Source organism: Gallinula chloropus, assembly GCF_964237585.1.
Source record: "Gallinula chloropus genome assembly, chromosome: 8".
NCBI classification, from domain to species: domain Eukaryota; kingdom Metazoa; phylum Chordata; class Aves; order Gruiformes; family Rallidae; genus Gallinula; species Gallinula chloropus.
In genome coordinates, this window is record NC_140093.1 from 19544216 (window position 1) to 19616304 (window position 72089).

Consider the following 72089-nt stretch of genomic DNA (forward strand, 5'->3'; position numbering starts at 1 on the left):
TTTTTGATCCTTTTGATTGAGTTTTAGGTGAAGCAGGGCCAATAAAGGTACTGGTGTTCACAAGTTAATTACCTAGTCTTTGCACCACTCCTCAAGGTGAAAAATACCTCTTTTTGTCAGGTGAACTCAGACCCTTTGATGCTCATGCCTCTGTGCAGTTTTGAGTTCATTTTTGCGTCTGCTTAGCTGAGCCCAAGGTTGAGCTCAAGGTTCATAACCAAACAAGAAGCTCTGTCTGAGCAAGGAAATCCTTTTTTGATGAAGAACGCTAAAAAATTATTGAACATGACCACATAGCCCTGGAGTTCTGGGAAGTGTGAAGGACAGCTTTGACAGTAAACCAAGATGTCATAGAGACTTTGATCTCAGGGTTTTTACTAAATGACAGGCTGAAAAGCTGAAGTATTTTATGGCACAGAGCATGAGCTTCAGCTCATTGACCACAAAGGTCAGGTAAGCTCCTCAGATATCTGGCATGCTTCCACCAACATCCTCTATGACCCTGCACTCTTCTTGGGTTTGTCTTCCTAGCAGAGTTAACTCGCCTATCATGCAAAGGGGATTATGCTGTTCAGGGGTTGGCTGGCATTTAAATAGCTTTAATACTCCAGACTGTCTTCAATGGGATCTGATGTGACTAAAAGTATAACATTTCACAGCCAACTGACCGGTAGCTTCCCTTCCATGTATGCATCTGCAGCCAAAAATGGTGGAGGGGTTGGGGAAAAAAGATTCTTGCTGTATGACAAAGTGGAGTACATAATTCACATCAGCAGCTAACACTGACTCCTCTTGAAGAACAAAAATGCACCAATAATAGTGCATAGTCAGGTAAGTAAAATGATGGTATCTCCATTTCTTGCCTGGTCATAAGAACAAGCTGTTCCACAGCAAACTCAAAGGCCATTTCATGCAAATATTGGTTTATGAGATTTAAAACCAGGCTTATGGTAAATGTTTGTGAAAGTGGAAGCTGAACAGCATGAATGTGAACAAAGGGAGCTTGAGAAAAACCAAAGTGATATGTTCTGTTCTATGTGCATTTTCAGTTCTAACCTAATTGAAAGCTTGAAATTTTGGGTCTGGGGCCTCACCTTCCCAGGAGGCCGTGTCTCCCTGTCAGTTTGTCTGGCTTTGATGTGGGCACACTGGTACAGATGCAGGAAGGATGGGGAGAGCGACTTTCCTCTCCTCCTCTGGCAGCCTTCCCATACAGCCAACCTCTCTGTACTACTGGCATGCAGCTGCACTCCACAACTCATCTCCTCTGGAATGGAAGGATGCAATTAAAATTGGCCAAATCAAGTCTGAGGGCAAAACCACTGTTAATGTTCATCTGTCTTAAGGTATGGAAATGTGGTCAGGGAATGCCAGGCAGGGAGTTGGCTAGGAAGGCCCAAATGTCTGATCTTCATCGCTCTGTAAACTGCCCAGTACTGAATTCAGAGCTGCTTCTTTTCATTCAGCTCTGCATATTGAGTCTCTGCAATGAGGGGGCTGTGTCCTATGTCCCTTACCTAAAATTAGAGGGAACCCGTTTAAAAACTGTGTAGAAAGACTTCTGCGGTCCTGATCCAGTAAAAGCTGCTTCCAGTTGTGTTCACAAAGGGAATAAACAGCCTTTTATTTTACTTGAAACTGAAGCACGAAAGAAATTTAAGGGGTTACAAATCAAAGCAGGAATGTGGGTTGGTACAGACCCCTAAAAGCCTTGGTAAGGGTCCAGCCCCTGTGCTCAGGTGTCTTTTATAACTACATCTTTAAAAATAGTGTTTCAAAACCAGCTTTAAAATATTTTAATATAGGCTGAAGAGACAAAGCCCACAAAGCTAACAAATCTGGTTTCCCTTGTTGTTGAGAACTGTGTGAGAACAAAGGTAGGTAATGGCAACAGGCACAGCCTTAAGAAACACAGAAGGTTTATAACTTATAGCACAACTCCACCAGATGGATTTTAGTTGAATTTCAGTTGCTTTTTTCCTTGTAAACTTTATATTTACTTTCAAGAAAAGTGACTCTGGGAGAAATTAGGCTTGCATTCCTTTATTTTATGTGGTCTATGTTTGCATAAGTTGATTGCAAAATACCAAGTGATGTTTGGTTATGAAAATCAGGTTTGAGTAAATGAAACATGAAATAGAACTGAACATAGGAGAGGACACATAAAATGGTTGAAACTTAAATAATCTAGTTATAAACATGGTGACGTATAAAATGCCAGCATCAAATTCTGCATTACTTCATCTCCCATGTATGTAAATCTAATAGTCCAAACCTCATACAAAACAGGCTCTTGATACCCTTCCAACTAAAGTACTTGATCCAAAGCTCACAAAGTCAGTATGAGTCATTTCAGTTTTGGAACCTGGATGCCAATTTTTCTGCAGAAAATTACCTTACATATAAACTAAAAGTAAATCCTGGAATTTTCCCTAGAAGAAACTTTGTAATTAAAAGTAGTCTTGAGTATTGTAACAATGTTTGGGACATAATTTATCTACAATAATGTATTATTTTTAAATTCTTTAAAGATATCCCATGTAAAATGCATTTCAGCCAGGCAGTATTATAGGCTATGTGACATGAAGAATTGTATTTATGTGGCTAGGAATGTGGTTTTCCTACAGAAAAGAATGTTTTTATGCTATAAAACAGTGCTCCAAGTCAGGTCCAGAATTCACATCGATAATTGCTGCTGACACAGTTACACTGTGGATGCTGCTGTCCTTGATCACAATGAAGACTGGACAGAGGGATGCAGACACGGGGGTTTAGCTTGATGAGGTCTTCTCTGTATTCAGCTACAGGTTGTTTTAAAAGGCAAGGTTTGTGTAAACATCTTCTAAAACCAATATTTGTTTCCTGATGCTGATGTCACTTTTTATTCTGCTGTGCTTCTTTGGTGCCAGGTCAGAGAGCCTGAGCTGGCTCCAGCTCACATGGGCTTTGGAATAATTTTTTTAAAACAGGTAATGATTTATTTCTGCTTTCTTGCCAAAATAATTTTGGTCAAACAGAAAAGAATTCCAAATTCCTTTCAAAGAAGAGTGTTAAGACATTTTTAGATTGATAAACATTATGCAAACTACGGTTCCTTCTCAAGATCAAAAAATCCGTATGTGTTTCTCAACACAAATTGCCTGTCAGGGCAAAACCTTGAAAACGGGACTGTAACCAGGATGATGAAGGCAAATTACTGCCAGACAAATTATATAGTCAAGAAAAACTGTGTAAGTTATTTTGTGCCTCCTAGCTTGAATACATATGGGACAAATGCAAATTTTCCAAATGAAATACAGCTTAGAGTGCATAAATTTAAAACTGATAATAGTTTGCACTTATTAAAGCTCAGCTTGGATCATAAACAGAGTGCTTTTTCCTGAAATGCCAGCTTTTCTGTAAAGACTGCTTTTTTTCTCCCCCTAAAGGAGCATCAATTATAAATAATGGTCTAGCCACTGAAATTGGAAAGGCTAGACAGACTCAAAGCAAATAAACTGAAAAAATATGATTGATTAAAAAATATGATTGATTAAAAAATTATTTTCTTGCCATGGACTCTAGGTATCTGTTGAGGGAATGGCATGGTAGTTATTGCTTATTGGCAGGTACATAAATACCTGGTCTGCAATAGCCAAGATCTACAGCTGCACATATCTACAGGGTAGGCATAGATAGAGCTTTTCTGAAAAATTAAATGTCACAGGGAAGCCCCATAGCTTTCTGCACCCTGAGCACTAACTAAAGGTTAGTGTGAGCAGTGGATAATGGGATAACTTGTTAGAAAAGCGATTTGAAGCCTCCTTGCACTAGGTTGATTTAGATTTGGCTGCTTAAAAGCATAGCACTAAATCAGTAGGAAGAGTATATTGGTTCCTCCAGAGACAAAGTTCTAAATAAATAATAAGTTACAATGAAAACACACAGGAGCCCAAATACAAAGATAAACAGAGGCATGTTTAGCAGTGGCTTGGGTGGTGGGGGAAATTTGAAATGCGATGGGAAGACTTGCAGCTGCAGCAGTGTGAGCACTAGGGAGAGGACATGGCTTCCTTCAGCAGCACTGCCATGGATCACCTGGGTTTCTCCAAGTGGTGGAACCAAGCCAGCTCTAACAGAATCACAGAACATTAGGAGTTGGAAGGGACCTTGAAAGATCATCTAGTCCAACCCCCCTGCCAGAGCAGGATCACCCAGACTAAATCACACAGCAATGCATCCAGAGGAGTTTGAATGTCTCCAGAGAAAGAGACTCCCCAACCTCTCTGGGCAGCCTGTCCCAGTGCTCTGTCACCCTCACAGTGAAAACATTCCTTCTTATATTCCCATGGAACTTCCTCTGCTCCAGCTTGCACCCACTGCCTCTTATCTTGTCACTGCCATCCCTGAGAAAAGCCTGGCTCCAGCCTCCTGGCTCTCACCCTTTACATGTTTATAAGCATTAATGAGGTCACCCCTCAGTCTCCTCCAAGCTAAGGACGCCCAGCTGCCTCAGCCTCTCCTCATAAGGAAGGTGTTCCACTCCCTTAATCATCTTGGCCCTGTGCTGGGCCCTTTCAGGGAATTCTACATCCTTCTTGAATGGAGGGACCCAGAACTGGACCCAGTATTCCAGGTGCGGTCTCACCAGGGCAGCATCCATCCTAATCCACCCCAGGATGCTCTGGGCCTTCTTAGCCGCAGCTAGGAGCTGCCAGGGGAGGGCAGTTTGCGGCAGATCCCCTGTTGCAGGGCATCCCCCGCCACTTGTGCGGGGAGGGGCGCAGGTCGCACAGGCAGCCTGGAAACGCCAGCCACCTGTTTCTCCTTTCGGCGTAGAAAAGCCTTGGCGCTTACTGCGGGGCGAAAAGCCGTGGGGAGAGTGCAACTTCTCACCCGTGGTAGAAGCGCTGCAATGGCGCTAGCGTAGCCCAGGACGTTTGGAGGGCCTCGCTTTCTGTGGGCCCGGGCGATGGCAGCGGCACTGAGCCTACGCGACGCGAAAGGACCGTGTGGGGCAGCTCTGGAGCTGCTGAGCGAGAAGCTGAGAGGCGCGACCCTGCGCCTCGCCCGGCCCCGCCGGGGCCGCGCACGGTAACGGCCGCCCGCCTCGTGGTGACGCGGCGCCGCTGCCACGGCAACGGTGCGCGGCGGGCAGCAGCGCCGAGTGGAAGCGGGGCCAGGTAGGGGCCCCGCGGGGGTGAGCCGAGAGCGAGCCCGCGGCGGCGGCCGGGGGGAAGTTGGGTCTGGCTGGAGCTGGGGCACTAAGTTTGTATTGGGGCGGGGGTGGCTCGGCCAAGGCCCGACAAGCCCTGCGGCGGTCGCACCGTGCGGGGCAGGGGGAGCGCGCTCCCTCGAGGTTTCTGCCCGAGCAGGCGCATCCCGGCCCGGGAGCTGCCGCCCGCCACGAGGCCGGTACCAAAGGGCCGGGACAACGTGCGGGGCTGGTGGGAGCGCCCCCGGACCGTGCCCGGGAATACCCTGCCCCATCTCCTCCACCTCCCTCCTCGCCCGCTCCCTTACGGCTTCCTGGCCGCAGGTTACAGTTGTAGGCAGTTCCCTTCTTCCCTCTCCCTTCCTCCCGTTCATCGGTCCCCTTGAAAAACAGAGCCGTCGGTAGCGAAACCAAAAAACCCAGCTCACTGCTTTGGCAGCAGGGGCTCGCTCACACCTTTGCTCGCCCGCCCCTGTGCCTTGTTCTCGGTTTTCCTAGAGCCGTCGTCCGGACCGCTGGACATCTCTGAGCCTTGCTTAGCAGAGACCAGAGTTTGATAGATGCGTTAAAGGCAAGTACTGGGTCTGCGCCGTTTACTCACCTCTTATCCCCACCTGTTTCTTCATCTGTTCTGTTTACTCATGGGCAATTCCTGTAGTCATGTGGGTGATAAGGCATTTTTCTCCTGAAACATACTTTGTAATGTGTGTAGGTTTTCTTTTTTTTTTTCTTCTTTTCTTTTTTTTTTCTTTTTAATTTTATTTTTTATAAAACTACATGGACAGATAGAAACCATTCTGCTGGGGTCTTTCATGTTTGAGTTAATTAAAATATAGTTGAAATCATAGTACTTGGTTAAACACTGAATGTTGGTAGAAATAGGTGTTGACTTGTCATTGAGACAATACATCTTTCCAGTGTGTGACAAAATCACAAAGTACAGGAAAGTAATTTGAGGAAAGTATCATTTAGCTGTTTAAACTGGTTTACGTGATCTTTGTGCCTGTTGTACTGCTTGAAACTGAGATGGATAGTTTGCTTAAAAATAGAAAGTGAAGTTTGAAATAGGTGATACTACATTAGCATGCTGGATTTAGACTAACTGCTAGGAACAGATTTGCAAGGCACTCAAAGTCTGTGTGATTTTGTTGTTTGGCTGTTTTTCTAAAGTAACTTCTCACCCACACCCTCCCTGAGTCCATGAAACGTTGAAGGGCATGAACGTTTAGCTTGACCAGAAGCCTTAATTGATATAATTAACAGCAAATGTGTGGAGAGCAATGCTAGACAAATTCTTACACTAAGAATCCTTCTTCAAAGGCAATAGTTTGGTTTGAATCATTGGGAAGTGGATAGGACTCTATCTAGCATGAAATCCTTGTTCATGGTTATGATAATGGGACGTGAGCTATTACATACACAGTAGTATCCCTTTGGATGTTACGGGTTTATTGATGTGAGAAAGCTGTTGGAATTTAGTCTGCTCTAGTTAAACTCTTGTAGTTTGAAGTAAACTGTGGTCATCTTCAGCTGTGCTTAAGTTTTAAAGCTATCTTTAAATAGATTAGGAAGAACTCTGAGCTGAGCTGAGCTATGTGGGATTTGTGTTCAATTACATATGCAGACTTGAAAATTTAATTGACTTAAATTTTATTTAGCAGAAACACTGGCTTTTTTGCTTTGTTCATTTGTGCTCTGTGTCCATTGACAGCACAGAACAATCTGCTAGAATGAAATGTGAGTACTAGTGTGTGCAGAAGAGCAGGCAGAAAGGATGTGGATAATTAATGCTTAATTTATTTATGTATACTGATGAGTTACTCTGCTCTTTGTCTTACTGGAAATTTGTCTTACATATTAGAAAGAGAAGAGGATTCATAGGTAAATAGTGCACAGATCAAGAGAACTCTTATCTGTATTAAAATTAAAAGTCTAATTTCAAGTACAGAGTTTGTTTCTGAGGAGTTTGGGTTTGCCACGTTAACACTTCCTTTTGGTGGACTTCCCTGGCAGTATCAAGAGCCCTTCTTATGGGTACATAAGAATATTGAGCAAGCTAAGGGTGCATATTTTCCTGATGGTGTGTGTTACAGTAACAGCTGTTCTTGTAAAAGTAAAATTATGGTCTGACAGCTATGGAATGAACTAATGTATTTTTTTTCAGAACAATTCAGGATTTTGATCACCTTCTGTCTGTATTCCCTGTTATCTATAACCTGATGCCTTATTTTCCACCCAGTATTACAGTATACCTGAAACTTTGTAAATGACTTTATTCTTGATACTATTCCAACCTTGAAGTTACATTTTTAAATTTTCTAGTGGAATATGCTAAAGTTTAGAAAAAAGAAAACCCACAACTGATATGTGTTAGCTACTCTGGAGTTTGACATGTTGGCTTCGGTCATTTACCTCTGTTTTTACTATTGGGTATTCTTTGGGCTGCATGAAAATTGGTGTGTTATCTCTGCCTGGCTAGATGTGCTAGTCCTGTGAGTGCACATTCATCAACAGAAGATCTTTCTTCTAGTCAAAGTTAATTGAATGTTATTTTATCTTAGAATGTGATTAAAAATGATTGTCTTGAGATGATAAGAAAGGGGTGCTTTTTTTTCCTGGCACAGCAAGAAACCTCTTCTGTGTGCATACCTGACATTTCTGTCCATGCTAAAATGGCATTGCTTTTAGGTTCTATGGCACTGGATATTTTAAGTGTTTTCAGTGTGCCATTGACACATTTCTCCTCATGGACAGAGCATTATTTGGACACTGTATTAATAGTTTTCAGGTTTATGTGTGAACAGGTAGCTGAGGTTTTGCTCTTGAGCTTCATTACACATTTGATATGTTTCAAGTAAGCTTTTCCACATCATTTCAGTTAGATCCTGTTTTGAGTTGGAGGATGATAGTCAACAGTTGAAAGAACGGTTTCTAAATGTCCTGTCAGCTGTATGGCTCTGGAGTATTAAGTTTTGTTCCTTTTCCATATGTATCCCAGCAGCACAAGTAAATGTCCAGCTTTGGTGCTGTGCTTGAAATTAAGCATTGACATGGATGGCTACAAAGATCATTAAGGGCCTGGAGCATCCCCCCCATGAGGAAAGGCTGAGTGAGCTGGGACTGTTCAGCCTGCAGAAAAGAAGACTAAGGGGGGACCTTATTAATGTTTAGAAATATCTGAAGTATGGGATGCAGGGGGAAATGGCCAGCCCTTTTTCAGTGGTCTGTGGAGACAGGGCAAGGGGCGATGGCTGCAAGTTGGAGCATAGGAAGTTCCGCAACAACATGCAGAAGAACTTTTACACAGTGAGGGCAACAGAGCCCTGGGACAGGCTGCCCAGGGGGTGTGGAGTCTCCATCTTTGGAGATATTCGAGACCCGTCTGGACGCCAACCTGTGCAATATGAGCTGGGGAGCTGCTTTGGCAGGGGGTTGGACCTGATGATCTCTCCAGGTCCTTTCCAAACCCTATGATTCTATGATTCTTCCATCAGCTTGCTTAGTCTGCATGAACTGTACTGCAAACATTCTATTGCGGGGAGAGTATGGCTGAGCTTCAGTTTGGACTTCATGCTGTACGACCTTGCTTGTTGGAAGAGTAGTTTACAACCTGGGGGGAAAAAAAGTCATTAAAGCACCACTATACTCAAGTTTTGAGAGTAGAGAGTAACTCTGCTCTGTGAGTTACTGTATTCTTTTGTATCAATTTGTGTATGACAGAAGACACATATCCTCTAAATCAGTTGAGGTGGTTTGACTTCATACCCATTGATACAATTTTCTCCTTCTCAGTGCTTTCTGAGGGTCTGGTTCAAGAAAGCTGTGTTTTATTTAATACTAAACTGCTTTCATTGAGCTTCAGGGAGTTACCCAAATGAAACAGACAAGTAAATCCTTTCCCTGGTATCATAAATGCAATAAAAAGTTTTTCTTTCCCTTAAATGTAATTTAGAGTTGCTCTAGGATTTTATTGGTACTTCATATAAACAAGTTCTGCGCTCCATTTCTTTCCTTCTATACACTAATATTTTTTGATTTGTAACAAGTTTTTACTGGTTTAATTTCAATCAAATTCCCATTTCAACAGGTTGCTAACTCTAGACCATTGCAATTCTATTTCCTTTTTTTTTAGAAGAGATTTTACTGGCAATCATGAATGTTAATGGCTTTGTAGTACTCCCGGGCTCAAAAACTGGAACCTCGGTGAGATTAAAAGCAAAGTAAGTGCAGTTTATCTGATTGTGATAAACATGTTTTTTCATCATTTTTAATAAGTTTTAATGCAACATTAAGTAGAAGAGCTTATTTGTGCAAGAGCAGAAATAGTCAGGATGTGTTTCTTTCCTAGTATTTTCCTTATGCTTTCATCCTTAAGCCTTTCTTTTTTTAGGCTTTAATTTATTTTCTGAGTAAGTGATCTTATATCTTAGATGTACATCATTATCTAACACGTGTATATGGGAAAAAAAAAACAATGCTAAAGGATTTGCTGGGATAGTTTAATATAATTAAGCAACAAACCTTGCCAAATACAGACACAACTGTATCAGTTTTATGTTAGCCATTCTAAAGCTTATATTGGAATCACCACATCACTGTCAGCGTATCCCTCTGTAATGAGATGTTCTTGGGTCTGGGGAGTTTGTTGCCTGCCCTGCCCTAAATTTTCCAGAGTTGTTTTCAGTCTTGCTGGGAGATAGAAGAGTGATGTGCCTTTAATGACAAAATTTTCAACTTTTATTTCTTTTCCTTGCTGCTTTACACTTCTTCAGGCACCTTGCTGGCTTTCATGTAATTCCTAATGACTGTTTTACTACTTTGGCTTCTCCAGAACTGTCAGACAATTGCAGTCAGAGAAAGTGCAGTTAGAAACAGAAAACAAAGAGATTGAGAAGATGTTACTGCAACTACAGTCAAGCATGAGAAGAGAAAAAGAAGAGAGAATGTAGGTTATATTTTTATTTAAAAAGAAGTTCCAAAGAAATTCTCCTTCTGCACCTCCCTGAGTGGGATCTCTTGTTTGGAATTTGAAATAGTGTTCAGTTTTCTCTCTGCAATCCTGGCTAGTCAACAGTTACCCTATGACTTTCTGAAACTCCTACCTGTGTGAAAATTAGGGGTGCTTCTTATTGTTGTTACTATTATTTAAGAAATGAACTTACAAATCCATCCTGGATGGGATATTCCTTCAGCAGCAGAGAAACCCTTTCCTCATTTATTTCCTCATCTCCCTTTTTTCCTTGTCAGGTTGGATTTGTCATCTTAGTTTTAAAGCAGGAGGCAGTAGTTTCTCTTCCACTATTTTGGACTTATTTCTGACGTTTCTAAAGATGCTAATATTGCTTTGATCTTGTTTTGCATGTGTCTGTGTAACTTCAGACAGACATTTTCTGTCTGATGGAAGCGTGGCTTGGAAAGTAAGCACAGTGTAATGAAGCAAGTGCTAGGGTGGGAGTTTCAATCTCAGCTCTGGTTACTGCATCACTCTGAATGGTAGCAAATCTCTGCAACATCTGCTTCTGTTGCTTTGTACTTCTGCTTGACATATTTTGTCATTGGAGATACAAGTGCTGTGGACGCTGTAGTGCCTTAGTCTTGGTAATGCAAAGGGTCTGCTCTTTGCAGCTCTGTAAGCTTGTGCTTGAGCTGTTAAGGCAATATTCTCCAGGTAGTGTGTGGCACTTTTCCCCCATAGTGTTGTTATGGTGAGTTCAGATGACAGGAACATTGTACCACTGGTGGGAAGATCATCCCCCTTCCCTCCTACAAGTTTTCTTTACCCCTGGATTTGTATGCTTTAGGTTTTTTTTTTTTGTTTGTTTGGTTTTTTTTCTGTGTTGTGTTTTCTGTGAAACAAAATAGATCAGTCATTTGGATATTTGATAAATACTATGTAATAGTGTATTATGCAGTGGGCTAAAGCTGAAAATCTCCCTTAGTCTTAAATTCTTCTCCACTGTCTGCTGTCTTTGTCATAGTAGTCAATAGCTAAACTGATATTCACTGAAATATTAATTGTAGGTATGTGTTCCTGGCTTATTAAGAGATGCTACTTTGTAGCATTGCTGGATGAATGCCCTAGAGTAAATTGGGACAGCGAATATTTTTCTCAAGTGTACTTGTGTTACATTTTTATTCTTCCCAAAACTTAGAGAACTGATTTTTCTTATGTTTAAGAAATTTTACCAGTTCGATGGTCTAAAAATAAGTGGTTATACATTGGATGTTTTCACTACTAATAAAGTAGATGTGAAGCAGGTCTCAGTGGAAGGGAGTTTGTTTTGGGGAATTATGGTCCTTTAGACAAGTATTTTATTTTTGTGATGCTCTCTTCTTATTTGAAAATCTTTATGCAGCTCTTGCTTACAGAAGACATCATTTGTAAGGTCTTTCTTGCTCTTGGTTCATAGGAAGACAAGTGGTTATCGTTGGAAGTCCGGACAGGCAGGACCAGTGACCATCCAACCCAGAGTTTTGTCACAAAGCAAAGGAAACAATAATAAGGTAGTAAACTATCAGTAGGTTTGCAGATAAAGCTATTTAAAACAAAACACCATTTAGATTATTAATGCCACAGAACATGTGAATTTTAAATACTGTAAAAGGTTAAGCACTTTCCAATTGTAATTTCTGAGTGTTTATTTTCCCATGCCAAGCTTATGTTTTGCTTTGAGCTGGAGGAACATCAAGTTCTGTTTGGTGATCTGTTGTTTTTTAAATTGCACTAGCTATAGATATCATTGCTTCCACAGATTTAATGTTGTAAGGGTCTAATTTGGTAGTGCTGGAAGTCATCAGGAGCCCGCCTTTCAAATTAATTAGGCCTTGTCTTATGTCCACTATGAAGCTGAAATACAAAGCTCCATGTGGAGCTTTGAGTACAAGTTCCCTATCTTCATAAGAAACACTATGAGAAAGGCATACCACGTTCAATATTAGTACAGGTAAAGTTTTTTCTTTAACTTGGAGTAATGTCATCTGCATTCACAGTAAAACTCCACATCCCTCTATGGTTCATTCTTTTTGTGTTTGATTTTTTTTTTCTCCACTTCTGCATGTGTTTTGAAGCTGTTTGAAGTTTGGTGCGCAGGTCTTCTCAGCCAACACACTCGATTTCAATAAAATTTCCTAGTTGCCTGTGAATAGAAGAAAGTATTGGATTGAAAAGGTTATCTTTAACCCACATGCTTCTCTTTCTCCTTCTCTGAGACAAGTAACTCAGAACTGGTACTATTTCCAAGACTTCAGATTTCAGCGGTGATGGTTAAGCAAAAGATGCATGGGGCAGAACTTTGAAAAGGGCAAAATCAATGTATCTGCAGATGCATAAGAGTGGAGGAAAAGTGAGGGTGCAACGTGGACTCTTATTTTCAGGGAAAAACTCAGGAATAAAAGCATAGAAAATGAGTAGTTGAATGGGGTGATAGATCATGAAAGGGTAATGAGAAGGAAAATTAACACTCCCACCCAACAAACTATAGGTAGGTATGTGTGCAGTAGGCTTCCTGGTTGATGTTTGAGGTTACATCATTATAGTTATGAAAGTCCTGCAGGTTTATGCTTGTGGAAAACACTTGCTACATACCTGGCTGGGCAAACAATCATAATGTGATGTCATGAATGGGAAGAGAAATTGTACACAGGCTTAACAGCAGTCATAAGCAATACTTTTTTCTCTTTAAATACATGCTTAGTTACTTTCTAGAAGCAGTAATGTTTTAGTTCTATAAAAGTTACACTTTTACTTCCTTTTGTTAGCACTATAAAAAAAAAAGTAAATATTTTTCCTTATAGGTTTCTTCAGGAAAGGTGAAGCTGCAAATACTCAAAGAACGGATTCAAGGTAAAGACAACTTTGTTAACTAAAAAAACCCCTTCTGCTAGAGCATCTGTTTCTTGAGGTTGCTGCAGTTAAGCAATAAAGAAATCTGAGGCTGTAGTACTGTGCTTGGATTTTGGTTCGTGGTTGGCTGTTTGTTTGGGGTTTTTTGTCTTTTTTTTCCCCAGAACCAGTGAAAGAACCATTTAAGCCTGAAATGGCGAATGCTGTAGCTCATGGAAAATCCAAAGTGAAGGGGATAGCACGTGAACTATGTGAAACTAAGAATGCATGGCTTGTAAGTAAATGGTTTAAAGATTACTCTGTAGTGACAGAATGTGTATATATAATAGCTTTGTAGCAGTATCTAGACATACATGCATAATATGTTGTAAAATTTTTTTACCTTGGATTTGTCCAGGCTGTAAGCAGTGTGTGGTCTGCCTGGATAAGCAGTCTGATCTCGAATTCACTTCCAGGTTCTTTCATGAAGAGACTTATATATGGAAATACATACTTGCATGCCCAAAATGCAGACGTGGGTCTAAATACTACGATGGCTTTCTGCATATTAGCTTTTCCATACAACAGAGATACGTTATGGTAGTCTGTGGACATCCTTGCACCTGCTGCCTCTGCATCTCCTCTAAGAAGGATTCCTTTTGACATCGTTATTGCTTATTTGAAATTACGAAGTCAGGGAGTTTGTTTGAACTTTTAGCCTTAGCTTTTCTGCTGAATTTAAGATTTTTTTTCAGTACCTTAATTTTGCTGATTTTTCTGCTGGGAAAAATCAGACTTCTCAAAGATGGTCAGATTGATGTGCCATAGTGTCTATTAGATGTGCAGCAACTTAGTTACGTATATATGGGAAATTAATGAGTTCCTACATTATTTAAATATCTTCCCTAGCTGGAATTGAAATTACAGTAACAGGGTGGGGTTTTTGCCTTTCACAAAATGTGTTGATGGTTAAGTCTTGGATTTCTCTCTGTGATAACTGCTTAGTGTGTATCTGGTAAAGGGAGGATTTATGCACTGATCCCCTTGAATGTCAGGGAAAAATCTAAATGTTTATCTTAATCAGAACCATAATCAATTCTTTTAACGGGAGTTTCTTTAAGCTGTTTTTTTTTTAATTTACCCAGCATTTGAATGTGTCTGAAGAAGACGAATCTCTTGCTTAACTGAAGAACACTAGAATATGATTAAAATAAGATGCATGGATGCAGGCAAATATGGCAAAATAGAGTGGTCCACGAATATTTTGTAATTTTGATAAGCACCAGGGCACAGTCTTAATTCTGACTGCTCTCTGAGCTGTCACTTGCTGCTATCTTAGAGTGGAAATTAGTTTTATCAAGTATGAGGCGATTTTTATATTTAATAGAGAGATTTTTGCCTTTCAGCAAGTGTAAATAGGAAACCTACCCTCCAAAAAACGACACAGCCCCATGCTACTGGATTTTTGAAGTAACTTGTGCAAGTAGAGCAGAATTTTAGTCGTGTGTCTCTCTTCAATGGGTCTCCTGAGGGGAAAAAAATCCCCATGGTATTTATCTCCTGGAGAGAGTCCAGAGAAGGGCTACAAAGATGATTAAGGGTCTGGAGCATCTCCCCCATGAGGAAAGGCTGAGTGAGCTGGGACTGTTCAGCCTGGAGAAAAGAAGACTAAGGGAGGACCTTATTAATGTTTATAGATATCTTAAGTATGGGATGCAGGGGGAAATGGCCAGCCCCTTTTCAGTGGTCTGTGGAGACAGGACAAGGGGCGATGGCTGCAAATTGGAGCACAGGAAGTTCCACACCAACATGTGGAAGAACTTTTACACAGTGAGGGTGACAGAGCCCTGGGACAGGCTGCCCAGGGGGTGGTGGAGTCTCCATCTTTGGAGATATTCAAGACCCGTCTGGATGCCGCCCTGTGCAATATGAGCTGGGGAGCTGCTTTGGCAGGGGGTTGGACCCGATGATCTCTCAAGGTCCCTTCCAACCTCTATGATTCTATGATTTACGTTTCTGTTAGGATTGCCTCGCATCAAAGTCGCCGGGATTCTGCTTCTGTTGAGGCTTTGTTACTTATTTTTCCCCTGGTGCCCCGTGAGAGAGGCCGGGCGGCCTTTCCACACAGCGGGAGCCCCGAGGGACAGGCCGTTCCCGCCTGTGCGGGGGCTGCCTGGCCGTGTCATGCCGCCAGGCGGCGCTGTGCCCCCGCGGGACGCCGCCGGCCCCTCCCGCCCTCCGACCGTTTGCTCTCACATCTCCTCGAAGTAACTGGGGGGGTGCTGGGTGTGTGGGGGGGTGGGTTGTACGGTAGAAATCGTCACCGATGAGAAATTGACCCACAATTTACCCGTTTTTCGGTTAAACAAATAGCAGGGCTGTTTTATTGCAATAGTTAAAAGCACAAAATCACGCTGTCTCTTCTGGCGCCTCGCTGGGTTTTATGGTCAGGCACATCTCACAGAACCCAGCCGAACTGAACCACCAGTAGTGTTATGAGGACAGAAATACGTAACAAATCCCCAGGTCAGGGGATTCTCACACAGACTCTCTATATTTGAGAGTTCCCCAAGTAGGCAATTTGAATATATAGTTATAAGGAGGCTTGAAACTCTGAATTCCTGCTTATAATTATGTCTGTTCTGTCAGATGCCACTCTCGGCCTTCCTGACTCTTTCACGCCTGGATTCCCCTCACAAGGGAATAAAGTGTGATGGAAGCAAAATCTTACACGGTGCAGTGGAAACCAAAGTTGTGTGTAATTTAGTTATTCAGCACAGTAATATTTGGCTTCTAACATGCAACTTTATTGCATATCTGTTATGGAACAATAAAAATTTTATAATTTTATAATTAGGGCAGTAAAGTTTCCTCCTAGAATTACTGTCTAAGTCTTAATTGTAAGAAACTTACATTTCTTGTGCCTAATATTTGATTGCATTTCATAAATGGTTGTAACAACGCTATTTTTGGACCAAATTGTACATGAATTTTGCATTTTATCTTTTGGACAAAACTGCTAGTTTTGTTCTCATGAGGTTATTCCAAATTTGATTTTGATAGGAGTTCCTATTTTTTTTTTAAATGCCTTTTCATATACAAATTATTACGCTTGTTTTCATTTTCTTTCATTCCTTAATTTTTTTTATAGCTAGACTTAATGAATCAAAGAGAAGCCATGTCAGGAACTTTTAATGAGAAAATATTTGCATTCATATTTCATTGTTACGATTACAAAGAATCAAAGTAACTTTATCCAGAGAATGTAAGACATGAACATAGAAAATGTAGCTGGGGTCTTGTCTAAGTAGACTTAACTACTTCAGTTCTACCCTAAAAGATATTCATGAAGGCAAGTTCTACTTTTCAATGATGACACTGGATATGTCATTCTGTTATGCTGCTAAAATTTATTTGATGATATCATTCTTTCTTCCCAGAAATATAATCCTTTTAAGTAATGCAATAAATTGTTCAAGTTACTGGTCTGATAAATACACCCTTGTTGAAATGATCCTTGCTTATAGTATGTTTGTAGAAAGATTACATCATTTGATGAAAAAACTTCAGGTGAAAATTTAAGGCAGTTTCAGTAGGATACACCATCCTATGAGTAACAAGAAGCCAGCAATAAATAATCTTTTGTGGATGATGGCCTATCCTGGGTTATGCAGTAGATAATTTTTTTTTTTATGAGGTATTTTGCATGGGTATAAAAATCTTTTAGCAAACATGTCTAAATGCAGACTGCTCTAGAGTTTTTTGTTTTTAATAGATTGTAGGAGATGTTTTAAACTTAGAATTGAGAACTGGGTGGTAGCAGTAGTAAGATAACAACGATAAATCTTGACATTTGTAATATGTCCTCTTGTAGACTTTTTTTTTTAAGGGATAAGCCACTTATCTCGTTTTTGGTTGTAAACAAACTGTGTTGAGATGTTGGGAGTTTATTTGTGAGGATTAAAGGTCACAGCAGTTCAGTGGAAGAATACAAAGGGTTTCAAGAGAGAATCGTGGAGTTCTGTGATCACTCAATTTGTGCCAGGAGAATTCCCACTGTAGTTGTTACTCTCTCCACCCGCCCGCTTTGTCATCTTCCCTCTTTTCTACTGTCCTGCTCTGCAACTAATTAGGAACTGCCATTATTAACAAAGGGAGCTAACAAAAGGGGCACGAGGTTGAATAGAAAATAGTAGCTATAATTCCATTTATTCAAAGGGGAAAATGGTATTACAGTCCAAGTGAGGCTATGTAATTTTTGATCTAGGATTTTAGCTGCCTGAGTCAGGCGGAAAGGCTGGTTTTAGAGAAATTATGGAATAGAAAATTTCAAGGCAATCACTGTAGTTGTGAGAATCCAGAGAACTGCTTTCCAGCTTTCTTGATGGGTCATGTTGCTTCTGCCTTGGACTCTTGAAGGAAATTAGTGTATGAGTTCCATTGCTGGGAATTTTAACATGAGTCTAGAATAAATGAGCTTTGCAAGTATTCTCTAAAATCAGTTTTGCAATTCTTGCTTAAGTATTTTGAAGCGATTGAGCAGAATCTCAATGAAGATCTTCGTGGTGTTTATACAAATAACACAGCAGGCTGAGTCTTTCAGATATTGATCTGCTGTTTTACCATGTGCCAGAGCACCGAAAAGACACATGCATAACGCAACTATGCTTGCTGGAAGAGACCAGATGTAGCTACATCAATAAAATTGTCTCCTTCAGAGGAACGTGACTTCTACTGTAATGTTAAGATTATTTTCTTCATGTGGTTGAAAAGAAATCAACACAACCTTTAGCTATGGCCTTTTGAATGCACGCGCCATAGAAAACAGAATGAGCCATGGAGAAGGGCAATCACAGAGAGAAATTCCCCTCTTTAGGTATATGCTTCTGTGATCTCCATGTGTGTGATCTCCACATTGGTGATGTTGAGAGCAATTCTTTCTCCCCCCCCCCCCCCCCCCCCCCCGCCCCCCTCCCAGTTATGGATGATTATGGGTTATTAGGATCGAAGAAGACAACAGAACAGGTGTGTTCACAAAGCCTGAATCTTTTGCATCCTGCGCTGAGCTGGAGGACGAGGCTGCAAAAGGGAAAAAGTAACTGCAGTTCCAAGCAGTTAGTAGTCTCCCTGCGTACTCACTGGCACATCGCAAGTATCTTTTAATGTGCAACCAGCAACTGCCAAGTCTCTGAGTCAGTTGTAGTGTGGAGTAGGTGGAAAGAAGGAGACATGAGTACTTTCTAGTTTTGCAGTGGCTGTTTGGCCTCTTTGATCCTTTCTGATGGCACGTTTCACCTGTACCATCACTGCTCTTTACTGATAAGAACATCTGCCTTCCTGGAAGATTTTATAGACACAGGATCTTCTGGCCTTTCTATGCGTGTAGGGAAAGTATGAACATAAAATATTTTTTTTTTCTTGATAACCATTTAAGAGTTGGCAATCAAACCCTTCATATTACATTACTGCAGTTATTTTCTTTGTTCTAATGAAGGTTGCAAGTCAAGTGTGAGGAAATTCTGTTATTCTCCTGTAGCTATTTTCAATCAAACTCATCTAGTTTTTTATGGTTTGAACTTCCCTGGGCTATTTTTATGTATGAAAAGGTATTCCAGTTAGTCCCTTAAGTGAACTTGACCTTTACAGACACTCTTCTGTCTATTGAAAAGCTTCAGTAAGCACAACTTCATTAATAAAGTCCATAGCTCATAAATATGTTTAAATGATATGTATGGCATAAAATGCCTCAGTCTATCCTGTACAGTACCTAGTGGAATATTCAGGTTATTGAATTTGTTTTCACACATTTGCACACTATTGATCATTGACATTATTATGTGCTTATGTTGCCATCCCTCTTCAAAATGTGGTTGCCTACCTGCTTTTAATATGCTCTTTGGTGGAATGTTTGAGTGTGTTGATAATAAATGAATGGTTTAATAAGGTTTTGTTAACAGGCAGAAGCCAATATGGATGTTGGCAAACAGAAAGTCAGTGATAGCTTCATCAAGGAAGTGAATTTGAATGAATTGAAAATTAATCATGAGCAGAAGAGAGTAAACAGCAAGCATTGGGTCACATCAGACAAATTTTTATCTCTTCCAGAGTCAGTACACAGTGCAGAGGTAATATGTGGTTTTTGTTTCTGACACGTGTGCCAAGTGAGGGATCAGGCTATCAGATTTGCACAGCCCACTGACCCTTGTTTATGTCTGTTTGCATAAAAGCTATCCCAAACATGGGATGTGGACTATTCACAGCTACTGCTTTCTGCTTAAAGAAGCATTTAAGTAAAATTGGTCTTTTTCTGTGCTTATGCAAACTTTTTTTCTTTTCTTGCTTTGCTCTTGATAGAACACTGCAATTTAGTTGAAAGTAAGACCACGTAAAAATGGGGTGATCTTGATTACCAGTGAGGCTAGACTAAGCCTAGGAAACAGGGTGCTGCATTTCCATAGCTGATACTAAAAATGTTGTTGGTGCTGTATATAACTAGGAAGAGGATTACCACCATAAGTGCTGCATTAATTGTGTTTTGGAACTGATTTAGGAACTGTCTTCAGAATCAACCTGTACAGGCCTTGAAAACCAGCACAAAGGATTGTTATTAAATGGTGTATTTAATGAGGAGGAATCTGCGAAGTCTTTTCAGGAAGCTTTGATTCAATGGAGAAAAGGTAATTGTTATTGCAAAGACCAACTGTGTGCCAGTGATGTCCCATCAGGTATGGTTTTTTCTGTTGTAATTACTGTTCAAAAACACTGAGTCATTTTGGTGAGTTAGTAGTTTTTGATTAGTGAAGGTAGATGTTCTATTGGAATAGTAAATGTCTCTTCTTAAGTTTCCTCTCTGTGTTCCTTTAAGTTAACAACCACCTCTGAAGCTTTTGTTTTTTATTACTCTGGTAACTAACTGTGCTCTTGGGCAGATTGTTTAGGTTGTGTCCCTGTACTATTCTATGGCATAACTTCTCACAAAACTTTAGCATGAATAGGAATGCCAAGGCATAAAGTCACAGCTTTTAATTGAGTCAAGGCATGTGCATCATTGAGGACTTCATGTGTTGTATCAGAGGACATTTTCTGCTTTCTTTCCACAGACTGTTAATGTTTCTTTGTCTCGGTAAAAAGATGCAATCAGTTCAAGTATGCATAGAAAATCATGAAAAAACTCTTGTTTGATTTGGTTTGTGGAAACCAGTCTCTTCCCTCTAGTCTGTGGATGGAGTTCATCCTTTGTGTAATTTGTACAAAAATTATTATACAGATCTCTTTGTTTTCCTTCTTTCTTGTAAAATGGTGAGATTTATATCTGGAGTCATGGATTACCCCCTGATTCTCCCCCAGCATTGTTGTAGTCTTGCTTTATGTGAGAAGTTGTAATAAATGGGATTTTGCTGGCTACCCCTGTGGCTGACTGTTTTATGGAAATATAATACTGCTGGCCATTTAAATTTTGAAATTATGCAGAGACTTAGCTAGGCATAGACTACTAATGTGACATTCATTCAAAACTAACATAGTTAAATAGCAAGATTATAACTCTGAATAGCTTTTTTTAAAAATAATTGTAGGAGAATCTGTGGGAATTTGTGAGGTACAGACTGATCATACTGCTACAAAGGAACCTATCCAGATTCAGTTCAAGAAGGATGGCCTGAGCTACATGGAGAAACTCTTCCTTAAGAAATTCAGAAGGTATTGTTGAAGTAGCTGGTACAAATCAAAGTCAGAAATACTTAATAACATTAACAAAAAATGCCATTAAAAATTTTAAAATATTAGATATATTATCCTGAGTTAAGGTGACAGCATACAAGGTGCTTTATTTCAATAAAATAACCATTGCATCCAGATTTGATTAATTAGTATTTCAGAATTACTGCAGAAGTATTATTTGGAGGGATTCTCTTAGCTATCAGTTTATTATAGAATTTGAAGGCTGGTAACGATCATAGAATCATCAACCAAATGGTACTTGATGGCTTGATTTTTGGGGAGTTTGCTGGAGGAATTTTATAAGCATTGCATGCTGTATCCTGAGAATCATACTTAGTCTTCTCTATAGAAGTTAGTCCTTGAGGTGCAAAGTCACCTCAATGAAATTAGGGAGAGTTGCTGCTTTTCAGCAGCGGCTAATTCTACTGCAGTAAATTGTGGTGTGGTTTTTGTTTGGTTGTTGTTTTAATGTCTATTAGCTTTGGGGATTTCAAAACAATTTTTATAAGTCAAAAATATGACTTGTTAAAATTGATTTCTTTTCCTTTTTTAGAACTCCTTTTGATCAAATTTCTGGTAGTTGCATTAAAGATTTAAGGCCTGTGCAACCAGTGAGTGTACATCAAGCTGTGACTGAAGGAAGAGGAGAAGGAGATGATGATGATGATTTAACAGGTATAATAAACTTCTGTTTATTGAATCTAGCTACTTAATACTTAGGATTTTTTTTTTTTTGCTATGATTGCTGAACAGTTACTTAAACAGTTTCTGCATCAAGAAAGTAGCAATAATAAAAGGATAAAGTTATACTTCACAATAAATAAGTTTGCATTTTTGTAAGTGTATCTTGAACAGGAGAAAAAATGAAATGCACTGATTTAATTCTATTTCGTAGTTGAAGAGGTGAAAAGATATTGGGCATCGGTTTTTAGAGAGCAAGTGTGCAACACCAGTTCTGAAAGTGCAGAGTCCTCTTTGAAAATTGAGTTCTTGGATGATGTAAGTATGCAATAAAGGATTTAATGAATCTTCATTTATTTAAATGGTGACCTGTTAAATATTTAAAGTAGCAACAGTTAAATAATTTCTATTAAGAAAAAAAAAATTGGCACATAGTTTGTTTTTTCCATACAAATGAGGAAAGAATCTTTCCAAAGATTCCCTCTAATTTTTTTCCTGTTGTCTGCACAGATCCTTAATATACAGAAATTACAAAAAAATTACATCTGCAGGCTTTTAATTACTTGAGTTATTGTTGGTCTTGAATTTTAATCTATTTCTGAATATAGTTTTAAGTTTGGTTTTGTTTTTTAATTAGTTTTGTGACAAGGACTCAGAAGAATCATCTAACTTTTTGGTGATGGAAGCTGAGGCTATGGAAATGAATAAGGAAGGAAAAGCTGAAGCATTCCAGCAGTGTGGAAGGTATTAGAAATGCAGAGATTATGTGGAAAAGGGAATAATCCTATTTTCTGAGTTACACTCCTAAGAAACAGGTGCATACTTCATATCAAAGGGGAGAATCCTTTACTTGTTTTAAGGCACAGTTAAGATACACATCATCTAATCACTGGCACAAGACGTGTGTGTCAGTGGCATGACACTGTTTTCCCTCCTTTTCCCCTTCTTCTATGATCCTGTCTGTGATTGCTGGTTTTTGTCCTTGAAATTTTTTTATTTGATGACTGGTTTATAAGGCAGTTTGGTAGTTAGCAGGCATGCAACATGTTTACCACTAAAGTTAGCGAACAGTAAGCTTGTGACTTTGCCCTAAGCACCAAGGTATATGAATTGCCTGTACCTAGAGAGACATCACTTCAAAATTTATTTTGTTTAAATAAACAAAAATGTCCAATGTTAAACCATGTAAGATAGATTTCTTTATATCTGTGTCCTGAATTACAGGTAGGATTTCTCTTCTCTGTGGTTTTAGCAGGAACAGGGTTGACGTACAGACAAATCAGTAATTGGTCAGTGTTTTATACTTCTAAAATACTCTTACTTGAGTAATTGTGTAATTCCAGGCAAAACTAAGAGTTCTAATAATTAATGTTACATGTGCAATTCTTCTGATCTCCCAAAATTTGTTTGTCATTAGATGTGATCTATTTTGTTATATTTTATTCTTCTGGTCTTTCTGCTTTCCTCTGTTTCAAAGTCGTTCAGTAGTTGCAGATCAGAATCGACATAGTGCAAAACCTTTTCCAAAGAGAAACTGTAGGCAGAATGAGAAAGTCATCTTGTCATTTAACATCCACAGCTGACACTTAATATTTTTTACCTCTTCCTCTTGACAGAAATCCTGTTTCTCCTAAAGAAGTTTCTCAAGGTAAATTTTGAAAGTTATTTGTTCAGTATACATAAGCATATACAGTTTTTATCGTTCTCATAGAGGATGTGGTAGTGAATTATGATGGTTGTCCAAGAAAAATAATTGAGGATTGTTAAATTATGTACCATTCCCTGAGCTACACAGGTCCCTTGGTCACAATTTGATGTGCTGTGCAAGTATTTTGAATTGATAGGCATCTGCTGTGACAGTAACCTCACAGCTCCGAGCCCATATTTGAGGGAAAAACTGCCCCAATATGAGTTGTATACTGAAAATAAACTCATCATAAAGCAGAACTTACAAATGTCTTGGTTTATCTGTACTGTATTATATTTAATATATGGCATGTTCTTTTTATGTAGAAAAATGCTTTTATATAAATAAGTCAAAAAGCTATATATATCATTACCTGCTCTGCCTGAAAAGCCATCCTTTGTGTGTAAGAATTCTGGTGCCTCTTGCACATCTGTGAAATCACTATGAAAGTTTGGGAGCTTTGTAAAGTGTCACTCTTAAGGGGTCCAAAAGGTCTTACTCTGTGTCCGAAAACTATGTAAAAAATATATTCACTTTTTAAGTATTAAGAAATAAGTTCGAATGCAAGGATAACTAATTTTTTTTTTCAAGTACCAAACAATAGCCCCAGCATTTCAGGACCTAGCACTCCTCCTTTGTTCTTAGTTGAAGAAACCTCTTATTTCAGTCTTCATGTGAAAAAGCAACCAAGAGCTGACTAATGAGATGTGATTTACGTGCTTCTCTGGGCACAGGCTAGAAAAGAAAATGGCTGTGTCTTGTGTAAGTAAAGAAAAACAGCTTGCAGGATCATTCACAGCCTGATAGTTTGTATTTCAAACCGTTTGCTACTTTTAAACAAAGTTTATGGAATTATTGCTACTATTGCAATTCTTACACTGGCACTGGTTAGATTATAGCATGCTAAATGTAGACAGTTACGTTAGCATGGAGTAGTAGTTGGCAAGGTGTTAAGATTATTATCAAGATTTAAAGTTTTCATAGACAATGATGTACAGGAATACATACATTAGAGAACTGGCACTACGAACTGGTAAGTCTAGTTCATGTCTATTGGCATCTCTGGACCTCAGGCAAGAAGCTAATGAAAGTCGACTGGTTTTCTTTCTAATTTTATGGCTTAAGGGTAACTTCAGTGGAAGTCTGGTTTTTTTTTTTTTTTTTTTTTTTGAAGTTCTGAAAGAAAATATAGTATAAAATATGAATTATAGCCTGCATGGCCTGCAAGTCTATAAATAATATTAATTTCCTTTAAAAAAAAAAGGAAAAAGTATTATATTTGTTGTCCTCTTGTAGAAAAACCAGTGGTCTTCAATCATCTTGAAACAAATGCAGGGGAAAAGGAGAGTATTAAACTGAAGACCATGAGAAGATCCTGTAAACTACCTGAGATGTCTAACCCTACTGAACTAATGAGCAACAAATATCTTCTTGAGACACAATTGCTGGAAAACAACAAAGATTCAGAAGAACTGGACAGTGTCTGCAGTAGCCAGAGTGTGGGTTTGCTTGTAATTAAGTTTTCATTGGTGTTGTGTCTTTGATAGCTAAATAGATAAACTATGTTGCTTAATCTACTTTTGTGTATTGTCAGTCTTCTATTGACATTCAAAAAAAAAAAACCCCAAAAAAACCCCAAACCCAAACAAACCAAACTAAAGAAAGAACAGATGAATTTCAGAAGGAAAAAAAAAAAAAAAAGAAAGGTGTGTTGGGTAGAAGGCAGCTCTTCCCCTGTCAATATCAAGGACACTCTCTATTGAATGCCAAAAATAGTATATACTCTTATCTAACCTAAATTTCTCAACTGTTCCTCTGCTGAAAAATGAAATCAAAAGCAAAAAATTGTGGAGGAGGCTGGGATACTTTATCTGATGTACACAAAGATAAGCAAAACCAAAGAAGAATGGCTTTTTGTGTCCGCAGTGGAAGAATAGACTCAAACTCTCATAATACTAGCAGTTGAAGTTTACAGGATTTTAAAGCAGGTATCTGGATCCTTATGATAGTTATTAAACTGGGCTATCAGAATCTTTTCAAGTTTTATAAAATTAACATTTTTTTTAAATGTAAACTTGTAAGGGCAGCTTAAAAAGCTTCCTGTTTCTAACATATCTGTTTTATTCCAGTTACAGGATGTAGCCAAAAGACAGAAATCTTGCTCTGCACAGTACTGGGGACTTGAAGGTTTCTTTGTTGTAGGTACAAACCCTAAACACGTAGTGCTTGAAGCACGCGCTTCACAGTGTGCTAACTCTCACCCTATGGACAGTAGTATCGCATTCCCAGGTAATAATGTATGAATGAAGTCCTCAAGCAATATGCATGTTTATCACTGTGGCTGTAGGACACCCTTATCTTCATGTAGCTTAGATCTAGCTTGCTTTTAGCAGTGACTTCAGGGTAACACACACAACTGGTGCTGTGGAAGGATAGAATAAACTTGCTAGCTTGAGGTAGATCACAACAATATAGTGCCATAGATTTATAGGCTTCGTTATATCCCCATAGAATCTTGTTCCAGTAGGAATTTCTCCTTTAATCTGTGCATAATATACATCACAAAAAAAGGTTTTAAGGGTGTATATGAAACTACATGTGAAATGATTGGTAAACAAGAATACTAATTCGATCAAGTGTATCACTTGAATTCAAGCTTGTCAGTGTGTTACCTAGAATTAATTTTTTTTACATTATGCACAAAAAATTTGTTGCCTGACTTCTTTAAATCACACACATTAAGTGAGGCAAATAGAGTAACAGTAGATGCATATTAACACAAAACCCAAAAGTAATTTCCTCTAAAAAATTTTAATTTCAGGAGATGGCAAGTGGGTTACTGAAAGGAGCTTAAGTGAATATGCTGATGACCCTGTAGTTGAGGGTGTCTTAGAAAGTCAGTTGAACCGATCTTCAAGTGGTTTGGACACTCACAGTGGTGTCTCTCCCCTGATGGCAGTGTGGAAGCCATACCCAGGTAAAGACAGCAGCAGCTTTGAGGTCCTACTTTAACAGGTCAATTTTCCTTATGTGAAAATTAGAAGCGCTGTCTGTGGCTCTGTTCAATTTGAATGATTTTCATATCTCTGTCCATGTTTTTGTGTTTTGGGTATAATGGCTAATATGCATGGCATTGTTTCAATAAAAATGGGCTTCTGAATTAAAATTTATCTCTTTCTTGTTGTCACTAATAGATTTTTATTATGCTTAGTTTCTACTCCTTCCTCTACCCTGTTACTCCCCTCTTAGCTTGAATATTTAGATATTAAACTGTCTAGAAAAAGATTATGTATTACTATGTGTTTTGCAGCATCTAGTACAATATGGTTTTGATCTAATAAAAGATTTCTTTGTGCTTCTGAAATGTCTTATTACACCAGCTATAAGAAACAAGGAAACAAGTAATGCATAACTGAATCTGGACATTTTAGTTACTTTTCTCAATTTCAACTGTCTCCATCTCAGGGAATGTAGCTTACATTATTTCTCTCATTCTAAGTAACCAGTGTGGCATTTTAATTTTGAAAACACTGTGTGTGGAAATTGAAACTGTCAATTTTTGAATCCCAGAAAAATATTTGAAAGTGTCTGTATTTTATTCATGTTACCTTAAATTAAAAAAAAAAGACAGAACCAAAGTTTTAAGCTGTTATACACACTGTAAATTTGTGCCACTGTACATAAAATTTGTTCTTTCTGAAAGACACCCCTGAATTATGATGTGCTGCTTCCCAATGTAGTTGTAAACTTACTATTAACATTTAATTCACAGTCGTAAGCAAAGTTAATAATTTGCTGAAATCATTTCATAATTTTAACTACAATTATTGTCATTAATGAGCTGAGATTAGAATTCTGTTTACCTGTGAAATCTTAAATTATTAGAAGTTTGTGACTTTTTCTTTTATTTCAGGGAACGATTCTGGAAGACCTTGGTCAACAAGTAACCTACGCTGTAAACTGAGTGGAAACTGTCCAACACAGCTGAGACCAAAGAGTTCTCCTATGCATATGTTTAGAGTTGATTCTGAGATACCAAAAGGCAAGTGCTTTGATGTAGCTAAACAAGATGAGTATCTTTGGGAATATACTGCTGACCAAGAAGCTCTACTTGCTCTGGAAAAAGAATTACAAAGTTATACAGGTAAGTGGCAATTACTGCTTTATTTTTTTCCTCATGCTGACAACATAATGAAAAAAAAGTAGCTATGCCATTTGCCTTCTCAGGTCTAACTGATTCTGGTGCAAAAAGCAAACCCTCTCCATTACTTCTAATGATACAGGAACTGTATAATAAAAAAAATCATAATTGATTTCAGGGCTCGTAGCGACATCCTTCATCGGCTAGAATTGCTTTTAGACTTACAATGGCAAGTTTTTGTCGATACTGTGAAATTCTTTAAAATGGTAGCATAGATACTGCTTTTTCTTTCTTGATATTTGTTCCTAAAATGACCTAAAAAAATTTCAGGTCCTGAAAAACATTACAGCTTAACTTTTGAAGATGTGACCTCCTCCAGCAGCCACTCAGAGAAGATAAGTGGAAATACTACAGATTGCCATAAAAACCTGGAGCTAAAAGACCACAGCAGAGCTGATGCTCTCAGGTAAGTTAAACTTGCTGAGTATCTTTTTGTGGTATTGTAAAATGTTCAATATACCAAACATCTTGCCAGAACTGAAATAAAAGCAGTCTTGACTTTCTGATTGTAAATTTACATGCTGCTTACAAATGTCAACATGTCCTACTTTGTATCTTGGTGTTCTACTGTGAGGCAGCTCAGATTAAGTGATATATTTTGTTGTTAAGACTTCTAACTATAAATTTTGGGAATGCTTTTTAACACATTAGCTTTTGTTAATACAAAACTGAGATTTATAAAGCATGTCTACTATAAATCATCAAAGTTCTTTGGTTGTTAGGCACCTCTAGAAAGAGCAGTTGTAAGCAGGTGAGCCAGTAACATTTAACTCCATGATACATCTGTTATATTGCCTTGGAGACTAAGGGGATAACTGTCTGTTGTTGGTTTCTTTCTGTGATCTTGGAGTGAGAGAGACACCACGAGGTTAACTACGTGCTTCATGAATATAACCAAGCATGAATCTCTGAATCAGCTATGTGGGTTTTATTTCTTCTTCTTGTGTTTGTGGGGTTTTTTTTATATGAAAAATGTTGAAATTGCTGGACAGTAGAAAACCCAGGAAGTATTTGCATATTCTGCAGACAGTATAAATAAGACCCACTTTCCTAGCTTACCTGTTCTAGGATGTGGGATTTCTCTGCTAGGGCATGACGGTGACAATGTTATTTACTGCTCATTGAAGAGGTGAAAATAGATGTGACAAAAATGGAAAAATAAATATACTAACTTGTAATGTATGTATACTTGCAAAATATACAGTAAAAGCTATTTTCATACCTTTTAGTTCTATACATGTCACTAAGGCTTAAATTTGAGTAGTCTGAGGAATCTGAGCTGCTGAAAATCACTGTGGTATGTTTCTTTTAAGGGACTGGGCTGAAAGCCAGATGGATGATGATGAGGAAATTCTGGAGGATAAGAAACAGGTTCTCGCGTTGCTGTGAACGTGCAAAGATCTTGGTGCAGTTTCTATCTCTGCATATCATACAAAACCAACAGGCAGACGAAGAGGTGTCTTGAGTGCTGCTCATGATACTATATATTGAGGATTACTGTGTAAAATTGTCAATAAAAAAAATCATAAAAATCTCTTGGTTTTGACTTTTTTATTAGTATGAAGAATTATTAACAGAATAAATTTGGTTTTGTACTATAATTATTTTTTTAGGATTATTTCTCTTCTGTAATTTTTACTCAACATGAGGTTCCTTGCTCCTAGTATGAGTTTTATGTCTCCAAATGTAGTTTTACATTGCCAAGCTGAGGTTTTCGTAACTTGGGGGTCTCAGTGTGGCCAAGTTTATGTGGTGAGGTGCAGTAGGTCGAGGACACTTCACTCCTTACATCTTTTTACCACTAAGAGACTTTTACCTTGCAGAATAGAAATTAACAGTTTTACACAGTATTTTTTAATTCTACTATGCTCCTTTCTTCATAATTTCTGCAGGTGGTATATAGTAGCAGTAGACTTGGTCTCTCTGCTCAGCATCAAAGTCAATTCTCTTTCTGCACTGCAGTGCTTTGACAGTTCCACTATGCTAGTTTGGTGTGATCTATGCTCAGTATACCATATCCAGCTGAACTGCAGGTTGCTATCTTATAGGCCGTGTTATCCATTTTATATATAATGAAAGGATTATGTGTTTACTTCAGCTGTTTTTCACCACAGCAACAGTGATCAGGGAGTTACAAAACTTCAGGTCAGATGCCTTTTATTAAAGGTCATGATTTCCATCACTAAATTGGTTAATTAGGAAATGTAGTTTTAAGAAAATAGATTTGTTTCTGGCCTCAAATGTTTAAAGATGTATTTGAGTGCTCATCTTTTACACCTTCTGTTTCTGTGGTCAGAGGTGGTGAGTGACCTTTGTATCAGCGGAAACATTCCACTGTGTTATTTAGGTTCTGATAATCAAACCCATTACTTGTTTGTATTCTCCCCGCACCACAGAACTCTCCTGTAGTGTGTATTTGCCACCTGACCCCCCATACATTAGGCACTAATATTAGACAACATAGACAAACTTTTCAACAATTTCTTTTACAGGAAAAAATACTTCAGTAACCCTAATCCATAAACTCTAGAGCCGTCGGGCTGAACAGACCATTGATTTGATTTCCTGCCTCATTTCTTGTCTTTAAGGTGAGGGCATATTTTCCACTTCAGTTTTCTTTATAGAGTTTACCATATATTGATGTTTTATTACAGCAGTTCTTTGCCAGAAATTCGAAGAATAAAATCAGAAAGTAGGTGTTCTACTTTGTAGATTAAGGCCAGTGCATTTCTCTCATGAATGTAACCTTTATTTCTTTTTGGAGTTGCTTTTCCAAATATTCCTCTTAGACTCATTTCCCTTACACAGACAGGCTGGCTGCTTCCATGCTGTTCCTGGCCCTTCTTAACTGGAAACCTGATTGAAGCAGGTGCTACAGTAGTGTGTGCCTGGAGCCCTCAATAGTCAGGTTAATCCTTTGTGTTTGTGGGAATAACTAGAAAGTCACTGGCTGTTTTCTACTTCGGATTTTGACAGTTTTATCTTCCCATCCCTTTTTTTCTTGAAAGAAAAGAAATGCTTCCGATAAAACCTCTAACAAACTTTGGACTAGAAAGAATCTTACTTCAGTGTCTTCGTAATCTCTTTAGTTAGTCAGTGATGGTTTAAATGCATCTTGATTTTATATTTCTGAGTTTAACACACCTGAAGGTGTCTTTCTTGTGTGGAATTTTTTTCCCTTCTCTTTGAGACATAGTGGTGGAACTGTACCCTAACTAGAAGACCAAAAAGAAAATCTGAACTGATGCAGTTCTGTGATATTTGTTACATGTTTTCTTTGGCAAATAGAACAAATTAAGTGTTGAAAGCTTGCTGCTTATGATTATAGATATGGTTTAATTGTACTTTTCTGTGTTTCTGCCATGATACAAAGACAGTGGGGAAAAAGGTTATGCTTTTTTTTTTTCCCCTTCCCTTTTTTATTTTTTCCTGTATCTGTTGTAGGGATGGATAGACATAAACCCATGTCGTGGGATTTGCTCAGAAAAATGATGGGTTTTGTCCAATTAGAGAAAGAGAAAAGGAGGAGGTGGTGGTGGTGGGGAGTGAGAGGCTTGTTGATATTTTTGAACTTCTAGGTGATTCTACACATCTTTTTTTGTACAATTACTTTCCCAGCAGATCTACCAGATTTCCTAGCACCAGTGGATGACTTTTACAGGTAAATATAACTTGTGTCAAGTTGACAGATATTTTCCAGTCAGTTTCTGTATCTTGGTCTTTAAACACTGTTTTTTTCCTCCAGCTTGCCAGAAAAGAAATATGTGGTATAATGATAAAGGAATCATGTGAAATTTGTGCTATTCCCAAGTGCTTTAGATCCAAGACCTGCAGCTCCCTTGTGTTCCACCAGGTATCTTTGTCATTTCAAGGAAGGTCACAGACTGGCAGACTGGTGCTACCCAGCCAGGGTGCTAGGCTGTCAGGCCTGATTCTAACGTGCATCTGCATAGTTGCTTAATAAGAATCAGCCATGTTTCCATGACCATAAATTAACAAAATCAGAGTGTAAAACGAATGTGCCTTGTTCTCAAAATCCAGACAATCTTAACAGCTGTTAACTTCAGTTGAATGCTTATTTCTGAAGCACTTACCTGGGAGTCCCTGGAATATTTTAATTGGCTGCCATTTGGCTGGCTGCCTGATAATGTCTAACTTTGGCTTTTCTTTCTCTTTTTTTTTTAGTGCAGAAAGGGCACTCATCCAAGGAGTTAAGTTACAGAAACCTCGTGAAGTGCTGTCTACTTCTGCTAATGTAGTTGGCTGTACACACCAGACTATGTTAAGATTTGGAAAGTGAGAATTGAGGGGTTTTTTGTTCATGTTTCGTTTCAGTCAGTTCTGGAAATGAATGAATTACACTGAATATACTGTTCATGTCTTGTGCTCGTACTGTAGGGCTTCTGGTACGTCCTCTGGGACTCTTCCTCTAACAGGGAAGAGCTCTGATTTACTGTTTGATTTTAACATTTAATAGACCTTAAGATGCTGTCATTTTCTGCATCTTATTTATAAAAATTAAATGTTGTTCTTTCCTCTTATCACACTCTGGCTTACGTGCCTTGCATTCAATTATCAGAAACACATAAACCAAATTAGTTTTAATTTATCCAGACCCTTTTGATCAGGGAAAAATACATCTGTCTCTTTCGTTTGAAAAATGACTTCTGCAAATTGCAAGTCATCAACACAAGGGCATTTCTAAATTACTTTGGCCGAGAGAAGTGTTCCGTGACTTTTTATTTAATTAGGATTAATTAGGTTGTTGAATATGCTTATGCTTTTTGAAAGGGAGGGAAACATGATAATCTATTTTATGTTAATATTATAGATCAGTTAATAAGAACAAAAAATGTAAGCCTGAAAAAACCCCACCCTAATTTATTTTCCATATATTGAGGTATGTATTTTTTTAAAAAAAAAAGCCATCTTTGATTTCTGTGAAACAGATAGATTTGAAATACTGATTTCCAATGGAAGTAGAACAGAGATGATAAGAGATATTCAGCAGGATATCTGTTGAAGTGGTTTTGGTTTTCCTCAGTCAAAAATGGTGATTGCAGAGACTTTTTTGAGAAGCAGAGGTCAGCTTTTGGAGTCTGGATCAGTGGGTGATTTCAGTTTCAATTCTGAGAAGTACCTAACAAGGAAGGCAAAGTTTGTGGGGTGGTAAATGTGAAACCTTGATAGGTTAGAGTTAGATTTGATATACTAATTTAAATAAAAATTCTGGGGGAAAGACAAACCAAAAAACCAAACAAAAACTCTTCAGCAAAACCTCCATGAATATCTGCTCCATGTAATACTTAAGGTGTTATCCGAGTATGTACAAAACTCATTACTCTGAGCCTAATACAGCAGAATTACGTAGTCTTAATATAATGAAGAATGATAACATTATTTTTTATGTCAGTGTTTCAGTTATGATATGTCTGTTCAAAATTATTTTGGAAGAAGACATCATAAAGCTCCATGCACTTATTTTATTTTCCTTTGTTTGGTTGGAGTTGTCCATGTGTTACATTTACTACAGATTCTTCTGCACAAGACTGAAAATTCCTGGCTGAAGAAACTCCTTACTCCCTTGTGAGAGACCTTCCATGATTTTCTGCTGCAGTAAGTTTTTCTGTACCATAAAAGAATGGCAGTGAAGGCAGGAACTTTTAAATAAGCATAAAGTTGTAAAGGGAATCATTGTGAATTGGGTATTACACACTGATCTACTTAAGATTCTGGTTTTAGCCATAAATGACTGTATGTTGGGAAATCCATTCTGTAGGAGGAACTTGATGAGATAAAGGAATGACTGAGACAGAGGAAAGAAAAACTCTATTCCACTTCTGAACCATGGAACACATGCCAGCATGGCTTTCCATTTTGTAGATTTTCTTTCTGGAAAACTGTGTTGAGGGGAGAAAGAAGAGGGCAAAGCATTTTTCCATATTTGGTGCTGGAACAATGTAGCTCTGTGCTCTCACTTCCCACAGCAAGGTGAAATTATAAGGGAACTTGTCTGTGCAGCTGTATCTTGGAATTGTGAGAGGCTCCTTTCATTGTGCAGGAGGCCAAGACCACAGGGCCTGAAAGGAAATAGTCCATGATCCTGTCGCTGTCTGGGTCATTGTGACCTGGAGATGCTCCAGGTTCACTGTTCAGGCTCAGAGACCTCATCTGTGATTAGTCCCTAATCTTTTTATAAGTATAGTGACCCATGATGCGGTGCACACAAACTATTTCTACCAACACTGCTTCTGCACCACAGCCCTGACAAAGTACTTCATTTTTTATGGTAAATTCAAGATATTTTCTACAGGGAAAACAAGACAGGTTGCTTGAGTGTGACTCTGTTTGAAAAGTGTGAACACTGTTCTTTACATAACATGAATAGATGGTCCTGAAAACATAATGCTCAGTTGCATCACTTTTGTCTGGCTACTTTAGCTTGCCATATATATATATATACATATTTGTATGTGTATATATATACACACACGCACTTTCTTCACTACTATATTTCACTTCCCTATTTACTATATTAAATTAGAATTATTATTAAATGATCAGTTAGAACAGTCATATATTGGTTAAAACAAGCTACTGTTCTTAGCATTATTTTCATTCAGCTGTTAAAGGGCTGTAAAAAATAGCATGTATGATCACAATTACAACACTAGCTATGTAATAGAAGGAGGAAAAAGCTTTTTTTTAAAAAAAACCCAGAAACTTTGGAGGGGAAGAGATACAGTATCATTTGATCTGTTTAATTCTAATCCTTAAATTGTCACAGATTATTTTTTTCTTGGCTCAATTGAATTTATACTGGTCTTTAGGGGTTTTTGGGGTGGTTTTTTTTTCTTTTTTTTCCCCCCACTGATTGTTCATATATCTAAGAACAGTACTAAAGCATGCTAATCAAGGTTAAAGCCTTGTTCTGCTACCCAATATTCTTTGTAGTTGAGATGACCTGTGCTTCAGAAAAGTTGGACCTGAGAAACAGGCCCAAAAGGAGTGAGGAAACAGAATTATGACAAGAGAGCTACAGTTATAGATACAGCCTTTGTGCCCCTGCCCACCCCTCCACTTTTTCTTACCTTCTGATTTTTGCATGTTTAAAGGTGACTTTGGGAGCTTGTGTCCATTTAAAAGATAAGTTGGTTTTGTTGTGTATTTTTTTTTTTGAGAAGGTCAAAACAGTAACCAAGATAAGGACTCTGATTACTTTTTACTACTATTGGTGAAAAGAAAATATCCTGGCCTCTCCTTCAGCAGAGATTATGCAAATGGCTTACGTTTGAATGATGAAATCTTAAGAACATCCAGGGACAGCCTATCTGTTCTTAATAAAGTCTGTGGGAGTCTTGCCAGTAAAAAAGCACATAATGTTCTTAGTCACATTTTTGCTTTCAGTGTTTAAATGACTTTGGAATCCATTTTGTAGCACATACAACATAACGCAGTACCTTTCTCCATCACTGTAATGGACTCCACTGCCTGCATTAGCTCCCTAATACCAGACATCATCTGCTTTCACCCCAGTTAGTCAGCTGGAAAGTTGGGGCTGGAAAGGGGTTTGGGTTGTCAGGAGCGGTACCCCCATTGACTATTGAGAGAAGAGCTCCTGGAAATAGATTCCAAAGTCTTTCAACTGCTATAAACTTTCTCAAGTGTAGGAGACAGGGTTCATGCTAAAAAACTGCCTGAGAAATATAGACCTTAGGGAAATAATTTTCCAGAAGATGTTCTAGCAGGGAAAACATATTATGTGCCCGGTGTGATCTGGTGACTGGCTTGACTCTTGCTGTAAGCCAACCATTGAAATTTTTTTTTTTTTTAGATTTCCCAGTTCTTGCAACCCCCTGTCCATCTTTTTTATTTAAAGCTATGATATGATTTCTAAAATAATTCCCCAGACATGCAAGTTTTCATCACTGGTAGGTATTGTCATAGTAGGTGCTAAGATAGACACTCAAAAAGTTCTCATGTTCTGCTGTTTAAATGTTCTGTGCTTATTTGCAGTGCTTGCAAAATTAACGTGGAAGGAAATAAAACCTTCAGCTTGGTTTTAGGTAAGCTGATATTTCTTATGTAAGAAGCTGTAGTATCTAATAAAGGCTAGGTTGTAAATTTCCTCCTTGTGATGAGTGGGAAAACCAGAAGTGGACATGAGCAATTCAAAAAGGTGTTCATGTGGTTCTATTCCCCTTTTCAAGCTTCTTGCTGTTGAATGCTTTGAAGTTTTATGCCTTGTATGGGTTTGAGATGGGAATGGGGAAAAAATAATTTCCATTGTGATGGAGTACAGCACTAAACTGCAATTTCAATGGAGATATTAAACAAACTAATTAAACTTTTTCAGTTTTCAAGCTGGAAAGCTTCATAGCCAATATGGAAAGACACTGCTAAATTAAATAGATTAGAATTTGTTCTGTTTGTAGGAAATGCTGTAAGGCTAGAGACAGTAACCTGCTTTGTATGGAATAGTTTTGCTGGTTTACATTTCATCTGAAGTATTGAAGCAACAGCAGGTGTCTTCTGTCCGTTTATGTCATGGAATATATAAACAGCTTCTGGTTATATCTTAAGTAGAATGAAGATGGTTTGATCACAACATTACTAGTCAGGCAAAAGTTAAGGTAGAGTAACTAGTGAGAATGGTAAATAACAGTCATAGTTATGAATATTATAGTTGCTGAGTCAGCTTTAATTTTACTAGGAAGGTTTTAGTTGTTACTACTTGTTGGCAGTAACCTATTTAAATGGAAAATTTTTGAAATTAACAATATAATTCTTATTTGACAGGTACTGGATATTGTCTTGGTATTTCACAATCTGCTTAAAAGAATAAGGAGATTACTGTTCTGAGGAGTTTACAGTTTAAAATGCTGTTCACTTCATCAAAAACCAATACAGAAATGTGATGAATACCCTTTATCTTTTTCTATATTGCACTGGGAACATGAAGTATCTTTTCATAATTTAACAGACATTTATAAACAACACTTCAAAAGACAGTGTTTTATAGTAATATGCAATTCCATTCTGCAATACAAATTAAAACTTTGCCTAACTTAGATAAGCATCACCAAGTAACATTTCTTATGCTGCATGGGATGACTCTGTTCTGAAAGTCAAAATAGCTTTCTAGAGAATATTTTGCATGTTAATTTTTCTACCTGAATATATTAGGCAATGTAAGTCTGGGAAAGCTTATGAGTTTGCTTATATAACTTATGTCTATAACCCTTGAATATACCAATAATTTTAAAGAAAACCATTTTCCTTCCACTTCCCTGCAGCATTTTATGTTGAAACTTTAAAAGTTGGAATGTTCAACTTCTATATTAATGCCTCATGCATTTAGACTATTCCTACAACCTAAAGCTGCAGAAATGAGAACTGAGTAGCAGTGCTAGGCGTAGTGTGTAGGGAGTATCGTGTGTGCTTAGAAAATCACACTACATCAACTCTTTCACAACAGTGGGGTTTGTTTTTCACTCGGTCTGTCTGAAGGGTGTTTCCTGTTACTACTTTTTATGGCATCTACATCTAACAAGGCAGCTGAAGAGTGATGAGGTTTCTTTCCCAACAATTTTTAAAACCAAATAGAATGCTTACTGCTCAATGAAAGCTTTTTTTCATTTAGTCAAATATCAGAAAAAAGAAATAACTGTAGAGTTTTATTAGTTGCAGATAACTTGCCCAGACAGCTGTACTCTCAGCATGCTGTCAAAATAAAACTTGTCTCAGAAGCCGAAGCGGCCGAGGAGGCTAATCAATTTAAAACACATAGCAAAAGTTATGAGCCACTCCAAGGTATTAACAGTGTTAAGTGATCTGCCAGGGCGCAGGAAAATCACTGTCAGAGTAGAGCAGTATTTTTTCTGCTTGGTTTTAAGACTCACTTACTCCTTTCTGCTGTGCGTTCTGGAAAGCAAGAAAACAGTGAAGTAAGTGCAGTAATGTTTAGTAACAGTTTGTCTAGTGAAGGAAGATGAATAAGGCCAGATGTCCTGTCCAGAAAGAGTCTACTGGGAAGGGAAGAGCTCCACTGGAAAACCTCAGAAGCCCTAATGACATTCTTTCTCCAAAAGAGCTATTGAAATGACCTTTGTAAAGCCAGATGAAACAAGCAGGGTTTTAGCTCTTCTCTGGGAACCTCCAGTTCCATCCCCACTGTTGTTGTCCATCCTAGTTTGATGTGTGACTGTGATATGTGTATAGGTACGAACTTAAGAAATCAAATGGAATGAGCTTTCTGAAAATTTTCTGAAAGAAATAGTATAACAGAGTAAAGCACACTTGTTTTCTGTGCTAAACTGCACCTGAGAAAATCCTCTGCTGACAGAGCTTTCCTGTTTTCAGGCTCTCACTACAACGTGGTAACTCATGTTGCAGAGCACAAGCTGTGTTGTTGGTGCCCACTTCGCCCGTGGAGGGTTATGTGGCAGTGACTGCAGCCATGAATATAGTGCTAGAAAGTGCTAAATATCCTGATGTGTGCTGTTGCTATTTCTTAATCAAAAAACAAAAAAGGAACATAATGTCCCCTTTTTTTCTTGTCTTTATCTATATAATTGATATATAGGATATATTCTATATTTGACTCAATTTTGATTTGAATTCTGTTATCTTATAATGTGAAAGTGCCTCCATACTTTGAAAAGTCACTCATAATTTACTAATCAGTTAAACATTTTTTCATGAATGACAACCAAGGATTTGTGCCTGCAAGTATCACTGCATGAAATGGGCTATTTAAAGCAAAATCTGTTTGCTTCAGAGAGAAGAAAAATGCTCTGAATTTGAATGATGTGTCAAAATGTCAACCAAATTGTCAGCCAAATGTGGCAGCTGTTCCATTCTTACGTTCATGTTATATAAAAGATAACTGAGGAATGTTGTAGCTGGTTTTATTTGTTTTTGTTTAGTGAAAGTATTTTTTTATTAGAAATGACTTTTTCAGAAATCCTCTTTGACAGTAAATATCCAAACTTTTATTGAGGTTTCCAAATAAACTGCCTCTTTCTAAAGTATGTTTTGCAAAGCGCTGTGGGTGTTGAACACTGTTGGACTTCTAGCCCAGTTTCCTCCCACGTTTTGTGCTTTCTTTCCATGCTCTCCACCTGCCCTCGCCCCCTTGGATTCCAGGAGTGCTAATCAAGATGTAATATATTGGAAGATGAAGCAAATAAGTCATTTGTGTGTAAACATCCACAATTACTTCTCCATTTTCTTTATCCCCTGTTATAGGAGACATCTACTGCTTGTGCTTCTTGTCCTTAATCTCTTCTTTTACTTCCTATTGTAGCTGGTCGTGAACAAACGGAGGGGAGAGAAGAAGACATCAGAAAAAGATGTAGCTGATTGCACAGCAGAGTTGGTTTTAATGGTAAGTTTTCTCTTTCTGTAGCACTTGCTACAGAAATTTCTGGTCTCCAGGACTGATGTCTGTAGGTTTCTTCATTCCAACTCTTGCTGTGGTCAGGAGAAGGTACTCTTGATTTTTTTCTTGATCCCCTACTGCTAGGCAGTGCCTTGACCTCTGTACCTCAGCGGGTCTCTGGCTCCAGCCTTTGTTTTGTTCATCAGTGTTCCTTTTTGGTAGGCAGCCCTCAGCGGGGAGGTTGCTCGTACCTTCTAAACACTTCATATAGATCTCAGGCCAGGAAACTAAAATAATCAATTGCTATTCTTCTGTGTGTATGACAGCCAAGGACTAAAAGCTCCCACAAGATGCACACAACACGATTCTTCCGTACCAATTCTAACTTTGGAAGATGTGTGTGTTTGCATCAAATGAGAATGATTCCCTTGTTGTGGGTTATTAGAAATGTAACAACCAGCAGACAAAACCCTATGAAAATCAGTTTGGGCTCCAGGTTGTTTTTAAGAAGATGAAGGGAGTAGTGAAAGGAACAGTAGAGAGAAAGACAGAGTATGTTCAATTGTATGTATGCACACAGCATGTGTATATTACTATGAAACTTGAGGAGTTGTATCATGTTTTGTCATAGGAGAAATAGATTTAAAATGGAAAGATTACATATTACAAGAGCAGCAGTGTATTTATAGCTGTTTAACTTTACAGTCATATGTTTTCAGGGTGTGTGTGTGTGTATAAAAGCAGCATAAATGGCCTAATAAAGACAAGTGATTTGTGGCAAGACTGTGGAATATATAGCAGCTTTAGTACTATGACTTTGGTCAGATTCCTTTATGATATGTACTTCACTTAACCCAGCTGGAAAGATGGCAAACAAGCTAAGTCTTGTAGAGAAATAGGTGCCACATCTGTAGGTGAGTTTTTCTGGGTAAATGATATTGTAAAATGTGAGTTTTCTGTAGGGTTTGCTGAACCGAATTGACCTTTGTAACACAGCTTTATTCTCCTTAGCAATCCTCAGGTTTTGAAACAAATCAATAAATTGAGCTGTAACACTTCACAAAGACCAGATGGTCTTCACCCAATACTTCTAGGGGAATTAAAATGTGAAATTGCCAGACTGCTGCTGTGGTATACCACTTAAATCTGCCTCGGTGCAGAAGGAATAGCAGGGAGTAACTATTACACCAGCCTTTTTAGTGTTTCAGTGTGTGGCTGAATTCAAAGACAAGTAAGTCTGGCTTATTAGTACAGCATGAGAAAAAGCATAAGGTAAGGGAATGGATAAACATGTGTTGGAGAGTTATTGCTGTAACTTTTATGAAGATACACAGTACCTGGAAGATTGTATTTCCTTGGAGAAGTTAAGTAGTATGTTTTTGTGAGTGACATAATTTACATATTGTGCATGCATTTTTCCAAAAAGCCTCTTAAAAATTAGAAAAAGCTTTTCAGAAATGAAATTTAAAAAAAAAAATGGCTTAGTGAGCAGGGCTTTTATATATTTGTGATTTGTTAAACGAGGAACTGAAGGACAGGCTTGTGTGCTTTCATGTGGAGGACAATTACAAGGCCTGAACTATGTAATCTGGAAATGTGGTCTGGAAAAGGAGGTAAATAGGTGACAATTTGCTGTTAATACAAAATGACTCAGAGTATTCTAATTAAAAGTGACTGTGGAAGCTTACAGAAATGATTAGATGACAGAGGAAATTGAACATTGGTAAATGAGTTGCTGTCTGTGAGTGGGATGGAACCTCAGTCAAAGTCATGGATGCGTTTTAAATTTGCTAGTTGGGAAATAATCATTGTCTATAGTTCCTTGAAGATGTTAGCTGAATGGCAATCAAGCTGCCACATATGTAATTCTTTATGTAGATGCTAGTTATGCTACATTGTTCAGTACACAGTGGCACTGTTGATGTAATGGTAGAGGAAGGATTCAAATTCCCTGCCTACTCTAGGAAAAAGTTTTCTCCATTAGCGGCCCTAGAAGCAGCAGTCCTGTGTCAGCAAGTCTAATCCTTGTTTTGCAGGCAGCATGTGAATTTGTGTGTGTGGTTGGTGGCTTTTTTGCTGTTGACAACATGCTTGGGGGGGTGCTAGTATCATTGCATCTATTGAGAGGCAGCAATTACAATTCAAAAGATGGTACTTAGCTAAACTGATCAAAGATAACGCTCTCTTTCCTGCGATCCCCCTCGGTCCTCATAATAGCATATGACTAATTCACCTTTTTATGAGTACAGCCAATTTGATATAAAAGGTATGCTAGATATGTTGTTCAGTAACATAGTTAAATGGTTTAGAAGATATTTAATGCTGCCATCCACATGATGAAGCAAATGACTTTTGAGATTCCAGGAAGACTGACTCTTTAATGCTCATAAAATTCCTTGCTTGTTGCATAGATGCAAAGCCTGGCATTTGGCAGAGCTAGAAGAAAAATTTGGATGCTTTTGATCAAAGGTGCTTATGGAAAATTGTGCTGCAAAGCATTAAGTAAGTGATAAGAATATATAATGACACAGTTTGAGAAAGAATGAAGCTCCTATCAATAGAGGTTGGTAAAAGTTTTGGGGAAATTTGCTGTATAGTTTCTTAGTTTCCTATTTCTCCAGTAAGGCTTAATGCTTGTGTATGACATGCAAATAAAATGCTTTAAATAATGGGATTTGAAGATAGGCACTGAAGCCCAAATGTATCTGAAATTAAGAAAATTAGCTACAGAAGAATGGTCTTTAGCATGTGACAAAGAATTTTGTAAGTTTCTAAGTGGAAGCTAAATATATTTTTCACTCTCCAGTGTTCAACTTCATGGAAGGATAAATAATTTCTTTTACTGGTAGTTCAGTAACTGGAAACACTCTGTGTCCAAGCTAAAGGAGTGTTTTAGCTTACATTGCTGTTTGAGGGCTATATTATGTTGCAAATCTAAGGCTATTCAATGGATAATGAAGAATTTGTGTATTTTTCAGGGATGTGCTTTCTGTAACTTCCTAAGCAAACATAAGAATGGAGAGAACCTTCTCCCATTGAATAGAGAGCAGTTAATCTTGCATTTGGCAATTCTGTAATCTGATTTATATCCAGTTTACTGCTGGCCACCTGTGAACAATTTTTTTTTTTAATCTTGAGAGCATTCATTTGTCTGTGAAGGATGATTCCCTTGGACTGTCTAAGGATCTTGGAGCTGCCACAACAGCTGGCTGCTTAATTCAGACATTTGCAGTTACTGAATCTTGAGGTTTTTTTGGTGTTGGTTTTTTTTTTTTTGGTAGGGGTTTCAGTAGGCTTCTAAAATGATGACTGCTCTCTGGTTGAGAAGGAAAATGTCCCATTGCATGCAAAATGGAAAGTGAAGTAACTTAACTGGCTGACTATAGAATCATAGAATGGTTTGGATTGGAAGGGACCTCAAAGATCATCTAGTCCTAAAATGCAGCACTCCTTAGCTTTTGATAGTGGTCTTAATACTGGTTCCCTCATTAGTAATTTTGACAAAATGCCTTTCCCTGTTCCAGTTTTTTGGGGGGTCTGGAAGGGCAGCAGGTTCTTTGCTACAATTTGGTACAGGTCCTTCAGCTTTAGCTCAAATATTTACATTCTTGTTTTCCTTTGTTCACTGGCTTTTCAAGTCCCTGGAGTAATAATGCCATCAGTATGCCTGAGATGCGCTGCTCTGTCTTGTTTTTTCATGAAACTATTCAACTACTGTTGCTTGCACAGTGCTTAGCTGAAACTGTGCAATGGCAGTGGGCAGAGGGAGGTTATATGAGATACTGCAGACACTTCTTCTTCTCTTGGTAAGATGCTTTATTATTCATTTGAATATCTTGCTTTATCAGGTCCTCATTGGACTCAGAACTCTTCTGAATTTACCTGTTGCACGGGTAGCCAAAAATATTCTTTGGCTGTGTGTGCATTTTTGGACGACTTCTGGAACCACACACATCTGTCTGTAGATGACTTAAGGCTGACAGTTTGGCCTCCTGAGGTGTATGGTGTGTGTGTGTGATGTTTCTAAAAGAGAAGATTATGCCCAAGATACAGTATTAAATTCTGTGTTATACATTCTACATGTCAACATGATTATATGTCACTGTCTGACTGCGTACCTGCTCCTGTGTGTAACACAAGTAGTGGACTCCAGAGAACTTCTAGGGTTAGATTTTCAGAAGTGTTTGACACAGGTATTGCTCAGGGTAGTTTTCTTGGTCTAACACTTCTTGAGAGTGTCTCAATCCATATATTCTGATAAGACAGCTGAAGTGATAGTGAGGTGTCTGAGGAGACGTACCATTGATAAAAATAAACTTTGAAGGTATTATTATAGCAGAAATCTAAATTCTGCACTCTTACCCCTGCACTCTTGTCCTGTCTGTGATGTTGTTGATGTTGTGGTTAGATATGGGTAGCATACAAAGCAGAGGTTAAAAGCTATGCTTGGACTTGCCTGGAATGAAATGACTGTTCAGGAGTGCTTAGTTAAACAAAGAGGGAGGGTTTCTATGTGCATTTTCTTTAGATCAGTGGTGCGTATTTTTAGAGTATATTTTGAATATTGAGATGGAACTTGAGACTCTGATTTGTGAAAAGAAAATGAAATAAAGGAAGGAACATGAGCTGAATTAAATAAGCCAAATCCTACCTTGAATGATAAAAAGATTGAGAACTGGCTGAAATGCTGCTCTGACACAAAAATTCACTTCATCCAGAAGGTGAACCTGAAAGCCCTGCTACTGAACAAATCCACCAAGATGATTGCTTTGAGGCAAGATGAAATGATGCTAATGTCTAGAGGTGCCAATATTTTGGTTGACCCTCCAGGCATTGTCTGTCCAAAGCCTACAAAATGAAGAGCAAAAGAAAGCAAATCAAAATAAGCATAAAGCTCAAATTATATAAAAAACAGAGGCCTGAGAATGATGCTGTGTATGTTCTCCTTTCCTGTTGCATAGCACGTTAAACTGCCATGCACAGACCCAGATGTGATCAATTCAAAAGGTACTACAAAAGAGGTGGGTAAAACATCTGGAATAGGCTTTTCCTGCTTTTAGTTTATCATTGCTGGATGATGCTGCTTTAAAATACTACACAGTCACAAAAGCTGTTTCTCCTGGCTGCAGAGAAGGATTAGGAGAAAAAGAAACCTAATAAGTGACTCTTCAGCAGGATTAGATGTGTGGAGCACATCTAAAGCAGTCAGGAAAGACAGTGGAAGCTACAGCAGCAATACTCTTATGAGATGTGAGCCACAAAGTAGGGGCCTCAAGGCAGCCGTGCTATTTGGTCCAAAAATCAGTCCCAGCTCTTCAGATGCTGAAGTGATGAAAACTTTGCTGGAAGAGTCATTCCTGGCTGATGGGTGATGGACACCTACTGCCATCAGTGCTTTGAAATCTGGAACATATCCCCAGCCATGCCTTAATCCAAGCATCCACTTGGACACTGATGGCATTTGACTACAGTGATGCAGTTCTTCATGAATCCATGACACAACTGCACTGAGACATCTGGCCAGGTGGATGACATAGGGTTTTGTAAACATAGGGGAGACAGTGGGCAGCACTGGCAGATAGCTGTAAAAGGAGGAGCCGTTTCATCCCTTGTGTTGGGGCAAATGCCTGTCATGTCACATCCCCGGCCCCAGAAGCTGCCTTTGCTGCTGTAGGAAAAGCAGAGATAAGCACAACTGGGGTTGCTATCACTTTGGCTGAACTGTGGATCTGGATTCCACAAAAACATCTTTGCCTGACATGGTATTTTTTATTTATTTTATTTTTGCTTTCCTTGCCAGAGAGAATTGTTAAAATGAATTATGTTGTGCTACAAACTTTGGGATGCCTGGGGCAACATTCAGGTTTTTAATATTTTAGCTGTGGTGTGTCTGTAATATGTAAAAGGATTCTTTCCTTTCTAAACTGTGAATGTTTTATACGCTTGCTGATATCAGAAATACCTCTGCTTCTGCTGCTCTCCTTCCACTGACATTGATGTTGTTTGGTTTTCACTCCCCCTAGCTCCAGTTACTACTTATTGCTTAAGGGTTTGTTCGCTTAAGTTAGGGAACAATGTAACATAGGTGCAGTGTGAGAAGCTTCCTAAAGAGAGGGATAATGGAGGTGTTTTAACTCTACCTGTATACAGCAAAAAATTTTTGCCTGCCCTTCACAGGTGGTGTCTGCCTCTGTCAAAAATGTCTGTGCATCTCATTTATTCCAACTTCTCTGTTTCACTTTGGGTGGGGAGCAGAGCAAGAAGTAATCCTTTTCAGTTATGGTGGTGGCCATGTCATTTCTTCCTCTTTGTTTCTTTTCATTTATCATTTGATTTTAGAAAGGACCATCTGTGAGTTTGGATAAACATTTAAGTGCAGGGAGTAATAAACCAATGTTTTATACATGAGGAGTTTTTTGTGACTACTTATATTTATTCAGAGGCTCACAGGGAACTCTACAGAGGCCTTCTGCTGCCAGCCTGGAATGATCGCAGTCCTAAGACGGGTGTCAAGTACTGCTCTGAGTCATTATGGAGTGCTCAGATTAACGAGGGTGACTGCTCTGTGCAAATAAATGTCATCTGTACAATCTAACAAATACATATGTCTAGGACAAACATATCTTGAGGTCAAATCAATTAAGAAAACTCAAATAAACCATTCTGTGAAAGGAGTAGGAATAGTTAGGTTAAATGAATAGGAGTGTATCAACTGTGAGAGGTGTTTGTTATGTTATATTTAGGTCCAAATCAAGGTATTTAGGTGTCTGCTTCTTCTCTCTGATTCTCTCTCACTGTCCATTTAGGGAAGTGGGTATTATAGTTCTTAAGAAGCAGCAGTCTTGTGGATGTTTCATTTTTATCACAGAAAGTTTAGTACTACCCCCAGTGCTGAGTTTCCTCTCCTTGGAAAAAAAGCAGTAATTTGAAATTATACTGATTGTAATTTTATATTAGGCAATGTAATGAAGACTTTTTCAAGTTGATTCCTCAAAGGACTGGATAGAAAACTTTTGAAAGATGCCTCTTCCTGGAAGCCATTGATGCCATGCTGCTATTTAACTCTTCCTTAGCTGTCACACCTAGAGGTGTTCAGGCCCACTGGGAAGAGGAAGTTGTACTGCCAGATTTCTGTTGAAAAGGGTAATGAAGATAGCATTTAAAGCACCAGGTTTTGAGTATTCAAGACTGATATTAAATGAATCAGAGTACTGGAAATGGCTTCTGATGTCGACGATAACACCAGCCTCATAATACGTGGAATAACTTCCTAGAGCATTTAATTTTCAGTTATTAAAAGGAAAGAGACCCAGAAAAAAGGAATATTCCTTCCTTCTGCAAAAGCAGAAGCAGTCTTGAGTACATTTTCAAGAGAAAACACATTGCACAACATCAATGCAACAATACAAAATCAATAGGAGATTCTGAAGACGCTCCTTTTTGTAAATTCAGCAGCAGTACAGGGAAAAAAGTGCTGAGCCTTTGAAAACTGTAAAAATTACTGCCTCTGAAGAAGCAAAATATATTCAGCAATTATGATAACCAACTTTGCTAGGAAACTTGCTATTAGCATGATTTTCTGACATGACTACCACAAAAACATTTATAAATTGGGTCCTGAGAGATTGGCATGTGATATTCAAAAGGTTCCTTGTTGGAGTTTAAGCAATAAACGTTGCATACGTACACATATGTGGTTTGGCAGCACCTGAAAACTATTTCTAATCCAATTCCTTCCCATGTCCCCCACTTTATTTTTTTTTTTCTGTAGGTGTCACTATAGCATAACAGATAGAAACCACTTCCCTTAATGAAAATGTAGAATACACACAGATCAGAAGCAAGCTGTAATCTGGTTTACTGTGCCATGGTTGTCATATCAACAATGAGGTTTCCCAGCAACTAACAGAATAAATTATTTTATAGATTTATTTACTTATCCTTTCTAATAATGAATGTGATGCAAGAGGGTTTTTTTTTTAATTTTTCCCCTTTATGATTATTTGGCAGTTAAGAAAGGTTTCCCAAATCATTTACATTTTTGTCACTGTGTTAATACTGACAGTTAAAATTAATCTTGTTAATGAAACTGAAGGCAGTAGAATTAATGAAGATTTTTCACTTGCACTAAAATGTAGCTGGTTTATGTTGCAAAAATTTCTGTATTTCTACTGAACTGAATGCTGAGCAAGGAAGCAAGTCTTAGTGCATATGAATTTGATGGTGTTGCTTTTCATAGCTGTGCAAGATGTAAAGTTTGCTTTGCCCCCTGTTGTGTGTATTACTTGCTATCTCCGCTTTAGGGATGTGTTTGCATAATTCCTTAAAGAAGTGTTGAACAGGGTTTGCTGTTTTAAAGTGTGGCTGAAAGGAGGGGCCTTGAACCTGTCTCATACCTCCAGCAGTAATGCATTCTTCAGCCTGAGTGTAAATTCACATCTCTGAAGGAATGTATTGCTGGTGTTCTGCTGGTAAAGGCACAGCTATGGAGAGTGAGTTGGAAACTGTAATTTTAGTCATAGCTTTCAAATATGTGTGAGTTACATAGTTATATCCTCCTTAACACAACGTTTGTGTAGCATAAAATGTCTACAACAGTAATGACAACAGACCCAGGGTCACCGTCCCACCTTCTGGCAGGGTGTCATGATCACAAGGCTTGCAGCATCATTGTGAGCTTTACACTCTTTCCTTGTCACATGTTAGTTTGGTACGATTTTGCAGAAAGATTTGCCTTCCTTTTCATTCTTCTACATAGCTTGCTCTACAGGCTGCTCACTTGGGTACCACCAGCAGCAGTGAACGATGTGGTCTTTAGTCCTCTCTGGAGGAAGATTGCATTGACCTGTTTTTCACTTCCCTGGGGAGCTGTTCTAATTATTAAGCTATTATCTAATAATGTAGAAGTGATACTCTGGCAATCATTTAAAGGCAGTACAGATTGCTCTTGTCTATTAGCTGTGCTTGGAACATGCTTAATAGTTTGGGACCTCAAGGGTGTTAAGAGGCCCTCTGCTTATTTAGAGACCTGGGATGTCTGTATCTACCTCCTAAGGGTTGGATCCTTTAGCTACAGCTTTAAAAGCTTTCAGGCAAAAGGGGAGATTTTGTGAGATTCTCACCTAGGCAACAAGTCAGAATGTGGGTTTTTTTTTTTTTTGGATGGTAGTTTTGATTTAAGCTCTAAAAATATCTACAAAGCCTTTGTGAGCTTGCCTTTGTGTGCATACCTAATGGATCAAATTGCTAAAGATGCTGAGGTATCACACTGTCGTATGGTCTTAAATAGGAGCTGGAAAACTGCTTCTGGCCTTTAGCCTCCCATGCAGTTGGTGTGTTAAAGAAAGATTTCTTTACACAAAGTGTCTTGGATTTCCACTCTGTTCAAATTGCTATGTAATTTATACCACACCTCCTAATAAACTCCCCCTCTGCTTCCTTGGAGAATACAGCACTTGAAGTTAATTAAATAGAGAAGCTATGTGGAGCTCAGAAGAAACTAGAACAGCTCTGATTGTCTGACTGTAGGAGATCGTCTCAAGTAGGCATTTGGGCACTTATTAGCAAACTGGGAAATTATATGTTAAGAGCCAGGGATTGTATATACTGTGCAAAACCTAGAGAAAGACCTTTGTCCACTTCTGGGGAGAGAAAAAAATAGTGTTCAGTGAATGGAGAGGAAAAAATGCCCCAACCTGTTTGGTGAACAATGAAAAGAAAATTTGTCTGTTTAATACAAATATATTTACTGTCTGTTTGCAATTAAAAGTGAAGCTTTTATTTGCATAGGACAGAGTCTAGTTCTAAGTACACTGGCACAGAGCCTACTGGTTTATATTAGTCTGAAATGGAGTGTTTTCAGGAGATGATGTGACACAGTCCCTCTTGGGGAAAGAAGGCTCTCTACTTTCAGAGGAGCTGTCTCACAGCCTTTTTGGAGCTGTAATGATCTTCTGTTACTGGAAGGAAATGGAATTAAACTAATACTTCTATAGCCATCTGGCTAAGATGTATAGATAAAGTCAGAGTTGTAAAATCATAGACAACTCCACAGTCTCCTGTGTTCCTGTGCAGTAAGCTGAGTATGACATATGATTTCACTACTTGAGCCTCCTCCAGGTAGTGATACTGTGATAAATCTGAAGTTTTTGTTTTAAGGGAACTTACATGGTGCCTTGCTCCAGTTACCAGTAGTCTGTGGGTGCTGACTCTATGGTAGCCTGACACTAGAGGAAACTACTTCTCATAGCATGTTGGTTTAATGTGCAGTCTGCTATCCTTATGTTCTGGTGGGTTCTCAGTTTGGGTTTTTTTGACTTGTTATATGGGCTTTATCACTTCCTAGCCCTGCATGTCTAATACATAGTGTGTACTCTCTTTGGAGCTTCAACTGCTTGTTTCCTTGCTATGTCCCATCCTTGAGCCTCAAGCACTATCATAATAAGTCACTTGACAAAATTTAACACTTCTGACACAAGATTTTCCTCACTTCTGGAACCTGTGCAAGATTTACCCCGTTTTGTTTCTCTCTGACCTTTTCGCATTTGTGGATCTTGGTTGCCATATAGTTTACTAGTGAAATTCTAAGACCCTTCTCACTGTGTAGCCTCTACTCATTGCTCCTTCATGCTGGGGTAGTTTCTCTTAAGAGACAAGGCCTAGAATATAAATGAGTGTACATCCCCAGAAAGAACAGGACACAATAATCTTCATAGCGGGAGAGAAGAGAAGATGTTGAAATCTAAGTACTAATTATTAGCTTTAGGCACCTTTTGATAATTTCAAGGAAGCAAGATAAGTTTCTAGGTAATTCAGCTCAGCGTCTCTGTCTGGGTGTTGTGGGATCACTTTCCTGTAAAGTATAACTTTTACAATATATATTTGATAGATGTTTTTGAAGGACTTATAAGCAGCATTAGTATTTACCAAAATTGTTCAGCTGCTTATTTTGTGTTAAGTCTTCACTGTCTGTGATTGTCTTTATAATAAATAGTATATGAAGGAAACATGTTTTTGAGCCAAAAGCAATGGAGTCATTTATTGTTGGCTGAGACTACTTCATCTCTGTTGGTCCCAATAAAACTCTAAATCACTGGTGGGGTAAATTCATTTATCATGAATATAAGAATAGAGTCTGCTGTTTCACTAGCTGGGATAAAATTACCAGACTATTAGTTCTCATGCTTCAGGATATAAATAGATCATTAGATAGGTTCAGTGATTTTTCTTCCTATACTAGCCAGATCCTTTATGGTTTTTTGACAGTATTAGATATTTTACTTGAAACATGTGGTATTAGCCAGGGCTGCAGACAAGTTCAAGCTACTAGGTGTTTCTTGAACCTTCACGCTCCCAGGCATACTTCATCAATCTCAGATTCCTCCCTCCCTCCCTCATTCTTTTTAGTCTATCCTCCCACCAGATAAAAAGAACGAAATTAAAAAGCAGGATGGATGAAAAAGGATGAAATTGTGTACAGAGTGCTGAAATTGCAGGCAGGATTCTGTGCAGCACTTCATTTATTATACTTTTTTTGGTAGAAAAGTCAAATGTGGTAATTTTGAAGTAAAGGATTTTGTTATAGAGGATATAGAATATTACTGTAATATAGCAAGAAGAGAAGAAACTAAGAAATATGAGAGGAAAGAGATGAATAATTTATAAGAAAACACTTTCTTCAACTCATTAAAATGGCCTGACAGTCATGGAAACTTAATGTTTTTCTTGTTCAACAAGAAAGTGGAACACATGCAAATGAACTTTTAAAAGACTAATCAAATGAAACTTTTTTCCTACTCTTTAAGCCTTTAGAAAGGGAAAAAATGTTAGAAAGATACTTCAGATTAAAGTTTTTACTCCAGTGATACCTGTAATATATATGTTTCCATGTGCAGATTGCTACGTGTAACTAAAACCGATGTTTAAAAGAGTGAATTCACTTCATTGTTTTCCGGTGAGTGATCCCAAAGTACAGGCAGATTTTTCTTTTATCTACTTTTAAAGAGATTTGGATGTATGATCTGGTGAGAAAAAACATGGTTTTGCTGTATGCTAGTCCTTTTTAGGAGATCTCTCTGTAGATGGTGTGAAGGCCCAAGCAGGAGTATTGAGGTACTTGTCTCTGGCAGTTTTCTTGTGGCCAAGACCTTCCATTGCAATGGTGCTTTAAGGTTTTGCTGTCTTTTGTTTCTCCCCTAGAATGTAGTTCTGATGACAACACTAAGTTTTTCCTGGTGTATCTTTTGCAAGAGCCATGTTACAACAGAGGTGGAAAAAATGGTGGGGGGCAACTTTGCACAGATGGTTCTTATCTCAGAAAGCCCCATGATTCAGAGCACTGCAAGTCCTAGAACTTAAAGTCCATCCCCGAAGTTTTCTATCTAAATGTACAAAAGTTGCGGATTTTCAGGAGACGTTCTCTCTTTATAGAGGGTTTTGGGGTTTTTTTCCTCTGAATAATTTTTCAGTCTTCATCATAAAAATAAAAACTTGAAACAAAACTTTCTTCCCCCTCCTTCAAATTTTGGAAAATGTCAGTGGCAATTCTTCAGGAATGGAAAAATAGTAAAAGATGGGGAGATGTAAGAGTGTACAATTTCCCATCTTGCCATTCTAAGTTAATTACCTGAGGTTACCATCCCCAGTGTAGGACAGAGTGACTATAATCAAATTATCATTTAAAGAATGTGGGGAACAAAGAGTTATGGCTGCTCTTTTTTTTTTTCCTTTCCTTTTTTTTTTTTTTTTTCTTTCGTAAATCAGCTGTCCTGGCTATTTCAACAGCATTCTATTGGAATGAAAATGAACTATGGCTTTCCTCAAAATAATGTATAAGCCTGCAATTAAACATGCTATGCATCACACCACCATCTAGTGTTAGCTGGGTGAACTCCTGGGTAGTCTGCAGCCACATTATCCTGGACAGATTATGAAAAATTCTAGAAAAAGAAAAAAAAGAATTATGTAGTGAGCAACAGTAATAATGACATCATCTCATCTACTGGCTTAGGTTTTGCGAGCAAAGAAAGTGAGGTGATGTGTTCTATGAAGGACCAAGGCCTGGAGACCTTTAAGCAGCAAACTTAAGGCAGCAGTTTCTCAATATTCCACACACTACTAATTTTCACTTTCCCTTGGCATAATTTTTCCACTTGCCATATGAAACGCTGTGATGAAACATATTAATAAAGGCTGCCATCCTGTAGTAATGCCAAACTACTAATCCTTTTGGCTTTGTTGACTTATTTCTAATTTTAAAAATAGCATGAGTATCTTTTCCTGTCTCTGCTGACATCCAAGTAAGTGCACTGGGAAATAAAGCAAAACAAGACCTGTCCTGTTCTGAAAAAAAATCTTCCAGCTCTCATTTGATCCATCTTTGCTATTGTATTTTAGGTTTGCATTCAGCTTGTTCCAGAATGATTTGTGTAACTGCTGTTCCTGGTTTTGCTCTACCCTTGGAAAGTTGTTGGGTTTTTAATTTTTTTGTTGTTATTATTTTCTTCTGAATGTTGCTCAAAAATGCCCTGAGGAATCATTCTTGTTATTCAGATGGATACTCTGAGGATACTCAGTGTTTGTCTGGGTTTTGGACATGGAGCAATCTAATCCCTATGGCTGCTCTGCAATAGCTGTAAGTGACCTGTTCAGCTCCAGCAGTGTTGGGCGTTTCTGCCACGCTTGTGCAGAGTGTCTCAGAGCCTCCATAGTTCTGGCTGTTAAAGAAAGCAAGAGACTTAGAGTTAATTTGTGTATATACAGCAAATCCAATGCATGGCTGAAGTGTTGGATTTACTACATGGTACAGAGCATCTGTGCTCTCTCCTGCATATATTTGTGCCCTGGAAATCTCAGACCAAAAATATAACAACCACTCCTAGAGCTGAAGCTGTTTAATTTGCATAATCTCTCTTAGCAAAGGAAAACACTTTAAAACATAAAATAGTTTATAAGTGATTGCATTAAGGAAATATGCTTCTTTGACATGATGTTCTTCTAGTTTTGTGGCTTTGTTTTTCACCAGCATAATTGCTTAGGAGAGCTAATCTCTTAACCTTACACAGCCATTTGGTCCACTAGTCTAGAGAAAAATCCATGCAAGGAAGGGATGGTGGTCTGAAATGGAGACAGGTTTTTGGCTTATGAATTTTTCCCCAGAAAGTTGATGAAAACTGACAATTAAAAGAGTGATTACAGCTACATTGATTTAGATTATAGGAAAATCCTGTTTAAGAGTGGGGCAGGTCATGTGCAACTGGCCTGGAACTATGCTTTGCACATTTAGCTTTGCACAGCCAGTTTGATCCTGTTGTTTTCCAAGATGTGCAACAGCACTTGCTGTTTAGATGGTGCCTTCAAAACAAATAAACCAGCAAAAGCAATTTAATGTGCAGCAATGCATAATGCATTGGCAGGGCCCCATGTGCCAGCCCTCAGACTGGCAGGCAGTGCAGCTTTGCATGAGGTGGGGACATTGAATTGTCCAAAATCTGAACTGTGCTGTCTCTGGTGAATACTGTGACCATGATTCAGGCTTAGCCAAACCAGTTGTCTCATCTTGGCTCTGTCTGTGGCACAGAATGAAACCGTGGATTGCGGATTTCACACCATTCATGTGTTACTAATAAGATACAATGTGATTTTATGTACGTTGTTTTCTTGTGGTACATGTCTTTTACTTGGAATAGAAAGACTCCTTAAAGATCAAAGATTTCTTTAGTCTTTTCTCAAGGACATGTAATTAATTGGAACATAAATTCAACTCCACAGTTATTCCAAATAAGATAAAAACAAAGAAATAACAAAGAACTCCAAGGTATTCTGTTTGTTTAACCATTAACACAGTCTATTTTTATCGTTAACAATATCACTGATGTTCATCTTTTCCCCACTGAAAGTCTCTGGATAATGCCTTGCAGCAAACCAACTATCTGAGATTTTTTTTTTTTTTTTTTCACTGAAGACTGTGGGGTATATTTTCAAACATGCCATGCACCATCTCTTGTGACTGTGTGAGAAATTTATTTCCAAAACCATGTGTATTTAAAATATTTTAAAGGCTTACTCTAAACATGCTGTGCTAAATGAAAGGCCCTAGACAGACTGATCAATACATGATGGTTTTTATATGCATTTACACATCTTTGAACTAGAGATTTTAAGTCTTCTGTGCTGCTTTTTAAAACTTTCATAGATCTTTTAGATAAGAAGAGCCAGCCAGATTTCTTCTTGGATGTTTTTTCTAAGCCTTATTTAATTTTATTTATCCTACCAAAGAAGATATCTGTCGTTTTTACCAAGTATGCAGAGGGTCACAAGAAGGCTCTGCTCAAATCACATTCAGAGTTCATACTACAAAACTGGCTTCAGTCTTCAGCCTCTTACCATGCTGCTAAAATTTTCTTGAATAAAATGGAAATAGGAGTCACCTAGTTGGAAAATCTGAGAGTTCAGACAACACTTATTTCTTACAAGAACAGTTGTAGTATCCCTCACCATTTCACTGCTAGAAGGCACAGAAGAAATCCTGGCTTGAAAATAGTGATGAACTGAAAATTTTGGAGGCTTTGCGTTCCATTGATGGAAGTGGAATGACTTGTCACAGAAGGCTATGGAGCTGGTTTGGAGAAGTACTGGTTGTGGGAATTTACACTCTTCCGAGGGTCTCCTGGGATCAAGCACTTGGATGAAGGAGTAGAGTGGTCCCATACTGATACAGCCTATGATCTAAATGGTGCTTTGGTACTACTCCAAAGTGATACCACTTCCAACTTTCTCTTTACTTTATTGGTAATATGGTCTTACATCTCTAGAACAAAACTTGTCACCTCCAACTTTCCATGGCTTTCCTCTATCCTCTGTCGCAAGCAGGAGCAACGAGAAGTTAATCTCTGTCTGCAGTTTTTGTAATTCCTGATGATTTTCTGATAAAAGTGGTATAAGTCATCCTATTGAGAACTGTGTAAAAATGCATCTTGACAGATGCTGAAGTTTTGGGAAGCCTCAGAACTGGATATCCCAGGCCTCCCGTGGGGTCCCACAATGATTCTTCAGCGTAAACAATTTCTCTAAGCTCTGGCTGGCGTTACCATTTTAGCTTCTGCTCTGATTTTTTTTTTTTAGGTTTTTGGTGTCTTGGGCATTGGATAATATTGTGTGTAAAGCATTTAAATATCTCAAGTCAGACCTTAGGCAGACAGAAATTTATTACTTTTTTCTCATGGTGTTTTAAGCTCTGCTATACCCAGGCTAAGTCACACAGCTAGTGGGATTCTTTTGTCTGCTTCTCCTCACCTCCTCTCAGATGAAAGGACAGGTACTGCTTTTATTCACAGACTGTGTATGTACTTGTATAGCACCTTGGCTAACTTTCCTTTTTCTTGGCTACATCTCAAGCCCTTGAACTCCCGACACTGTTTTACCTGGATCTGTTTCAAGATTAAACTGCAGAGTATGTCAGCTTTTCAACAGGAACAGGTTTTAACTTTTACTCACAGTACACACTAGGAAGATGGTTTACCTTCTGCCCTAATTATTTTCTTCCTCAAAATGTTTGTCATCTCAGAAGTGGCAGAAATAACAAATGAGCAGCCACCAAATATGAATAGCTGAAGCTGAACAGTCAAACCCAACAGTGTCAGGCTGAACTTTATTGGCCTCAACAATTTAGCAAATATAAATAATGGTTTAAATGTGAAGATAGTAAATGTGGAACTGTGCCCAGTTTGCAAAAATAAAGGTAGGATTCTGTCCACTGCTCTGTTGTCAGACAGCATTTTCTGGGTGACAATTCATGCTTCTATCTCATTAGAGATACAGCCAGTGAAAGGCTGTAAAGCTGAGGCAGGAGGTCTGAGGTTAACTGAGTTTTAGTCTCCTGGCTGGGGACTCTCTGCCCATCACTGAACTGGGAGGGCCATGTTCTTCCCCTCACCTCCCATGGCTGCCAGCCAGGCATTTTCTACTGCCTCAGGAGGAGCCTGGTTCGTGCAGGAAACTTTTCTGAGGGGTCAGAAGTCTCCCCAGATAGCTCAGCCTTGAGGATCTGCATTTGTTAATGCAATTCTTTGTTAATGTGATTGCCTTATGGGCCAAACACAGAGATCTCCTATGTGAAACTAGACTTTTAGAAAGGCTCTTAGGAAGCCTATCTGCAGGTCTTGTGCCTCTGTCCTTGGCCAAAGACAGGCTTGGGCTACATCTGTATAATAACAGTCCTTTTATATGGCATAACAGGTTTGGAATGGAGTGTAATTATGTTTTATCCAGACGTTATTTGCCTTACTTGTAGCTGCATTTTCCAGTTGTTGCAGGTTTTTCAGGTCAGGCCTTCTAAGGGCCCAGCTTAGATGAAGCAGTGGTTTAAAAGTAGGTGTCTGACACAGACACTCAGAGCACTTTGGAGTTCCAATTCTCATATATCTTTTAAAGGTAAATGTCTCTTTCTGCTTCTAATGGGTCTCGTTGCTGTTTCTGGGAGTCAAATAAGCGTGACTGTGGGTGTAACACACACTTGTTTGCTAGGCTGTTTTTGAACTTGACCTTTCAGCTCCCTCCAGGGACTTTCCAAAAGAATCAGAGTTTCATTTCTCTCTGAACAGGGACAGAGTTAGCATGGGAACTCGGTGCTTAGGTGTTTGGCTTTTGAGTATGTTGACAAAACTGTATGTACGTGCTAATGGAGAACCCTGATGCAAAAGAACCAGTTGGGGTTTGTGGCTTCAGGGCCATCCTTGCTTTGGAGAACAGATGGTCTGAGATACAGGGTGTTGGACATTGTGGGGAATGCAAGTGGTCTGGATATCAGTGGGACTTGCAATGCTAGTAGTCAGCAGTGATTATTTGTATTCATATACCAAGCTAGAACTAGAGAATTAGGAAAAAATCTGATAAAACAGGGAAAAATTGTCTGTGATAACAGCTGGGTTGATAGTGCTAGAGAATTTAGGTTAATAAGCTCTGCCTGCTGTGTTACCTAGTTTCAATTCAAATTGTTGTGTGTTCGGTGAATACACCGCTGGGTTTCACAGTGACTTCTTCAGCCACCAAAACAGGTTAAGAAACCCCAAGAACATTCAGTTAAATGTGTTAGGCTGTACTCATTGATACGCTCTGGCTACTTTGTGCTGCTCTGGTGATGCAAAGCAGACATAAACCTGGATTAGTGCAGTGGAGCAGTGGGAGACTTCAGCAAAGAAACAGGGCGACTGTAGTTTGCTGTGATTTTTTTTTAATGCTGAAGAAGTGTGGACCATATCTAGGGGTCAGTCTTTACCTGCCTCAACTAGTTATTCCTCTTAGTCCTAAAGGACCTGCCATTAGCTGTGAAAGATGGAAGTGTCATACACTGCATCCTTTTTGCTCAAACAGGGAGGAGATGGGAGAGCAAGAATGGTCATTTCCTACCTATCCCTGGAAAGGAGAAGTAAGGTTTGGGTTGTTTTGATTGTTGTTTGAAAAGTTGCATTCATTTAAAGTCAAAGGGTATAAAGAAAGTAATAGCTCTCAAAGTTTGATGTCAACCTTAAGGTCTGTGATCACCTCCTTTGACTAAATGACGAAGGTAGCAGGACTATCTTGTCTTGCAGTATTAGACTGTCACAATGCCTACTATGAAATAGTGAGCAGCTGACATTAAACAGATAGTAAAATGGAATGCTTTATTTCTAAACTCTTAAAATTATATATGAACCCATTCTAAGAAGAAAATGGAGTATGCATTGCAGAAGAAAGATAAGACTAGCCGTACTTCTCCCCAGTACAACACGATGTTTTATACCCTCATTTTCTCCTTATTATATTTTATTTGCACTCTATTTCAGCATAATGAACTAAATCTTGGGGGACATAAAAACTGCAGAAATGGCTAATAACCAAATTCTCTTGTTTGAAACACAGCATAAGTTAAGTAAGCTGAGCCAAAGTATTTAATATTTTGTTTTCTTTATATGTGTAACTATAAAACCTGCTTTTAGAAATGCACTTTTTTTTTGGTCCAAAGAACAAACCATAGAAGACAGAATTTCATGTATACACCCTTCCCCCTTTTTACTGAGTTTTGGAGAAATACTGAATCTTTGAACTGGCATAGTTTGAAGGCAATCCACATAGAAATTAAGATTAATTAGTTTGTTTCTTATGCTGCATTCATTATTTTTGACTAACTGCTGGGTCAGATACAATGTCAAGCTATTCAGAGCTGGGCTTTGGGAAGTTGAGATGTATAATCTAGCAAGTGTGTAGCTTTTTATATTCATTCTTTTTCTCTTCGTATTCAAAGCATCACTTAGAGCTTGTTTATATGCATTACTGTACCTCTTTAAATTAAAGTGTAATTTAAAATCAGTTTCATTAAACTAGCCCAATAGGCTGCAGAGCCACTCTTATTTCACCATAAGCTAAGTTTATTTCAGGTTAGTGTAAATCAGCTAGGAACATTGTTAGCTTAAAATGTAATAATCCATTAAATTAGACTAAAATTGAAGGCGTCCTCACAGGAGTTTGTGCTGGTATATTCTTACTTAAATTAACTAGAGCAAGTTTATGTGTACATGAGGAATTAGAAATGAAATCAAGATACTGTCATAAATTCCATCACTTGGGACCAGCAGTATCTCAGAGGAATTGGTGGGCAGGGAAAGTGGAGTGAGGAGAACAAGAGTCTGACCAATGCAGGTGGTCATGGTGTATATGGGGACTAAATCTTTGCTGCCTATTTGTTCTCTTCTCATTGCTTTAGGTTTGGTGTAGTCACTAAACACGCCCAAGTAGGTTTGACAGCAATGACTTTTAATGCTGGTTGGAGCTGGTCCAGTCCTGTGACAAGCAGGGCAGTGTTTTACCTGTAGCAGAGTGCTGCTCTCCTCTCATTGAACTACCTCCTGTTCTTTAACTGGTGTTATCATTGCATGACATTGCGTTGGGTGGTGTCAACATACCTGGGGATGCTCTAGAAGTTTCTAGTTTCCCAGAAGTCTCCTCCACATTTTTTTCCCCTGGCACTTAACCAGGCTGCTGTCCTGCCTACCCCACAGCAGTGTGTCTGCTGGGTTCCTGTGCAGCAAGAATTTGCTTTTGTGGTTCCAGCTTGTAAATTTTGCATGTGTGATTTTTCAAAGCTTGGTCCATCTCTCTCTGTTTGCAGATATAACCAGGAAAGTGGATGGAGAAGGAGAGTAAATCTAGGAGTGGGTTTTTTGCATAAAAAATGAGCTGGGTTTTGTTGCTTTTCTGCAGGATTTTTAGGAGGGGAAATATGCAGGTGCAAAATGGTAAAAATAACCTGCGGTCTATATCTGGAAAGTTTATAACACCATCTGTGCTTTGGCTCAGCTCTCGTCAGCAGAGGAATACTGGGCTGTTTCCTTACTACTAGTGATTTCTTTTACCAAGTTGCCACTTAAAAAAAAAATTAAAAATTGCATATTCAGTAATATTTACTCACTTATTTACTAAAATGTTCATTTTTTACAGGAAATGAAAGTACAAAAGATAGATTTTTTTTTTTGGGTCTTTCACTTAATTTTGTTTCAAATTATTCTGCTAGTTTAGCTGAACCTCTACAAAGACAAAGAAAGAGGGGCAGTGTTTATCTCATAGCTGAGGATCCAGTAGCTCATTCAGTGCTTAAGGAGCTCTGCTCAATGCCTGGCAGTCAAGAATTGCTCTAGTGGCAGTGGTTCCCTCCTCAGCAGGAGTGCCTCACCCATTTTAACTTCAGCCTTTCATTGCAAAATTAAGGAGGCGATGGGGAAGGTAACTGTTCACGTCTTGGGTTGGCATCACTGAAGCTTTGTCCTCTTAAGAGCAGTAATAAAGATGAAGTAGCTATTATTGTCTTCTGCTTAAAGCAGGTGATAGGCACCAAACCTCAGCGATCATCATGAGGGCAGCTGCTTGGCATCATATTGATATTAAATGAGCAGGAACTAAAGCAAATACTAGATATTTGGGGTTTTTTAATTTATTTTAAATTTCTCCTGGTTTCGTGTCAACATCAGTGAGGATACCCAAACAGCTTTTTACTGATTTTACATTTTTCTTCATGCTGTGAAAACCCAGAAGAGGCATTTAGGCTTCAGTCACTCCCACTGCTTATGTGCTGACTGTGATTTGCATCAGAATAGCTACTTTTTCCTTTTTATCTATAAATTCATTTACATAATATTCATCAGTATGCAAGTTGGGGCCTGACTTGTACTGGTGAAAGGATTGCTGATATGGGAAGAGATACGTCAGGTTTTTTGGTTTATTGTTCAGGCAACAAGCATATGAAGGTACAGCTTGCTAATTATGTAGTATACACCTTGTCAGTTCCAAAATCATTATCATATAGAAGAAGGGGTTTATTAAATTTGTACCTTCAAAGAGTATTTTTTGATCTCCAGACACACCAAAGTATTGGAATAAGAGACTTTTCTTTTTTTTTTTTAAATTTAAAAGGAAGCCAACATCAATTTCAAGATGAAATTGAAGTTCTTGATGCACAGACTCCCAGACATTGGGAATACATTTCTGTCCTAGAAAAATAAGCATAAAAACCCAAAGTTAAAGCATTTTCTGGGTAGTTAAAAGCAGGTTCTAGAAAAGAGAGCCCTTGAATCCAGCAGTTTCTGAATTCATGTAGGGTTGGTCCAGCATGAGTTAAAGCCCTTTGTGAGTAGATCTGCAAGGATCCACTGGCTTGGTCAGAAAGCAAAAATTGTGAAGGTGAAGTCACATATGACTCTGACCTCAGGGGCTTACTGTGAACAAGATGTTTGCTGAGAATGGTTCGGTGGGTTTAGTATTCCCAAACTGTTAATTAGAGAGGAAAGACAAGTTGCTTTTGTGCTTAAGCTGCCTGAAGAAAAGTGGTTTCTTAGGTTGATTTCTGAACTTTTGCAAACTTGGATGTATTGCAGCTGGAAGTTCAGATAGTTTTCTTTTTAAAGAAATGGTAGTTTACTGCAAGATTGGTTGTCTGCCTTCTGTTTAATTGACTTCTTTTGCTTTTAATTTTAAAATGTAAATAGCTCTCAAACGTTTACAGCTCCTCAAGGAGAATGTACTTTGGTGTTATATATCTTTAGGGGCCTATACTGTTTTAAGGAGGTCTTATTGAGTTAAGCCGTTTACTGATCAGTTGTGTGTAGCTTTGGAAGTTTTATTTATTCTTTTTGTGCCACCTTCAATGTGTTTTGAGCTGATAGATAGTAAAGAGGATGACAGAATCACAGAATTGGAGAGGTTGTAAGGGACCTCCAGAGCATATTGGGTCCAACCCCCCTGCCAAAGCAGGGTCCCTAGGACACATCACACAGGTTGGTGTCCTGACAGGTCTTGAATATCTCCAGAGAAGTAGACTCAACACCTTCCTGGGCAGCCTGTCCCAGGGCTCTGTTGCCCTCACCGTGAAGAAGTTCTGCATATTGGTGTGGAAATTTCTGTGTTCCAACTTGGAGCTGTTCCCCCTTGTCCTGTCTCCACAGACCAGTGGAGATACCTTTGTGTGCTCTCCTGTGTAGACACCGGTTCTGAAAACCTGTGAGTGTTCTCTTAACGTAGCTGTCTGTTGTCTTAGATATACAATAGCTTGTCTGTGAGTGAGTAAGCACTAGCTTGTGTGGGAGCTACTAAGGATGTATCTTAAGGTAGAGAAAATAGAAAATTACATGATGCTCTTGATGTTTACATTGCACTTGAATAGCTAGTGCACTTGAAGTTGCTGTAGGTTGTATCTATGTGTGTATTTTGCTATGATGATTGCTAGCCATACAAGAAAAAACCCTATATATTGGGTTAAGTATAGTGATTACTACCTAGTTATGACCTGTGAGGCACAGATAACATGGTTTATATTTGTATGTAAAAGAATAATGCAAAATTGTGGAGTGGCAGCTTCTGAATGCTGTGCAATTGAGATTGGCTCTCTTAGTGCTGTAATCCATGCTCTCTAATTTGAGCTTTTAAGTGAGGCACTTGGTGCTTTTGTATGCACACTCATTTTCTTTCTGAGAGAGGAAAGGCAAACTCAGGGTTTACAAGCCTTGTGGACTGATTGTTGCTCTTCACCTGGTGTAATACTGGGAACTCCACAGAAAGTGCAACCAGGATTTGGGTTCTTACTCTAAAAGATAAAAGTGGAGGTTGTGGGTTTGGGTTTTGTTCTTCCTGCTGAAGACAATAGGAAAATATGTGGCAGGACAGATTATCCAGAACAGTTTGTTCTTTCTGCTTCTTTATTTCATTTTTCTACTACATGCTGTAAAAACCTGGAAGTATCATTCCTGCCTCGAAATGCAGAAGGCTGTGAAACTAATGTCGTGAGGAAGCAATGAAACTGGAGGCTGTGGTTCTCTGGGGGATTACAAAGTGAGACCTGAACTTGAAATCCTCATGTAAATGAGATCTGCTTCACGGCACATTTAAACTTTGGGTAGTTTAACCCCCTCCTATCACAAAAGAAGAAATTCCTGAGCTATGTTGTAGAGCAGCAAGTAACACAGGATGATCTTGGCACCCATCAAATGTTCTGACTTACTACTGAATTTTTTTCTCATGCTCTTCAGATGTTTTTTAAAGGATGAATTTCACCAAACAATTTTTTAACTTCATGAAGAACCACCCAAATTCCTAGTGCTACTGTTTCTAGAGATTTTACTCATAAATAATTGTTGTTCTCATCTCTGATTAGTATTAACTTTCACGCTTGCACTGCAAGACTATGTGGAGAAGCAGCTCTGTTGTCACTTGAAGGTATTGCCAGGAAATTGTAGGTCTCACACTTTTAAGTTCTAGGTATGTGGAGACTGCCTCAAATCCGATTTTATAATCATCTCACCTTTTGCTGAACACCTCAAGTACTCCAGAAAATGGAACTGCTTAAGGAAATCTTCAGAATGAGAATCCTGTCATCATCATTATTACTACAGACTTGCACCTCCATTGTGTTCACATGTGTCTTCTTTTGAATGTCTGGAGACGTTTGCTTTGTTTCTGTGCTTTATCAGGAGCAAATGCAGGTGCATTCTGTTTCAAAGTATGGTATGTGTGACCATACATCATGTGGTAAATTTTGTGTGATGTAGGTGTAAGCCCCTCTCATTTTTGTAGCTGAATTACTTTCAATTGGAAGTTTCTTTTTCTTAGAAACATTATTCCCATGTGGTTATTATGAATGCTTGATAGAAATCATAGTTTTTTCAAGATACTGTCAACCAGAACATTCCCATTTACCATGCAAGCCTCAGGATAAAATAATTAAGCTTATTTTGAAGCTGTTTTCATTTAAAGTCATGATTAATTACATAATTCATTAATTAGGTAGTTTGATGTTTGCTTCACAGAGTTCTACAGCTATCTTAAGAACTTTCTTGTCCTGTTATGTAACTTTTATTTTTAAAATCAGGTATGCATTGTTAGACAGGTCAAATTTTGTCTTAGTAGCTATTCTGGTTAAGCTGTTTATTTTTGCAAAATAGTTGTTACCTGTTTGATTAGTTATGCTGTCAGCTCAACTATTAACGAGTCCCGTCTTGAGTTTATTTGGCAGTGTTGAAGTGGCAAAATGGAGACAATTCCATCCATCCATGTCCATTTCTATAGGAGGGAGACCTGAATTGTGGTTTAGAGGATATTTTTTATCCCCTTAATATGAAAATGTCATCCTGTCATACAGGTGAGTTTTAAGAATTGAGAGATCTCAGGGCAGTGCTGGTGTATGTATCTGTGTGTGTGTATGTATAATCTCTTTGGGCAGGTAGTCAATAAAGGCAGGACTCTGGGTTATTTGATCAAGAAGAGAACTGCTTGATCTACTAGCAGTCGTGGGTGAAATATGAAAAACAACAGCTTAGTGGGACTTAGTTGAAACAAGCAATTCAGTTTCTGCTGAGCTCTACAAGCTGTAAATGAAGAGACAAGCCCGGTACCTGCCGTTAAATGAAAACTCTGAACTGGCTGCCAGAGCCACACTCTGGAAGCATGTAGTGCCAAGATGCTTATGCTGAACTGAAAAATCTCTGGTGATTGCCTGGGCTCTCTTAGAGCATGTCATTAAACATCATCTTATTGAGAAAATAACAGCTGAACATGCACTAGAAAATGCTAATTGAGCGCTGTGTTATCACGGTTTGAGATACAGAGAGACATCGATAAAATCTGCCAAACCAAGAGAATTCTATTATTAGATTCCACAGTTCAATCAGGGCAAGAGGCACCTTTTTTATTAGAAAATTTGGCCCAGTCAATGAAACAGGCAGTTCAATCAACAGATTATGAATCTCAGTCCCCGCAGTATGTGGAAAAGCAACCACTGCTTTAATGTATGCAATCTGGTCAGGAAAGTATAGAAACATTTATTGAACCAGTAAAGGATGTACTCAAAAATGGAACGACTTCTGTCTTAAATGGTATCTCGTAATATGGGGATCTATAAAACACTTATGGCGTATGAATCCTAAAGATGATTGTGCTTTTTGGGCTGTTTTCTGGGTGGTTTATGTTCTCAAGTTGGTACAGACAACTATACAGATAACAGAAGGCTGTCATGCAAGTAAATATTTTTCATCTCAGCATGATAAATGAAATCCTTTACTTGAATGCATGCAAAGGGTAAGAAGGTCTGATCCTCTGTTTTGGAGTGTGAGGTGAAATCAGGATAATTTTAATTTCTTATTAATCAGTATTGTATATTGTGTATATATATCTCTTTTAATATATATTTTTTTTTACATCATATTAACTTTGCATTTAATTTTGTCAAGAAGACAAGAAAAGTATCACACACTTCATACCTGTGGTGGCAGCTGGGAGGCAGAATTCTCTGAAGGGACTTGCAGTTGGCAGTCTAAAGATGTAGCTCTTCTCACTCCTACTGCTTACAGCATGTTTTGTGAAATCTCTTGGTAAGTCCTTTCTGCTTGCCCTTTTTTTTTCCCTTCCCTTTTTTCTCTCCCCTTGTGACCTGTTAGGGTTTCTGGCCTTGATGGCAGGATTTTTTTGTGTATATATGAGACGTCCAGGAGGAATTGTAGTATGAATAATTATTTATCAGTTGTTCAGTAATTAAGCATTCATTGTACTATCTAAAGCTTCCACCTTCATCAATGGTATTTGGAGTGGTTTCTCCATGGCATTTTACACTACATCCATGCGTCAGATGGATTTTGAAGTGACTAGAGCCTTTCCACACAATCTGTGTACAATTATACAATGTTAACCCACTACAAAATTGGTGAAGTAATCAGTTTATTTTTACAGCAGTTCAATTAAAATATTTATCACTTATGAATGAGATTTCTCCTTACTCTGCTGGGTGTTTTTTTTTATTTACCAAAAAGTTTTTTCTAGACTTCTTATACGCTTATTGTAATTCTAGTAGAAAAAATACAGAATTATCTGGGAAGAATTATTGTCAAAAGAAATGGAATAACAACCACAGTTCTTCATATTAGTTCTTGTTTCTGTACAGGAGCTGAAAACCACAACTTTTAAATATGCATCTAAAGATGTCCATTGCTAATTTTATCATGTGTAGGATGGACTGAGAAAATCAGCAAGTATTTGGGCTGTACAGTCTCTCTCTCATCGATATGTTTTGGCTTCTGGGATGATTTACCTAGAGGATGTGACAAGCTAAGTGTTGCAATATATTTACATTGTCAAGAGAACTCTCAAGAAAATGACTTTGCTGTTTCACACATGCACATACATATACTTACATCTATGTATATAGACTTAAAAATATATACACATGAAAATAGTAAAACGTATGTACTGGTCTGAATTGATGACATATGTAAGGATTATTACCTGTGTGTGTATAAGGGGTGGGTGTGTCTGTGTAAATATTATTTCTGCAAAGCTTAAAAAAGCTGCTTCTTACCTCTCATTCTTACCCCAATTCCCAGCGTGCCCCTTCCATCTCAGTGCCATAGTTTCTTGCCTGTTAACCTAATTTTCTATGTAGCTGAGAGTTCTGCATTCTGGCTAAACAGGAGGTGAAGCAATGAAGCTTCATAAAAAAACACTGTTGTCTTTAGCCTAATATTAAAAAAATATCTCCTGCAGTAGACTGCCAGATTGAGATTGGGGTCGTCATTTCTCATGACAATTGCAACTGAAAAACCCCACAAGAGTAACCATGAATAAACATTTTTTTTTGGGAAATAATGTCTATGTAAATTATGGTTCCTCACCCCCAGTCCCTGCTTTATTACTTTTTTGTTTGACAAGCTTTCTTTAACAGGTTTTAACTTCCTACCATTTGCCACTTACCTGTGAAGTATTTTTGGGAAGCTGAGATCATCCAAGATCTTAGTCCCTCACCTTCTAAAGCTTAGGAACAGATGAGAGAAAGTGCAGGTCATGATGGGGATTGACAAAGAACACTCTTTTAATGTCTTGTGAAATGTTCCCTTAATAACTTATGAGAATTGTTGGGGGGTATATTTTAGACTTCCTCCTTTTCTGAGGGACTTGGAAATCTCCATTTTGAGTCAAAAAAGAACATGTTACACAGTATGGCTGAGGGTCCAGGTTCTTACAAGCTTGCACACCTACCTCCAGTCAGGTTTCCTGCTTTCATACTGATATCAGACTGTGGGATATCTTTGCTAAGGTTTTTCAGTGAATATCTGTATAAATTTAATCCTCCATTAATACTGATTTTGAAAATGACTCCAGAAATAACTTTAAAATCAAAGTTAATGTAATTCTGAAAGCTCAGATATTATGAGAGCCACTCTTCAGATGTGGCCATAAATTCAGTATTCAAATCAGAGTTTCTTAGTGTTACTGCTGTTTCTAGGTGAATGAATATAAGAGCAAAAAATAGGGAATTATTCAAATCACTTTAAGATTGCTAAATATTTCTCCCAGAGACAAACAGGGCATTAAGCTGACAGCTAAACACTTGAAATGCACTGCTAGGTATTGAATTAAGTGCTGAAGTAGTGGGCTTGCCCACTTTTGCTATCATCTGCTATTTTAGAATCATCCTGCTCTTTGGAAGAGTAGATGTGAAGTAAACCAGGAACCAGCTGGATAACTAGGATGCACAGTATTTTGTTACTGATATTTTAGTGCCTTTGCTCTTACCAGTGTGGAGACCGACTGTACCCCTGGTTCAAGTAGGCACAACATGTTAAAGTTAGTGATAATTGTGGCTTGCACTAGAACGGGATTAAAGGTCTGTAACTTAAAGATTACCTCTCAAGTCATCTGCTGGAGGAAGTTATTTACTAAAAGCAGGAAAACAGCCATATTCTTAGGGGTGTCATTTTAAGCAGTAGGAAACTGTTGAAATGTTTTAAAGAACATTCTCACATTGCCATTTATCCTCATTAGCATACCTTAGCAACACACATTTCTGTTAGCTCAAATTACATGTTGACAGTCCTCTTACCTGAGTGAATTTTGAGATGACATCCCAGAACCAGCAATGTGTGTTCCCTTTGGGAAGGATGATTTTCCAGCCAGTTCAGCTTCTCTGCTTGGCTCCTTTCCACTCATTTCCTGTGCAGTTCTAAATCTTATCCATCCTTTAAAGTTCAGTTTGAGTTCCTGAGAACTTTTTCTGCTTCTTTAGATTTGTATCCTCAAAGAGCTCTCTGCCACAGTCTGCTCCTCCAGGTTTCCCTACTTTGCTTTCCTTTTTCTGCTCTGTTCTTCCTCTTTTCCATTTTATCCCCCTACCTTTGAGCTGAGCAGCAAATATCCTTATGATATTTACAGGAGAAGTAATATTTGGATAGTTCTTTGTTTGGTATTTCCATTGGAAATATCACAAGCAGTCATGTTTCCATGATATTTCCATTGACATTAACTTCAGAATGACTTCCTTTAATCAGGCTTAGGGGGCAAGAAGCTTCATATTCATTGCCAGCTTTGTGTGTTTGCTTTCTCTCTTTTAAAGTAATTTGGTAAATGAACAGGGAGGAAAAATCACAATCAGTTGGGTTGTCTTTATTCAGATTGAAAGCTAAAGCAAATGTAACTTCTGCAGCTACATAGTGTCCATATACAGGAAGAATATATTGAGGTGATTTAAATATTTATCTTTTGAAAAGTTTAGAGCTGCTGAAAGAACACATTAAAGAGAAGACATATGCTAAGGTTTGAAAACCAACAAATCATTTCATGTCCCAAGAAGCTTTAATTATTGTCCACATGAGATACCTTGTTTTAAGGTCTGACAGGTATAGGATAATTATTCAGAGCTTTCTGAATGATCAGATTATTTTTTCTGGTGAAATCACAAATCATTAATTGTAATTTAACATTTTATTCATAGATCTGCATTGGACTAGGAAGACCTCTTTCTGTTTCTTTGTTTCTTCTAGGAAGAAGATGCACAAAATCTGAGTTGTTAGGGGAGCAGAAATGGCAAAGATGCAGTAGAAATCTTCCATGACCCATGCTGTTTTCGATTCAGCTACAGGAAAATGCTGACGTGGTTATCCAGCTGTGTGCTGATCAGTGGAACTCTCCAAGCATCAGCCTCCTTGAATGTACAGTGCCTGGTTTTTGTAGACTCAAACTTCACATTTATTGGACTGGGATGGAGAGCTTGGTATTTGTGGATTTTTCTACTTGTGGTCCTTAAACATTCTTCTGAGCCCCCCCACTCTGCATTTAGCAGAGTCCATTATAGTCAGGTCATTTCATGACAGCAGGTAATGGCAAGAATAGGGATAAGAAATAACTTTAGAACTCTTTGCAGCTGGAAATACTTAACTTTACTGGTGTTAACATATATATGCAGTAAATTCAATGAATATGAAGTATATCACAGTGTCCTGAATAAGAATTCTTTTAAAATTTATTTTAGAAACACACCTGAAATAAAGATTGACTTGAATAATGAGAGAGTACAAAATATTAGTTTTAATTTCTGAAGAAAAAAAATTAAATAGATTGTGTTGAACAAGAAATGAGAGTAATTAACTTCTGCATTTAAAACATACAGCTGCCATGCACTGTGCCTGGAAGAATGGTTTTGTGGAGTTAGTCAGGAGACCTGGGTTAGGTTCTTGGCATTCTCACAAAATTGCTGGATTTGTGTCAGTTGTTTAAACTCTGTAGTTAAGTAAAATAACTTCTCTACTTCACAGGAATATGAAATGAATATTAATTTAATGATTGTGGGGTGCCAGGAGTAATGTTGGCTGTACAAATGTTTAGCTAAATCAATGCTTTAGGATGTGCATTTGCATAAAACCATACTAGCAAAACAGAGCCAGGCATGTGGCCTGGTTTAGACTTGGGGTAATATTTTACCTTAATTGGCACTGGCAGGAGTTATAGACACAAATGGATTGGAAGTTGGGTGAAATATCATCTGCTTTAAATGGAAGATGCATCTTATTGTAGCAGGTGCTCAAGCAAATACCAGTGAATTGAAATACTGAACCATATGGTCTGTTTGAAGTTCCTCAGATTCCTCTCATTGACTTTGACATGTTTGTGATTGCTTGTTTAGAAATACTAGTGTCCTGTGATGAATGGCATCTAACTCACAACAGAACCTTATTTTTACACCCAGTTCTCTCAAACATGAATTCAATATGATACAGGATAAACAGAGTGGAAAGGCAGACTCTCATGGCTTCTACAGACCAGGGATTCCAATTTGGGTTTGTTTTGCTTTTGTTTTTTTTCTTTCTTTTTCTTAAAGCAGCTTTGGAATTTTGCTTTGGCTTTTACCTAATATGTTTGAAGTTCCTTAAAACCCCCAGAAGCCCAACAGTTCATATGAGTACCTTGCTGTTACAAGGAACAAGTGAAGGAGGCTGCTAAGGAGCACTGTTTTTCCAGTTAGGAAAATGTCGTTAGATAGGGAGAAGATGAGTGTCTTTATGAAGCCTGCATACTATGGAGCTGTGTCTGAAGGTCCTTGTGACTCTCAGATGCTTCTGCATCTTTAGCAAATGTACTCTGCATCTTTCAATGCAAAACACGGTGTCTTTACATTAAGATTCTGCAGTGATCTTACATGCTTTTAAATCAATTTTTTAATGAGAAGATAATCACGTTCCTATACCTTTAATCTGACAGATCTGACTGAAATTGGCTCACAGTTCCAAAAATTCCTCAGGAACCTGCATGAAACCCACAGACCTTCTTTTCTATGAAAAGCAATACTCTTAGCTCATATTATTTTATATATGGTTTTAGTGTTTTGTTAATTCAGCCAACCTTAGCGATAAGCTCTTTGAGATGTGTTGCAGTGAGTTACCTGCTTCTTTTCAGGTAGACTGTCTTTCAGGCTGATATTTTCAATGATGCCATTACCTAGCATGCTGAATGGTGAGAAATTCTTAATTCTGTGAATCAATTTTCAGGTAATCTGTCCTGAGCACTTTATTGGCAGCATAGTATGATTCAGAATCTGAAAAAGTCATAGGCAATGGGAATCGTGTTTATTCACCAGAAACACAAATGTCAGCAGCAGGAGGGCTATTTTAAACACTCCACCTCTCTTGACAGAGTTGTGACAGACATGCCAGGTTCATGAAACCTGTAAACTCACAGGACAACTTAATTAAAGACCAAGAAGATTTGAGAGTAAGAGAAAATAGTGACAGATCCAGCTGGAAATTAGAGGTGCAGATAAGCTGGATATAATGCTTTGACAAGATATGCTGAATTTACTCCTTTATCTTTTTCTTAACCCTTGCAGTCTTTCCTGCCTTGGACCTCTAGTACATGTCTGCATGCAAGAGTGAGATTTCTCAAGTAGTAAGTCTCTGCCATTTGATTTCTGTTTAAAATATCTGCAAACAGGCAGCGTTGCTACAGTAGCATCCTTCCCCTGGGATTACCTGTAGTAAAACTGAAGAGTTTGAGGTCATCTAAAGAGCTTCTGCTCTCTCTTTACCTCAGTTGGAAGGTACTTTGTGAACTGCTATTGTATATTTTAATCTTCTGAATGGAAGGATGCTCAGCAGAAGTCTTTCGGTGATCAGATTAGTTTACATTAGGATTTCTTTTCACCAAAGGAAAATGCTGGGAGCTATACTTTTGACATTTGTTTAATCAAAACAGTATTGCAATTAAAATAATGTTTTGTCAGAAAATAGAGAAATGACAAAAAATAAAATCTCAGAAGATGTAATTTGAGGAGGAGAAGTAAAAATAATCTAGCACTGCACGGTAACGGGATTTCCTTATCAACCACTTCCCAGATGCTGTAACTGTCATTTAGGCCATGCCAGTGACTGGTCTCATGCCAACCTAATACAAGTTGGTTCCACTTGTCACCCTTTCAATTTCCCAGCTGGACTCAGTTTTAAAGGGCATATTAACATTATCAAAGTAATCTTTAAGATGTCTGTTGGTTTGCTGTTAAATATGTTTTGTTTCTAAATCATGTTAATGGGAAAAAAAATAATGAAATGCTGGAAGGATGAGAGGAATATTATTGTCTGTGTGGTATCAGATGTTGTGCTGTCAGCATATCTACCTCTACATGATGGTAGAAAGCACTTGTTTAAAGAGTGTTGGAGAATCTCTTTTGCAGACAGAAACTCAAATAATACATATCCCCAGTTATTAAAACAACGTTAATTCAGTTATCTGGAAAATGTCTTTGCTTGCTAACTTTAGAAGACCTTGTTTTTATATTCAAAAATTTACACACTAAAATTCTGGACAATAATGTGTAGAATTGAAAAGCAATGTCAGTTCAAGAAAGTAAGGTTATATAAATACCTAAGTAACAGAAGATATTCTCTGCTTTTCCATCTCTCCTTTCTTTTATGATTTCTCTCTGAAATTAATTCTGTTAGACTTTTTGTATGACCTTTTTGAAATTGCAGTGTTGGGGGGGCCTTGTTGGTAGTGAAGTTCCGTTCAGATAATATATTTGCTCTTCTTTCCTCAGTTCTTACTGAGATAATTAATGGAAATCTTTTGGTTTCCCAGAGGCATTATTAGAGGTATTATTCACAAATATCAAGGCTTACAGGGTAAAAGAGAAACTGAAAATAGCGCTGGAGACAGGAAGTGGCATTTGAAAAGAAATGATGAACAGAGTAGACTCCATGCAGCAATCATCAAGAAAATTGCTACTACCAGAGCAGTTCCGTGAAAGGATGTTCTGTGAAGGCAACTGGAAAGGAACGATGTCCTCCATTTGTTCTTTCTGATAAGGTGAATGAGATGATGTTTAAACTAAAGGCTGCCGGAGGAGTGGGTGTAATGAGATGGAGGTTACACTGGGGTGAGAAATATAACATTTAATTGCGGTAGAGTAGTCACATAAAAGTCAGCAGCCCAATAAAAGGTTGAAGGGAAGAAAAGCACCTGCCTCCATTTAAACAAATGCCAATAAAAAGTAAACTCACTGCACTCTGTGTGTTACTCTGAAGTGCTGGAACGTACTGTGAGGGGTTCACTCATCCCCAGGCTTTCTTGCCT

General features: G+C 38.3%; 1 protein-coding gene across 1 annotated transcript; it reads left to right on the forward strand.

The window, feature by feature from the left end:
- Positions 1-9346: 9346 nt before the first annotated feature.
- On the forward strand, positions 9347-46593 carry ZBBX (zinc finger B-box domain containing; the record flags this gene model as incomplete). Its single annotated transcript, XM_084267574.1, has 21 exons — positions 9347-9414; positions 10026-10139; positions 11605-11698; positions 12989-13037; positions 13202-13311; positions 18974-19141; positions 19567-19741; positions 20591-20714; positions 21289-21410; positions 21631-21734; positions 22054-22160; positions 23033-23064; positions 24400-24632; positions 25233-25392; positions 25925-26080; positions 27017-27247; positions 27575-27710; positions 28618-28689; positions 31490-31559; positions 38613-38693; positions 46510-46593. The coding sequence occupies 21 exons, from the start codon at positions 9347-9349 to the stop codon at positions 46591-46593; spliced, it is 2490 nt and encodes an 829-aa protein (XP_084123700.1).
- Positions 46594-72089: the final 25496 nt, after the last annotated feature.